The sequence below is a fragment of the Tachyglossus aculeatus genome, chromosome 12, assembly GCF_015852505.1.
Source record: "Tachyglossus aculeatus isolate mTacAcu1 chromosome 12, mTacAcu1.pri, whole genome shotgun sequence".
Taxonomy (NCBI): domain Eukaryota; kingdom Metazoa; phylum Chordata; class Mammalia; order Monotremata; family Tachyglossidae; genus Tachyglossus; species Tachyglossus aculeatus.
This window is the reverse complement of record NC_052077.1, coordinates 18,069,833-18,141,921: the sequence shown is the minus strand read 5'-3', so window position 1 is coordinate 18,141,921 and position 72,089 is coordinate 18,069,833. Positions and strand designations below refer to the sequence as shown.

The 72,089-nt window shown below is 43.2% G+C and overlaps 1 protein-coding gene across 2 annotated transcripts; it reads right to left on the bottom strand.

Moving 5' to 3' along the window:
- Positions 1-19,588: 19,588 nt before the first annotated feature.
- SMAD1 (SMAD family member 1) lies at positions 19,589-60,559 on the bottom strand. 2 transcript variants are annotated; one of them, XM_038755017.1, is made up of 7 exons: positions 60,423-60,559; positions 57,754-58,366; positions 34,594-34,851; positions 31,473-31,589; positions 27,713-27,934; positions 22,170-22,426; positions 20,828-20,971 (listed from the first exon to the last, which is right to left on the bottom strand). In XM_038755017.1, exons 2-7 carry the CDS (start codon positions 58,151-58,153, stop codon positions 20,828-20,830), a joined length of 1,398 nt encoding a protein of 465 aa, XP_038610945.1. In that variant the 5' UTR covers positions 58,154-58,366; positions 60,423-60,559. The 2 variants fall into 2 exon arrangements, with proteins under 2 accessions (XP_038610946.1, XP_038610945.1); XM_038755018.1 differs by lacking the exon at positions 60,423-60,559 and having other exon boundaries at positions 19,589-20,971; positions 57,754-58,153.
- Positions 60,560-72,089: the final 11,530 nt, after the last annotated feature.

Below are 72,089 nucleotides of genomic sequence, written 5' to 3'. Positions count from 1 at the left end.
AAGCAAGTAGGAAAGAGGAATTGTTTTAAAGAGGAAGTAAAATGAAGGCTCACACAATGCTGAATCCCAGCTGAGTAGTAGGAGTCAATTTCTGAGGATAAATCAGCATGACTTCTACTGCTATCAAGAGAGGAGTGGCTCTCTTTGAGTAAAAGCTTTGTAAGGGAGGAGAGGCAAGGAGACAAGAGAGAATGCAGTGTTAGGTGCTATGAACATTAAGCATGTCAATTTAACAAGAGACGGCCTTTTTTGTGTATGATGCAGCTGGGACGGTGGGTCCCACATTGATATTTTCAGAAAAACGCTCATAGGTGTAGTTCATCAGTGTTTTCTTTGGGAATAGTAATAATAATAATTGTGATATTTGTTAAACACTTACTGTGTGCTAGGCACTGTACTAATTGCTGGGGTGGATACAAGTAAATCAGGTTGGACACAGTCCCTGTCCCACACGGGGCTCACCGTCTCAAGAAAACCAATATATGTATATGTTCTGCAGTCAGTTCTGGGCCATGGATTTCTGGTGCCCGTAGGTTTCTGGTACATACCCAGACTTTGGGAATTACTAGATAAGATATTTTTATACATCCTTATTCAATCAATCAATCAATCAATGGTATTGTGTGCAGAGCACTGTACTAAGCTCTTGGGTCAGGAGTTTACAGTCTAGAGGGGAAGACAGACATTGATATAAATAAATGAACTAGGGATATGTACCTAAGTGCTGTGGGGCTAAGGGTGGGGTGAATAAAGTGTACAAATCCAAGTGCAAGTGCAACACAGAAGGGAGACGGAGAAGAGGAAATGAGGGCTTAGTTGGGGAAAGCCTCTTGGAAGAGAAGTTATTTTAATAAGGCTTTGAATAATAATAATAATGGTATTTGTTAAGCACTTACTATGTGCCAAGCACTGTACTAAACGCTGGGGTGGATGCAAGGAAATCGGGTTGGACACAGTCCCTGTCCCATGTGGGGCTTACAGTCTCAATTTCCATTTTCCAGATAGGGTAACTGAGGCACAGAAAAGGGAAGTGATTTGCCCAAGGCCACCCAGCAGACATGTGGTGGAGCTGGAATTAGAACCCATGACCTTCCGACTCCCAGGCCTGTGCTCTATCCACTAGGCCATGCTGCTTGAAGATGGGGAGAGTCATCATCGGTCAGATATGAAGTGGGAAGGAGTTCCAGGCGAGAGGCACGATGTGGGCAAAGGGTTGGAGGTGAAATAGACAAGATTGAGGTACAGTGAGTAGGTTGGCATTAGAGGAGTGAAGTGTGAGGGCTGTGTTGTAGTAAGATAAAATAGGAGGAGGCAAGGTGACTGTGTGCTTTAAAGTTTAAAGCCAATGGTAAGGAGTTTCTATTCGATGCAGAAGTGGATGGACAACCACTGGGGCTCCTTAACGGCCCGGGGCCCACCAGGCCCACCCCGCTGACACTCCCGGGGATGCAGAATAATATCATTACGATATCAGAATAATCATCATCATCATCATAATAATGGTATTTGTTAAGCACTGAAAATAGTGATGATGGTATTTGTTAAGCACTGTTCTGAGCACTGGGGGGGAGACAAGGTGTGAGGTGGGCCCACGGGGGGCTCACAGTCTTCATCCCCCCCTTTTACAGAGGAGGAGGGACAGAGAATAATAATAATAATAATAATAATAATAATAATAATAATAATAATAGTATTTGTTAGGAGGGGGGCCAGAGAATAATTATAATAATGGTATTTGTTAAGCGCTTACTATGTGCCAGGCACTGTTCTAAGCGCTGGGGGAAAGAGACAAGGTGATGAGGTGGGCCCACGGGGGGCTCACAGTCTTCACCCCCCCCCCCCCGTTTTACAGAGGTGGAGGGACAGAGAATAATAATAATAATACTACTAATGGTGTTTGTTAAGGTATTGAGAGCTCACCTCCTCCAGGAGGCCTTCCCAGACTGAGCCCCTTCCTTCCTCTCCCCCTCGTCCCCCTCTCCATCCCCCCATCTTACCTCCTTCCCTTCCCCACAGCACCTGTTTGTACATTTTTATTACTCTATTTATTTATTTTACTTGTGCATATCTATTCTATTTATTTTATTCTGTTAGTATGTTTGGTTTTGTTCTCTGTCTCCCCGTTTTAGACTGTGAGCCCACTGTTGGGTAGGGACTGTCTCTATATGTTGCCAATTTGTACTTCCCAAGTGCTTAGTCCAGTGCTCTGCACACAGTAAGCGCTCAATAAATACGATTGATTGATTGATTGAGGAGTGGGGAAATATGGACAGAGCATTTCTTGTAGAAAAATGATGCAAGCAGGAGAGTGAAGTATGGACTGAAGTGGGGAAAGACAGAAGGCAGAGAGGTCAGCACGGGGGCTGATGAAGTAATCAAGGCGGGATAGGAAAAGAGCTCGGATTAAAGTGGTAGCAGTTTGGATGGAGAGGGAAGGGTGGCTTTTAGCCATGTTGTGAAGGACAGGATTCAGTGACAGATTGATTATGTGGTGAATGAGAGAGATGTGCTGCAGATAATGCCAAGATTATGGGCTTGTGAGACACAAGAGGATGGTGGAGCTGTTAAAAGACCCTTCCTTCAGCTTTAAGGTTTGCTCAAAAAATCTTCATCCTTAACCAAAATCACCGGACAAAAGGCCATTCAAAGGAGGAGCACACTGACACAGTAAAAGGACCCCCCCAGCTACACTCCGGCTCTAAATGAGGATATTTTGCATTAGAAACACAACCTATTCTTACACAATACTTTGGGCAGGGCTCCTCCCCTCCTACTATCATGAAAATGAAGCTGGTGTGATCGTTTCTCAATTAATTTTTTATATTGTTCCTCACAAGTAAAACAAAGGACTGCAAAGCAATGTGCAATTTTCTTTTCAAAATTAAATAACTTGGCTCTTGGAAGAAAAAGAAAAATAAGCCATCTCTTCCATTAGCAGCTAAGAGCCTAGGAAGTTTCTGTTTCTAAAAATCAAAGGCTGATGAGCAATTTTCTCATGAAATTTGTGTTCTGACTTGTAGACAGTTACAGACTGAAAAGGAATTTCGAATGTGTCCAAAGAGAAGGTGGGGGCAGGTAGTGAAGGGGGAAAGAGGTGGTAGGTGTTAGTGGAAAGAGCAATCAGTCTTTACATGCAATGCTAATGTGCAGTCTGGGGAAAAAAGAGGAGTATTCAGGGTTTTGTTCCCTTTGCACTCTGGAGGAGTGCCCCCTTGCCATTACATTGAATTTGAAGGGAAAGAGAGGCAAGACGATTAATCTGACATAGGCATCTGACAAACTGCTTGTGACTGTAGGATTTTGCTCTCTGGTCTATAAGCTCACTGTGAGCAGGGATGTGCCTCTAATATTGTTATACTGTAGTCTCCCAAGCGCTTAGTACAGTGCTCTGCATTCAGTAAGCACTAAATATGATTGATTGAGTCAATCGTATTTATTGAGCGCTTACTGTGTGCAGAGCACTGGACTAAGCGCTTGGGAAGTAGAAGTTGGCAACATATAGAGACAGTCCCTACCCAACAGTGGGCTCACAGTCTAAAAGGGGGAGACAGAAAACAAAACCAAACATACTAACAAAATAAAATAAATAGAATAGATATGTACAAGTAAAATAAATAAATAAATAAATAAATAAATGAATGAATGAATGAATGAATGAATAAATAAATAAATAAATAAATAGAGTAATAAATACTCTATGGCAGCCCCAACCCAGGTCAGATTTCCACTTTCTAGGGTTCCGGTAGAGATTTTCCTAATATACCTATTCACCAGCCTTTCCTCTCTCCTCCTAGAAAGTGAGTTTACAGAAAAACAGCTGTGGCATCCCCATTTTCCACGAGGAAACTGAGGCACAGAGAAGATCAGTGACTTACCCGAGGTCACAGGGGTGGAGCTGGGGTTACTCTGACTCCCAAGTCTGTGACAGTTGCCCATCTGACTGCTTTGAGGGGGACACCCAGATGAAACAAGAAAGGGGGTAGATATATACAAAGTACAATCGGGCCACGAGCATTTTGTGTCAGTGGCCTAACCCTGATGGCACACCCGGCATCCTGCATTACTTTAACTGTGGCATAGAGCTCGGCAGAAGCATATTCTGGAACTGGGTGTAGTGGCAGGGTAATAGAGTCTTCTCTCCTCTCCTCCAAGTGCTATTTGGAGAAAGTCAGGCTCTCTGGGCTTCCTATTACTTTCACCCATCTCCTAATGCCCCTTCACTCTCAAAATAATAATAATAATCCAGGAGGCCTTCCCAGACTGAGCCCCTTCCTTCCTCTCACCCTCGTCCCCCTCTCCATCCCCCCATCTTACCTCCTTCCCTTCCCCACAGCACCTGTATATATGTATATATGTTTGTACATATTTATTACTCTATTTATTTTACTTGTACATGTCTATTCTATTTATTTTATTTTGTTAGTATGTTTGGTTTTGTTCTCTGTCTCCCCCTTTTAGACTGTGAGCCCACTGTTGGGTAGGGACTGTCTCTATATGTTGCCAATTTGTACTTCCCAAGCGCTTAGTACAGTGCTCTGCACATAGTAAGCGCTCAATAAATATGATTGATGATGATGATAATAATAATAATGGCATTTATTAAGTGCTTACTATGTGCAAAGCACTGGTCTAAGCGCTGGGGAGGTTACAAGGTGATCAGGTTGGCCCACGTGGAGCTCACAGTCTTATTCCCCATTTTACAGATGAGGTAACTGAGGCACAGAGACGTTAAGTGACTTGCCCAAAGTCACACAGCTGACGTGGCGGAGCCAGAATTTGAACCCATGACCTCTAACTCCAAAGTCCGTGTTCTTTCCACTGAGCCACGCTGCTTCTCTAGTGACCTCGTTATTATAGCGGTGAGTATCCCCGCCTGTCATGCCTAAGACCCGGGTTCGATTCCTCGATGGGGAGTCGAGCATATTTAGAGAAGCAGCGTGGCTCAGTGGAAAGAGCATGGGCTTGAGAGTCAGAGGTCATGGGTTCTAATCCTGGCTTCACCACTTCTCAGCTGTGTGACTTTGGGGCTTCTCTGTGCCTCAGTTCCCTCATCTGCCAAATGGGGATTAAGACTGTGAGTCCCACCTGGAACAACCTGATCACCTTGTATCCCTCAGCGCTTAGAACAGTGCTTTGCACATAGTAAGCACTTAATACCATTATTTATTTTAATAATAATAATTATGATAATTGTATACCATACTGTATTACTACATATCAAGCGCTATTCTAAGTGCTGGGGTAGATATAAGGTAATCAGGTTGTCCCTCGTGGGGCTAACAGTCTTAATCCCCATTTTACAGAGGACATAACAGAGGCACAGAGAAGTTAAGTGGCTTGCCCAAGGTCATACAGCGGACAAGTGGCAGAGTCGGGATTAAAACCCAGGCCCTCTGACTCCCAAGCCCGTGCTCTTTCCACTAAGCCACACTGACAAGCTGGCACGAGCCCGCTGTTGGGTAGGGACCGTCTCTATATATTGCCAACTTGTACTTCCCAAGTGCTTAGTACAGTGCTCCGCACACAGTAAGCGCTCAATAAATACGATTGAATGAATGAATGAATTATTATTGTTAAGCACTTATTATGTGCCAAGAATTGTACTAAATTCTGGGGAAGAGTCAAGATAATCAGGTTGGATACAGTCTCTGTCCCACATAGGGCTCACAGTCTAAGTAGGAGGAAGAACAGAAATCTAATTCCCATTTTACAGATAAAGAAACTAAGGCAAAGAGCAGTTATAATAATAATAATGATGGCATTTATTAAGCGCTTACTATGTGCAAAGCACTGTTCTAAGCGCTGGGGAGGATCCAAGGTGATCACGTTGTCCCACTGGGGGCTCACAGTCTTAATCCTCATTTTACAGATGAGGGAACTGAGGCATAGAGAAGTGAAGTGATGTGCCCAAGGTCACACAGCTGACAACTGGCAGAGCCGGGATTTGAACCCATGACTTTTGACTCCCAAACCCGGGATCTTTCCATTGAGCCACGCTGCTTCTCTTCTCTTCTCTTCTCTTCTCTTCTCTTCTCTTCTCTTCTCTTTTCTCTGACACTGCTTCTCAATGTCAGTTGTGTGACATGCCCAAGGTCATACAGCAGGTTTAGAACCCAGGTCCTCCGATTCCCAGGCCCATGCTCTTTCCGTTAGGCCACACTGCTTCCCTCCCCTTCAGAGTACCTGCTATTATCATCAATCGTATTTATTGAGCGCTTACTAGGTGCAGAGCACTGTACTAAGCACTTGGGAAGTACAAATTGGCAACATCTAGAGACAGTCCCTACCCAACAGTGGGCTCACAGTCTAAAGGGGGGAGACAGAGAACAAAACCAAACATACTAACAAAATAAAATAAATAGAATAGACATGTACAAGTAAAATAAATAAATAAATAAATAAATGCTATTACTGCATTTAGTTGGGTACATTTAGTTTCACTGTATGGCTGCCTCCCCCATTAAATTGCAATATCCATATCCTTTCAGTTGCTTCCCCTACATATAATTTATTTTAAGGTCTGACTCTCCCACTAGATTGTAAGATATTTGAGGGTAGGGATGGTGTTTACTTAATCTAGTGTACTCTCCCTACCACAATGCTCTGAACAGAGGAAGTACTCAATAAATGTCACTGGACTGACTGAAAATTTCTCAAGGGCAAGGGCCACTTCTAATCTGAAATATGTAATAACCCTAACAAAAAGATACAGATTTATGCATCCCATGGGAGCTCAATACATATTGGTTCGCTGACCATATCCTTCAATCTCTCACCCAACTGAAGTCACTGTAGCCAGTCTGGGTGATAAGTCTGCCAAGAAAGCAACTCAGTATCAAATAAACAGAAATGTCAAGCTGCAGCCATGATGAAGAAATGTCTTGCTCTGAACTTACTGTATTTCCAGGAAAACAGTATAATAGATCTGAATGTAACCTGTCGAAGAAACAATTTCAGGTGATTTGCCCTGCAGCAAAAGTATACAAATAAAAATGATGAAAACCAAATTGAAATTATGGTCTTTGTTAACAAAGGCTCCCATGAGGAATAATGGGTGAGCCTAATCGAGAAGTACATGGCCTAGAGGATATAACGTGGGCCTGGGAGACAGAAGGACCTGGGTTCTAATCCCAGCTTTGCCACTTGTGTGTTGTGTGACCTTGGACAAGTCATTTAAATGCTCTGTGTCTTAGTTACCTCATCCATAAAACAGGGATTAAGTTCATTGTGGGCAGGGAATACGTCGGTTTATTGTTGTATGGTACACTCCCAAGCACTTAGTACAGTGCTCTGCACACAGTAAGTACGTATTTATTACTCTATTTATTTATTCATTTTATTTGTACATATTTATTCTATTTATTTCATTTTGTTAATATGTTTTGTTTTGTTGTCTGTCTCCCCCTTCTAGCCTGTGAATCCGCTGTTAGGTAGGGACCGTCTCTATATGTTGCAGACTTGTACTTCCCAAGCGCTTAGTACAGTGCTCTGTACACAGTAAGCGCTCAATAAATACGATTGAATGAATGAATGAATAAATATGATTGAATGAATGACTGTGAGCCCCATGTGGGACGTGGACCATGTCCAACCCGATTACCTTGTATCTACCTCCTCGCTTAGTATAGTGCATGGCACATAGTAGCACTAAATTACCAAAAAAAGTGCCTTGTTCTCGTTCCTACTTTGATTTCTAGACTGTGAGCCCACTGTTGGGTAGGGACTGTCTCTATATGTTGCCAACTTGTACTTCCCAAGTGCTTAGTACAGTGCTCTGCACACAGTAAGCGCTCAATAAATATGGATTGATTGATTGATTGAGAGCCCCATGTGGGACCTGATTACCTTGTATCTATCTCAGTGCTTAGGGCAGTGCTTGACACATAGTAAGTGCTTAACAAATCCACAATTATCATTATCATTATAATGAGCCTCAGTCCTGAGATTTCAGCCCCACGACCTGCACAAAGGAGTTCATTATAGCACTAGCAATTTGTACAGAAACACTTGCACTCTCTTATCTCTGTCCGTTGGGTTCCCATTGGAGTAAGGAGCATATCGAGCTGGGAGGCCGGAGGAGATGCAGCAAGTTGCAAAATGCATGGGTGGTCTTCCCCCATTGCAGCCAGTCACAAGCACAACCAGGACTAGAATCCAGGTTCCCTAATATTCAGACAGAGCCATGCTCTTAAAGGGCAACGAGGAGGAAGAGGATGTAACTTGGCAAAAGTTACAATGTGAAAACCTATTGCAAATGGCTTCTGCTCCCTCCAATGTCAAATATGAAAATCAGATTATGCTTTTGGATAGTAGAGGAGCAGGGCCTGTGGTTACAATAGCCATCTGTGGTGCAATATAGTTAGTGCTTGGGCCTGGATCAGGCCAAGGGAGACAGGGCCAGGCTTGGGGAGAAGTGCTTCTAACAAGAGCCAGCTGAGGCCTAGCCAGTTGAGCAGGCAATGGTATGTTCTGGCTTTGAAAATCTCTAAAATCCACAAAATGGATCGAGCTGACAACCAATTTTAAAAACATTCCCCCGCTGGCGTAGTAGCTTAGCAAAACAATCTCTTTTAAAATTAAAAAGATTTGGGGGGTAGACACCACAGGGAAACTGGGGTCCAAGCTCTTGGTCCTCTGGGTTTTTGTTCACTTTATTTATTTTTTTGCTTTCCAAGGCAGATAAATGTTGAAACCAGTTCATGTGTCTCTGGGGGCACTTGGACGAGACTTTAAAGCCAGAAGGTGAGGGGAATGTATAAAGATGTCCTAGGGCTTTTTCATAAGATTGTCTTTCACAAATTTCTTTGCCGGACTGAAAAAGCACTAGCACTGAAACTGCCCAGTGCCCAAATGGAATTACACCCACTACAAATGTTAAATTTGCTTTATTTATTCTCGCTTCCCCTCAGTGCAATAGTTGGGGAAGAGGGCATGCATATTGCTACATACAAATGAGTTAGGTTAATATGCCACAGTCAGAAATGGCAAACCGGTGCTATGTATTTAGGCAGACCCCCAAAGTCAAGTGAGGCTGCCAGTTCACACAGTTATGAATCACGATTCCCCAGAAGTAGCATAAGAGGATTTAGTGTACTGAACAGAAAAAGCAATTAATAAATCACAACTCTCAAAGCACTACTTGCCTTTGGGGGAATGAACAGGAATTTGGGATGTGGCAGTGCAGAAGGAACAAGGCCCAAGCAAGCTTGGGTGGTGGATGTCAGTAAATTCTGTGGCCGAGAACCACTGGAATTATCCCCTATCAGCTGCATGAGCATACTGCATTTGGATCTGGGGAAAAGGACAGTGAGGTCTTGGCAGTTCACTCACTAACTTCAAGAGAGCAGAGATCATGTGTTCTAATTCTACTGTAGTCTTCCAAGTGTTAGGGGCAGCGTGGCCTGAGAGTCAAAGGACCTGGGTTCTAATTCTGACTCTGCCACTTCTGCTGTGTGACCTTGGGCAAGTCACTGAACATCTCTGTGCCTCAGTTACCATACCTGTAAAATGGATAGAGTCTCTACCTCCAGACAATATGCTCGTTGTGAGCAGGGAATGTGTCCACCGACTCTGTCGTATCGTATTCTCCCGAGCGCTTAATACAATGATCTACACATAGTAAGCATTCAATAAATGCCACTGATTGATCGAATGAATTGATCAAATGATGGATGGGGATTAAGGCTGTGAACCCCATGTTCATTCATTCATTCAGTCGTTTTTATTGAGCTCTTAATGTGTGCAGAGCATTGTACTAAGTGTTTGGAAAGTACAAGTCGGCAATAATAATAATGATGGCATTTATTAAGCGCTTACTATGTGCAAAGCACTGCTCTAAGCGCTGGGGAGGTTACAAGGTGATCAGGTTGTCCCACAGGGGGCTCACAGTCTTAATCCCCATTTTACAGATGAGGTAACTGAGGCACAGAGAAGTTAAGTGACTTGCCCAAAGTCACACAGCTGACAATTGGTGGAGCTGGGATTTGAACCCATGACCTCTGATTCCAAAGCCCAGGTTCTTTTCCATTGAGCCACGCTGCATATATAGAGACGGTCCCTACCCAACAACGGGCTCACAGTCTAGAAGGGGAAGACAGACAACAAAACAAAACACGTAGACAGGTGTCAAAACCGTCAGAATAAAAAGAATTATAGCTATGTGCACATCATTAATAAAATAAGAGTAGTAAATATGTACAGGTAAAATAAATAGAGTAATAAATATGTACAAGTATATACAAGTGCTGTGGGGAGGGGAAGATGGTAGGGCAGGGGGATGGGGAGGAGGAGAGGAAAAAGGGGGCTCAGTCTGGGAAGGCCTCCTGGAGGAGGAGAGCTCTCAGTAGGGCTTTGAAGGCAGGAAGAGAGCTAGTTTGGTGGATGTGCAGAGGGAGGGCATTCCGGGCCAGGGGTCGATGGTGGGACAGGAGAGAACGAGCAGCAGCAGAGGAGCAGAGGGTGTGGGCTGGGCTGGAGAAGGAGAGAAGGGAGGTGAGGTAGGAGGGGGCGAGGTGATGGACAGCCTTGAAGCTGAGAGTGAGGAGTTTTTGCTTGATTCGTATGTTGACAGGAAACCACTGGAGATTTTTGAGGAGGGGAATGACAGGCCCAGAGTGTTTCTGTACAAAGATAATCCGGGCAGCAGAGTGAAGTATAGATGGGACACGTGGGATGTGGATGGTGTTCAACCTGATTAGCTTGTATCTGCCCCAGTACTTAGTACAGTGGCTGGTACATAGTAAGTGCTTAACCATTAAAACCTGGGAGTCAGAAGGACCTGGGTTCTAATTCCAGCTCCACCACTTGTTTGCCACGTGACCTTGGGCAAGTCACTTAACTTCTCTGTGCCTCAGTTACCACATCTGTAAAATGGGGGTTGAAACTGTGAGCTCTAAGTTGGACAGTGACTATTTCCAATCCAATTAGCTTGCCTGGCCCATAGTAAGCACTTAACAAATACCACAATTATTATTTAAAAAATTAATACTTCTGATTCTCTGAGTGATTTTATTGGAGGTGGTAGGGAAACAGGCTGGAATGGAAAGGCAGAAATCAGGGTTCCTCTGAGGTGTACACAGAAATGAGTGCTCAAGAAGCACCTGGAGCCAGATGTGGCACTTAAGTCTTGGAGGTCAAGTCTAAACTGAGGGTGGATGGGATGGGGGGCAGCTGTACTTTGGAGATCACCATCCACAGCACCTACTGAGGGCCTGCGGGATGTGTGCTAATCACTGGTCTATCGAAATCAATAAATCAATCAATAGTATTGAGTGCTTATTGTGTGCAGGGCACTGTACTAAGCACATGGGAGAGTACAATAGAGCAGAGTTGGTAGACACATTCCCTGCTCTCAAGGAGCTTACAGTCTTGAGAAGGAGGGAGAACAGGGCAACAGATCTTTAGCTATCTGGTAGATACGTTTAACAATATCCAAATACATTTCCATGTCTTAATGAATACATCTTTCATTCTTCCTGCTATAGCAAGTTTTACTATAATGTAAAAGGCAGAGCTGAATCAACTTTGTCACAGACACAGTGTTTGTTTTACAAGTATAATCCTTCTGTTTATGGCCTCTGTCTGGCCCTAATGGAACCAGAGGGCTTGCCTGCACTTTCTGGATTTGCACCTAGAGAATCAAGCTCATTCTTTCTTCCACACATTTCCTCAGAAGTACACCATGTACCTCTTATCACACTTTTAATGTTTACTGAGCCTCACAGTGAGGTGGCACTAATGCAGTACAAAGCACCCAAGTTCTGAGGGGAGGGTTCTCAAGTAAACTCAGTACTATATGTAAGGCATAGTGAGCCATGTTTTGAAAATTAGGCAGCAATCAAGGGAAAGGGATGCCTGGTTTTTAGAGTTTCTGAAAACAGAGACATTAACTAGAACTTACAGTTGGAATCTGAGTGAAAGTTAGTGTGTGTGATGATGAGGATGGAAATGATTAAGTGATTTCTATGTGCCAAACACTCCAACTCTGGGGTAGATACAAGATCATCAGATCAGGCGCAGTCCCTGCCCCACATTGGACTCACAGTCTAAGAGGGAGAACGGTATTTTGTCTCCATTTTACAGATGAGGAAACTGAGTCACAGAGAAGTTGAGTGACTTGGTCACAATTATAAAGCAGGCAAGTGGCAGAGCCAGGATTAGAAACCATTCTCCTGACACCCAGACTTCCATTCTTTCCAATAGGCCAGGCTATCTCCTGAGAGCATATAACATTACCAAGTAAGGTGCTGAACAACTGGAGGGAATAGCCAATTCTACTACACAATCCACAAAATGATTCCCAACTTGCAGGTGTGAAGGAGAATTTACATGAAATGGACACTTTCCTGACCTGTGGAGTTTTATCCAGAGCTTGTTCACTTTCACGCTTAGGAAGTACCAATCCAACGCCCCTTCCCCCTCCACCCCCGCCCATTAATTTTTAATGTTAGAGCTTACAGTTTCTGAACCAGTGCCTCCAACTCTCACATGACTGCAAAAGCTTTTAATCTAACAGCTACAGACATGGAGAACCTATGACAGCAAACTATAAACTGACAGAAGAAAACGGCAAACATTTCAGGCACAGGCAGTTTGAAAATCTTCCATTTTGCCAATCAAGAGAAGAATTCAAAGGTAGTTCCTCAACTGCATCTCCATTTAATCTGGCAAGGCACCAATCATGACAATATTGATCTAATTCTTGGTTTAATACCCTAAATAACCATAGGTGCATTTATGTTAAGATATTTTTGTGATTTTATCTATGTTTTGGGATTTAAGATGCTGTTTTCATTTTACAAAGGAGCATCAGGGCTTTTGCAGGAAATGGAGGGGAGTTGCTCAGATCTAACTACTTTAGACATGTATTTGATGAGATGACAGAAAACCATTTACTGAAACCATCACAGACTTTCAATATGAGAAGCAGCATGGCCTGGTGGAAAGAGCAGAAGCCGGGGATGCAGGGGACTTGGATCCTAAATCCCCTATCTGCCACTTGCTTTCTGTGTGACCTTGGACAAATCGCTTAACTTCCCTGTGCCTCAGTTTCCTCATCTGTAAAATGGGGATTAAATACTTGCTTTCCATCCCCCTTACACTCTGAGCCCCATTTGGGATAGGAACTATGTCTAATCCGACTATCACTTACCTTAGTAAAGTGCATAGGAAGTGCTTGACAAACCCCACAACAATAATAATTATTATTATAGGCTCAACGTACAACTGTAATTTGAAGAGAGTAGATTTCCTTTGCACTATCCCGGTGCTCAGAAAGGCTTGTTGTGGCAGGAAACATGTCTACCAACTCTGTTGCTTGTACAGTGCTCTGCTTACAGTAAGTGCTCAGCAAAGTGCTTGGCAGGGATTTTAGCTTTTACCACTTTGCTCCTCTAATGTCAACTTATTTACTGTAACTCAATCTCGCCTATCTCACTGCCGACTCCTTGTCCATGTCCTGCCTCTGGCCTGGAGCTCCCTGCCGCTTCATAACCAAGAGACTACCACTCTACCCACCTTCTAAGCCTTATTAAAATCACGTCTCCTCCAAAAAACCTTTGACTAAGCCTTCATTTCCCTCCGACTCCCTCTCTCTTCTGCATCACCCTTGCATTTGGATCTGTACCTTTTATTCACCCCTGTGTGACCCTGGGCAAGTCATTTTACTTCTCTGTGCCTCAGTTACATCATCTGTAAAATAGAGATTAAGGCTGTGAGCCTTCATCCTGTAAGACTCCTGTAAGACTGTAAGACTTCATCCAACTGGAATACCTTGAATCTACTCCAGGGCTTAGTAAAGTGCCTGGCACATAGTAAGTGCTTAATAAATACCATAAGGAAATCCAAACAACTGCTTATTTGAACTATGGCTAGCTTAGGTCACTGAAAAGCTCATAATTTACAGTTCGGCAAACCATTCCAACCAGGTCTGCCTATTTCTATCAGTTAAACACCTCCAGAATGCACCACCCTGATTTTCCAAAGTGATCTAACACCTCATATTATTACTAAAATAGCTAGTTACATCATATTTAGTCTGGTTATTTGAACTTTTGACTCTCTGAACATGTCTGGGCTTAATTCACTTGTATCATAGCTTTCTATTGTCTCTGCCTAGACCCCACTGTTCCTATACCCTCTATGACATCATCTCTAGACTTTAAGCTCACGGGCAGGGAACATGTCTACCAAATCTGTTGTATTGTACTCTTCCAAGTAATTAGTACAGTGCTCTGCAAACAGTAAGTACTCAATAACTACCATCACTCGATAATTGATCTTTGACCCATCCAGTGCATTGACTCCCTCAGAGAACCCCCATGGCAGCCTAAGGAAGATTTGGTGTGGTGGGACTTCCATGGCAGTGGGGTAACATTTTTACATGCAGGTTCAAAAATGCATTTTTTTTGAACCCCTTCAGCATTCTGTTCCTCCTGCATTTATCAAAATAATAGCCTTGCTTTAGGCAGAGCTTTGAATCCCAGTACATCTCTATGCTTTATACATTAATTCTTACTAATTTTCAGCCCCTTTGCCTGCCAAGCTTCTGGTTATCTCATCCAGTTGTCTCTGAGACCTAACCCACACCAAATTTGCACTCTGGGGGTGATGGCCAGGGCTCTGGTGGTCCCAATGATGCAGTCTGCAAACTGTGGCAGAAAAACAGGGAAAAGAAAAAAAAGTTTCCCAGGATGGGGGGAGGGGGGCAGTGGGAAGAGCCAGAATTGTTGGTGGGGGGCAGAATTGGGAGTGGTATGGAGAGGGGCTGTAGGGACACGAGACAAATTGGTATTAAAAGAAAGGTTGCCATGACATCACCTAACCACACAAATGCCAAGAGTCCATGACAGGAATTTTTTATGATGTGATAGCATGCTTCACACCAATATGCAGTTTGCTTTTCCCAAACCCTAAATTCGTTTAACAAAAATGCATTCTTTGAACCCCTTCAGCATTCTGTTCCTCCTGGATTTATCAAAATAATAGCTTTGCTTTAGGCAGAGCTTTGAATCCCAGTACATCTCTATACTTTATACATTAATTCTTACTAATTTTCAGCCCCTTTGCCTGACAAGCTTCTGTTTATCTCATCCAGTTGTCTCTGAGACCTAACCCAACCAAATTTGCACTCTGGAGTTTTTTGAACCACTGACCCAATTGTCAGTTTAATCTCCAATTTAGCTACCTCCCCCATCCCCCATAGACTAGTGAATGACCCTGCTCCTGACACTCCGCCTCTGGGGCTCTTGGGTTAATAATAATGGTGGTGATAATCATAATAATAATAATTGTATTTGTTAAGCACTTTCTATGTGCCAAGCAATGTGCTGAGTGCCGGGGCAGACAGAAAATAATTAGGTCCCACATGGGGCTCACAATCTTAGTAGTTGGGGAACAGGTATTACATCTTCATGGAACACCCATAAGTAGGAGCAGGTATCAGTAGCTCTATTTGACGGCTGAAACACTCCCGCAGAGAAGATAATTGACTTGTCTGATCTCATCCAAAGAAGGCTATATCTCTGGATTTACGGACCACCACTGTCCACCGAATGTGCAGACTTTGAGGTGTTAATTACTTCTAAAGAAGATTCTTCAAAGATTAAAAAAAAGATGTTGCTAGTAGTTACCTAGCTGGACCATTCTAAATGGCTGTATCCTGTTTTAGAAACTGGCAATTGGTTATGACTCATTTTCACATTCATTTATTCTTCCTTTAACCATCTTGGGCCTTGAAGTGTGAGTCTTCATAGCTCTTGGCTAACTTCAGAGTCAAAGTATTTCCTCCCCCTACTATCCTTGCCCTTAATAATCATGGCATTCCTGGGATACTTGCCTCAACGGGTTCTGTAACCATCCGAAGTCTTCGGTGAATCCTAAGTTCGCCCAGGTGCACATCGCACATGTTGAGATGGGTAGTCATATGCCAATCACACGACATACTTCAAATGCTGCCAACTTACCATCCATATTCAGAGATGGCTGCTTCCACCAGTAATGAAGCATTCAGGCCTGGAATAAGAAGACTTTAATGCTGAAGGTTTCTCACTATGGGCCATGGTTTAGCTGGGTGATGTTTCCCTCTTTTTCTCAGAAAGAATTGGAAATGGCGGAAGGGTTCACAATCTCCTGAATCTTGTGCAATGAGTCCACTGGTCTTCTGCATCACAGACTCAGATTTAAAGGACTCCCACAGACTTGGTACGTCCACCTTCCAGACGTGCCACTCCAGAACCAGGCTGGTGTCTACGAGTGGAAGAATGATGCAATTCCCATTATTTCCTCCCCACTGGAAATTTCCTGATGCTCCTTAAATATTAGGTGTTTTTTTTTTGCCCAGGGCATTCTCCTTAGTGTCCAACTTCTGGGAAAAGATTTCCAAATTTCATTTCTCTTGAAAAATAGTTCCTTTCATTTTTAATTGTAACCATTTCAGCTGAGCAATTGAATTCCCTCAACTGTACTCTGCACTCTACTTTTCAATTTTCTACAGAACAGAGGATTGATAAGCCCAGAGCAACTGCACTGATCTTATAGAAACATCTCCAGTACTCTGCACACACTGAACACTTAGTAATAATAATAATAGTGATAGCATTTGTTAAGCGCTTACTATGTGCAAAGCACTGTTCTAAGTGCTGGGGAGGATACAAGGTGATCAGGTTGTCCCATGTGGGGCTCACAGCCTTAATCCACATTTTACAGATGCAGTAACTGAGGCACAGAGAAGGTAAGTGACTTGCCCAGTCACACAGCTGATAAGTGGTGGAGTCAGGATTTGAACCCATGATCTCGGACTCCCAAGCCCCTGCTCTTTCCACTGAGCCACGCTGCTTAGTACTATTTTTACTAGTACTACTACTACTTACCTTTCAACTCAAACCATATGGTGTGGTTTAGTGGATAAAACGTGGGGCTGGGAGTCAGAAAGACCTGAGTTCTAATTCCGATTCTGCCACATGTCCGCTGTACGACTCTGGGCAAGTCACTTCACTTCTCTGGGTCTCATTTACCTCACCTGTAAAATTGAGATTAAGACTGTGAGCTCCACATGGGACCTAGGCTGGATCCAACCTGATCAGCTTGTATCTACCCCAGCGCTTGGTACAGTGCCTGATGCACAGTAACGGCTTAACAAATGTCAGTAAAAAGAAATGAAAACATGAAGACCCCATTCTTCAGACATTCTTGGCCTATTTCACTCTTCTGGCCTTGGAATAAATTTTTAGGCAGGGGGTCTTTCTAATAGGGAGCACCAAACTCTACAAAACCTTGCAATTTAATAGAGTCAGTGTCCCCGTACTACAGAGATGCCCTCCCTGTCCTTTCTCACTTAAAGGAACGTAGCCCTGACAAACTAGGATGCTAACTGTGGGGGTCCCTCAAGGTTCAGTTCTGAGTCCCCCTCTATTGTCCATCTACACCCACTCTCTTGGAGAACTCATTTATTCCCAAGGCTTCAACTATCACCTCTATGTGGATGATACCCTAATATACATCTCCAGCTCTGATTTCTCTCCCTCTCTGCAGTCTCACATTTCCTCTTGTCTTCAAGACCTCTCTGCTTGGATGTCCTCCCGTAACCTCAAGCTTCATATGTCCAAAACAGAACTCCTTATCTTCCCACCCAAACCCTTCCTCCCCGTGACTATCCCATTACTGAAGATGGCACCACCATCCTTTGTGTCTCACAGGCCCATAACCTTGGTGTTACCCTTAACTCCTCTCTCATTCAACTCACAGTCAATCCATCACTAAATCCCGTTGGTTCCACCTTCGCAACATCACTAAAATCTGCCCTTTCTTCTCCATCCAAACCACTACCATGTTAATGCAATCATTCATCCCATACTGCCTGGATTACTACATCAGCCTCCTTGCTGACCACCCAGGCTCCTGTCTCTCCGGACTCCAGTCCATACTTCACTTGGCTGCCCAGATCATTTTTCTTCAAAAACGTTTAGGACATGTCTCCTCACTCCTTAGAAAACTCCAGGGGTTGCCCATCCACCCCCACATCAAACAAAAACTCCTCACCACTGGCTTTAAAGCACTCAATCACCTTGCCCCCCTCCTACCTCACCTCACTATTCTACAAACCAGCCCACATATTTGCTCCTCTAATGCTAACGTTCTTACTGTGCCTCAATCTCAACTTTCTCACTGCTAACCCCTTGTTTAAATCCTGCCATTGGCCTGGAACACCCCCAGCCCCAAATCTGATAGACAATTACTCTCCCCCCTACTTTAAAGCCTTATTGAAGGCACATCTGTAAGAGGCCTTTCATGACCAACCCCCCCTTTCCTCTTCTCCCACTCCCTTCTGCATCGTCCTAACTTGTTCCCTTTGTTCTTCCTCACTCAGCCCCACAACACTTAGGAACATATCTATAATTTACTTATTTATATTAATGTCTGTCTCCCCACCTGCTCATTGTGGGTAGGAAATGTTTCTGTTTATTGTTGTATTGTACTCTCCCCAGCTCGTAGTACAGTGTTCTGCACACAGTAAGCACTCACTAAATACAACTGAATGAATTTCAATGGTCCCAAAGATCACATACATAAAAAAGGAAGCCATGGGCCTAACTGCAAGTAATTTGCCTTTAATTACAAGCTGGGGAGTTGGTTTGATAAATTATCAAATTTAAACTTCACCACTGCTCTGCCATTTCTGAATTTTTCTCTCCACAGTCCCTCCTCATCTACCAACAGTCAGATAACCAGATCCTCCACAGTTCACACCAATAATGTTAAGCAGAGAATGGAAAAGATAATCAGAATTATGCAAGAATAGGGATGAAAGGGACCAGCAATAGTCAACAGAAGTCACAGCTGGCTTACAGTTTGGGGAATTCCTTTTGGATGGACATGCTTGACTACTGTGGGATGGGGATCGTGTCAGAATTTGTTTATTTTGTATTCATTCCAATACTTGGTGCAGTGCTCGGCAAATATTGTAACAGTAAAGGTTTTCAAGGGGATTGAAAAAAGCCAACAACTTTAGCCTTGGAAAGTATATCCTATGTCAACAGTGAGGGATGAAAAAAGGTGAGATTAGGGTTATGAGGGACCAAATTTACTTTTCTCCACAATCATCTAACTTCCAACTCCTGGACAGAAATCCCACCTTGTTAGGCCCAACGAAGGGCTCATACTGAGCTTCAGTTTTCATTCCAGCCCTCATTCGAAGGGAGATTTGGTTGTTTCCCCAAATCTCGCATCTCAATCTCCACTTTCCATTCTTGGGGTCCAGGGAGGTATTTTCAAGTCTAGAAAGTTGCCCTCACTCATATTTCCAAGTACCTTAATTCTGCTCGCGAACAGGAGCTAAATAAATATCTGAATTTGAATAATGAAGGCTGCTGGACCTCTGCTGTTTTTTTCCTCTAAAACTGAAAGGTGTCTGCTCTGCTCTTGTCTGTTCAAGGCATCCTATCACCTTGACAAAAATTCCACCCCTGGTGTTAATTAATGCACCCCTTAGTTTCCCTTTGACACGAAAGAGGAATTTTCACACATCTCTGGGATTAACTGTGTAGTCCTGAATCTACTGAGAAGAATGGACACAACAAAATGATAACCAAAGTAAGCAATAATGACAGGTTTATTTAAAATTTCCAGTAGAGAAGACCCACTAGTTTTGGAATAAAAGTACTCAAAGTACTACAGCTTAAGTGAATATAAAAGATTAGCAGAGGTAAAATAAAACCAAACATAGTACAAAAAATTAAAAATATTTCTTTTTTTAAAAAAAAGTTTGAAATGGATTCAAACAGGTTTTTTTCTTTTACTCCTCCAAACATTTAGCACATTTAACTAGGTTTGGCAAAACAATTCACTTAAAAATTAAAGCCTACTTCAGTAATGTAAACTGCATAAAACTGCTCAATAAATTTGAGCATATTGTACAATTTGTCTTGAAATATACAAGCAGTCCACTTTAGGACTGCAGGAATTATTAATTTGCTCTCACAGTTATAAGAATTAACCAGCTGCATAACCGTTTTTTGGAGCAGGGGAGGAGGAGAAGGAGAGGGAAAAATGCCAAAATTACAACTAGGATTAAAAAAAAAAAAATCACAAAAAGGAAACACAGCAAATTTCAGAGTTCAGTTGGTTTCTTGAAACTAATAAAGCTGGGTTTACAGTATAATCTACGTTTTCAGTTGTCACTTTTCCCTCCCTGCCCCCAATATTCCTAAATCCTCTAAACTAATCAACTCTAAACTTCCAAATACACTGTACATACACATTTAGCAAAGAGCATATATCTAACATTGTTCTGACAGCAGTATGTTCAGTACATGATTTTAAAAAGATTATAATGCATTATCGTCAAGATTATCATTTCATTTTTTTTTAAAAGATTATCTATTACTAAACAATTTTAAAATAATTGTAAAAGTCCAGGTAGACAACCCTGTCAGCATGGACTCTCAACCCGATAAAAAAAAAAAAAACACACTTCAGACTAACAGTTAATGCTGGACGTTGCCAGAACATGACCATTAAGTGCCAAATCCGCCAGAAGCATCTGCCTACAGCTCTGTCTTCGGCTCGGTCACCCGCAATCCTGCTGGAAAGATTTGCATTTCATCCATTTTACACCAGAATGTTATCATGTAAACTAAACAGGTTCTTGATACCAACAGTATGTTACAAAGGTTTTCCGTCTGAATCCAACAGTTGGTCACAGAGGTCAAGTATCACCAAGGCTCTTTTTTTTTTTCTCAGCCTTTGCCAGTTTATAAATGGGTCTGACTCATACATCCTTCAAGTACATGCAAGGCTCAATAGTTTTCAAAAGGCAGAAGCCAGGGGCCAATTAAGACACAGACGAAATAGGATTGTGAGGGGAACCCATTTGAGTAAGGACTTTATCCAACCACTGTAGAGGACCGTGCAGATGAATCTCAATCCAGCATGGAGTGCTTGTCACATCCTGGCGGTGATACTCGGCTCCCCAGCCCTGAAAACACGACATTGACGCTTGTCAGTTCAATGGGCAAAATTTCTCACGTTTGCTCCTCAGAATAGCATGGTACCCTAGCAGAAAGACCCTCTCATTATTCCGTGCCTATTGTTACAAGCTTAGTTAAAAATCTCTTTTGCTCTAAATGCTAAGTCCAAAAGAAAAACATGGATCCGCATACACTTGCAATTCAGCAGCCTCTCGCGTCAAAATTCTTCCTTTCGGCAACAGAAATTGAGGGAATAAAGCTAGGAAAGCAACAGAGGCGAGTCAAAGCTCCCTCCCATAATACATTTGAAGCAATGAAGTTCTGAAACAAAACAGGTATGAAGAATCACCTCTAACCAGTTCGGGCAAGGTATTTGGACCCACAAAATGAATTTCCAGCATCATAAACAGAAACAGACACAGTTCAGAACCGGTTCAACCACTGGGGAAGATTCTGAAAACAAGGTCATCAGAGGCTATGGCCTCACCTAGATTTCCAGGTTTAGAATAATTAGACATGGGGTGGTGTAGGTTTCCCACTGTAACAGGCCCACAGCATGCTGTGGGTAAACCTTTTTCTACAGGAAATTCTGAAAAGTCAAGCCATGAATGTGAATTTAAAGACTCTGAGATGGCACCAAAATACATTAAAATGCCCCCATCATAACCTCAAGCTAAGGCTCTTGTAAAGTAGCAAGAAAACAGGAAAGCTGGAGTTACTAAGACCAAGACGTTCCTGGCCGTACCCCACAATATAGGTGATACAATAGGCAGCACCTGAAACTTGGCCAGCAAACATTCTCACCTAAAGACAGTCTTGAAATGAGGTGGTATACAGAAGGACAGAGAAGAGCATAATAGTTTATCAGGACAACCCTATAGATTTAGCATTGCCATTAAAATATCCACAGCCTTTCCGCCATCCACGGCAAGAAGAAATTAGGAGCATCACAACCTACTGCTCTTAGCCCGTTTAACATGATTTCTCTAAAAAAAAAAAAAAGCAAACCTCATTGATGTTCTCTCAATACATTAGCATTCTTGTAAGAAACAAAAATATTCAATGATTACCATTTCCTCTTTGCTCTTGGAGTGCAGGAAAGGGAAGAGGAAAGACAGTACTGAACCCTAAAAAGAGATCTATAGTTTTAGAAGGGGGCAAAATTTGTTAAACTCAGAGGGAAAAAGAGTGGAGCCTATCGCTTACCTTCACAAAACTCATTCGGATAGTGCACATCTTCGTGAGCTCATAAACAGTTTCAAAGCCGTGGTTCACCGACTGAGCCAGTAACTGAGCAAACTCTTGATTGTTAAAAATTTTCAAACTGCAACCGCTGGGGATCTTGCAAACAGTGGTGGGGTGGAATCCGTGGTGATAGTTGCAATTCCGACTTTGCACGAAGATGCTGCTGTCGCTGAGGCACTCGGCGTACACTTCCCCTCCAACATAGTAGAGGTGAACTCCTGAAAAGAAATAAGACAAGAGTCCCCATCTTTAAGGAGTTCAAAGGCAGCCACTCCCATTGATCTGGGCTTTGAAAAATTACAACTAGAGTTGGTTTTAAAAACACCCCCTCGCTCAGGCAAGGCACTTTTTTTTGGTGAAGGAAAAGCAGATATTTATTTTTTTAAATGTCCCAATGGGTACCACTACTTTATGCTGTGAAATAATTACCGGTAAAACCTCTTATACAGACACACCTTGCTAAGCAGCAATCAGTGCTAGTTGAAATGAAGTTTACTCCTGATGACATCAATCGTATCCAAATGACTGCCATGGCCAAACAATAGTTTGGAAGCAGTTCTATTACTCAGGTCCTTCTTAAATTTTACTTCCTATTCTCCATATACTTGTTTCCAAGACCCTCCTCCCATTTTCCAACCCACTCCATGCCCTCCCTGTTACTCCCCATTATTTTCAGATCTCTGCCTGCAGCTGGGCTACTTAGGAAATTTTAAATGAGGTGTTTTGGGGAGAGATAGAAAGATGAGGAAGAGACAGAGGAGAAACCAGAAAGGCACAGGTGAAGGAAGTGCAGCGGAAAGCTGCACAGATGTTAGCTCAGGAAAAAGCTTTTCTGGCCCAGAAAGTATGGAAAAAAAAATAATTCACATGGTGAGAAAACAGATCTCACTGAGTCACCACCTGCTTTCCTGTGAGCTCCAGAGAACCAGTGTAGGAAAATGATTTTTCCCAGCTTGAAAAGGGGTCAGGGGGTGAAAAAGAAGAGCCAAACCCACACCTGTGCCACGATGACGATGCAGATGAATTTAAATAGGCCACCCTGGGTTACAGGCTCCAGGGCCTCATGGCATTACACAGGTCATCCTATATTTAACAATGAAAGTGCTCAGCTCAACAAAAATACAAAGCAGCGAGTCCTAATGGAAAGGGCACAAGACAGAGTTGGGAACCCAAGTTCTAGTTGCAGCTCTGCCCTGGCATGCATGACCTTGGGCAAATCACCTAACTTATCAGTGCTTCAGTCTTCTCATCTGTTAAAATGGGGGCGGGAGGGGGGAAGTGCCGATATCTGATCTGCTTATTTTGTAATCTTTCCTAGTGCTCAGAGTGAGCGCTAAATAAATGTCATTACTGTTACTATAATCAAACCCTTCCGAAGAGATGAGGGATCAGGATAGCCACGAAAAAGCAAAAGATTTATGGATGAACGGATGTGTGCAAATGCTACTCTGAAAAGATACATTTCAAGGGCTTTTACATCTCCTACAGTCAGACATTTCTTGTTTTACAGTGAACATTCTAGTAATGAGACTTTTGATAAAGCAGCCTCAAAAAAGAGTAGCAAAGAGGTTCTGCCTTTGCGACACCAAGCTGGCACAACAGCAATGGAGCAACAACAGAGAAGCAGCATGGCCTAGTAGATAGAGCACAAACCTGGGAGTCAGGGGGACCTGGGTCCTAATTCTAGCTGTGTCACGTGTCTGCTGTGTGACCCTGGGCAAGTCACTTGATTTCTCTGTGCCTGAAAACTCGTGCTGCGCAACAACAACATGGGAGAGAGTTGATGGCGGAGACTCATTTACTGCACAGAAGGAGGCAACGGTAAACATTTTTGTATTTTTACCAAGAAAACTCTAAGGATCCACCACCGGAACAATTGCAGGTGGAGATGGGGCGTTCTGGGAGACATGTGTCCATGGAGTCACTAAGTCGCTATGGGTCGAAATGACTCAACAGCACAAAGGAAGACAAGACAGTTACCTCATCTGTAAAATGGGGATTAAAGCTGTGAGCCCTATGGGAGACAGGGACTGTGTCCAACCCAATTACCTTGTATCTCCCCTAGCACTTAGGACAATGCCTGGCACATAGTAAACACTTAACAAGTACCACAATTATTATTCTTATTAATTCATTCAAAATTATTTATTGAGCGCTTACTGTGTGCAGAGCACCATACTTGGAAAGTACAATACAGCACATAGAGAGAGACAATCCCTGACCACAATGGGGTATCATTATTATTATCCCATTGGGCTGTAGTGAGCTCCCTGGGGGCAGGGACTGTGTTTCCTACATCTAATGTAGTGACGGTCGTGTTATTTTTGGAGCACCTACTAAATGCAATGCACGATACTTGTTGGAGATGGGACTCTAGGAGGGCTTTGAAGGTTGGGAGGATTGCAGTCCAGTGGATTTGGGGAGGGGGGAGAGGGTTTTAGGGAAAGTGAGTTCCAGGTCCCAGGGACATGTGGGCAAGGAGTTAGTACAGCGCTCCTCACAAAGTAGGTGTTCCATAAATACTACTGACTGCCTGGTGAGTTTTAGTACCTACTGTTCCCTAATCACCTGCTCATCCTCCCCACCAAAACCAAACATCACAGAAAGCAATCATCATATTGTTCCTCTTACAGTCTAGTTGCCACCGTCGGACTCAGAATACCAAGTTAGATAGACCATTAGTCTGATCTAGTAATGGCACTGCTTATGTTCTTTATTGAAAGGAACTGGCCTCCTAAGTCTTAAACTTCTAAAATCTCAGCTTCTACCGAACCGCATCTTGACTATTGTACACATATTGCCTAGCAACATCCCACCTCACCTCTCACGCCACCAACTCTCATGTTCTGTCCCAACAGTTCCCACCAAAATCCTTGCACTTTGCTCCTTGCTCCTCATGGCTTCTCTTTGCCGTGACTCTTAAATGCTACATTCTCCACAAGGAGAAGATATAAGAACGTGTTTTTCACAACTGCTGTCTTCAACCACAATTTTATTCCAGAGCAAATGAGAGCATTTTAGCATGCAAAAGGAGGGGAAAACCCCAAAGGGAAGTTTCCTTATGGAAAATGCTTAACAAACTGGGTACCTGGAAGAAGTCACAATAAAAAAGTTTCCCTTTCCTAGTGGTAAAATCTCCTGTCCACCATGGACAAACCTCATTCCTGAGACTTCACTGAGACCGAGAGCCTTAGTGAAGGAACTGATTTTCATGCTAGTGGTTTGTGCAATTGTTCAATCGATCAATGGTATTTATTCAACGCTTGCTGTGTGCAGGGCATTATACTAAGCACTTAGGAAAGCACAATACAACAGAGTTGGCAGACAAGATCCATGTCTACAAGGAGCTTCAGGTCTAGAATCAATTCCCTTCGAAGCCCAGAATACAACAAGCAACTTGGCAGGCAGGAGGTGCAGCAAACAACAAACACACAATTCTTCTCCCCTCCACACATAATTTATTGTTTTTATTATTGTCTGTCTCCCCCTCTAGACTGTAAGCTCATTGTAGTCAGGGATCGTGTCCACCAACACTGTAATACTGTACTCTCCCAAGTGCTTAGTACAGTGCACTTACTCACAGTAAGCACTTAATAAATATGATTGACTGATTAAATAGGGTGAGGCAAAGTCTCACCATTATAGGCTGGAAATTCCCTTGTCAACTTCAGTGCTTCACCCGACTGAGCACTGCCTTTGAAGACTATCAAAGAAACAAGCCCAGGACAACAGCATTCACAGATGTCTATTTTGAGTCACTTAATAATATTACCACAAAAATTGAATGAAATTCTAGCATTTCCTTTATAAAATGGAAACACACAGCCATTTTCATTAGTTGGGCTTCACAAGTCTTGCAATATTTCACTTAGTCCACATTTCACTCTGCTGTTCAGGGCATTTTTCTAAAATCACTGTTCTGCACACATCTCCCCTCACCTTACAAACTTCCAATGGTTGCTCATTCACTCTGCATCAAATAGAAGCCTCTGAGCACTGCCTTTAAAGCACTCAACCAGCACTCTCCCTCCAACAACAATAATAATATAATTGCAATAATAAGGCAGTTGTTGAGTGGTTACTCTGTCCCAAGCACTGTTCTGAGAGCTGGGATAGACAAAATGAAATTGGATCAGAGGCCAGTCGCTATCCCATATACGGCTCATGGTCTAAGGGGGAGGAAGAATAGGTACTTAATCCCCATTTTACAGTTGAAGGAACTGAGGCCCAAAGAAGTTAAATAACTTGTTCAAGGTCACACAGCAAGCGATGGAACCGGGATTGGAACCCAGGTCTCCTGATTCCAAGGGCTGAGGTCTTACGGGCTGCTTCTCTTTTTCCTTGCTCCTCTAGCGCTACAGTCCAGCTCTCACGCTTCATTCCTCAAATCAATCAATTTATTGGGCATTTATTGTGGTTCCTCCAGCTAATCTACTCACTGTGGCTCTGTTCTTATCTTTCTCACTGCCGACCTCTTTTTTCATACCCTTTCCCCCACTTGCACCACCTTCCCACTTCACCTCCATCTGACCACTGTTTTCCCCCACTTTCAAAGATCTTTTGAAGACACAGCTTCTCCAGCAGGCCTTTCCTGATTGAGTTCTAATCTCCCCATTTTATATCCACTTACCACATCAGCACATCCTTCCCCACCCGGCCCCTACGGTATTTGTGTACACTTCTCTATTCTCTATTACTGCTTCCTATCTGTAATTAATAGAAGTGTTTGTCTCCCTCAGACTGCAAGCTTTTTGAGGGCAAGGATCATGTCTACTACTTCTATTGTACTTTCTCATGCACTTAGTACAGTGCCCTGTACATAGTTGGCATTCAAATACTCAAAGTGGTTGAAAGAAATTAGTCAAAAAAGATATAGGACAGAACCTAATTAGCTTCGCTTCTCCTTTCCATTACATTTTTACTGAGTTTTCTGGATGGTAAGCTCATTGTGTGCAGGGAATGTGTCAGTTATATTGCTGTGTTGTACTCTTCTAAGCGCTTAGTACAGTTTTCTACCCTCAATGAGCACTTGGTTTATTTATTGATTGACTTTTCATTGAAATTTAGGTCTCTATGTCTCTGGATTGGGACCTTCTTTTGTTTTCTTAGCCTGGGAATGCAGGGAAAAGGAAGGAGTTGGATGACACAGTAGAAATATTGCTAAAGACCAAATGTATACTTCCGAGTTACTGCTTTCAACGTGACTTTATCCTGTGCCGACATATAAAAGCAGACCTAACGGACACTGAGAAAACTTTGACTGTTATGACTGCTGTAAATTAAAATACCACTAAGAGTTGCAGAACCACATACACAAGAAAATGGATTGGGAAACAAAGAAGTTCCTGGCACTACACAATGGAAGACAAGTGGATGCCATTAAAAAATAACAGCTAGCACACAAAACCAGTGCCTGGGACTGCTATAACCCTTTGCCTCTAGAGTGACAAAAATCTGCTCAGGGGGCACTGCACAGTGAAAAGAAAGAACAGTAAGAAACACACCTTTGCCAATGTGCCGCCTGGTGTTTTCAATGGTGGAATTCCGGTTAACGTTGGAGAGCAGCCCAAGGCAGAACCGGTTCTTGTTGTTAGAAGGATCGGTGAAACCATCCACCAACACGCTTGTGGAGGAGGCATGGAACGCTTCACCCACACGATTGTTGAGCTCATAGTAGACAATGGAGCACCAGTGTTTCGGCTCTTCATAAGCAACTGCTTGAACATCTGGCAAAGAAGAAAAGGTTATAGTCAACTGGCAGAGGAATTAATGAGAGTCTGAATCTTAAGAACTGTAAACTATGTTGTAGGCTTGGCTTAAGATCACGGAATGAAGTTCTGGATAACTGCTAATGAAGCATAGCTTGTCTATGATGTTCAAAGTAGAAAATTTCTGTTAAGTTTTGAGCACTTTTGGTCACATTACTATCAAATATTAGCGAGCCCCACACCCCCAATCCTAGAGCAGATTTACTTTGTGGATAGAAATGTATTCGTGTTCATTGATTACTCCCAAAGTGTAAGGTGCCACACTGAATACAGCGTTAGGCCAGGCCACAAAGGCAGCACGTCTGTCACGTGCAGAAGCAAGACCTACAAAAACTGCTTGGTGCTCAGTGCAGGAGATGTGACAGGAAACACCAGGTTTATGCTTTGAAAGCATCAATACTCTCGTGCCTTCCCAAAGCCATTTGAAACAACTTTTAATTATTAGTGCAAAGTTACTCTGCCTTCCTAAGGTGATGCCAGTAATGATCAAGGCCACGACTTTGCCCGAGCTCTCAAACTCAGGAAGAAATCTTGTCAGCTGGCCATTCTTACGGAATGAATCATATCTCTCGCACACAGATTTCATACTAACTTCCTTACATTTGCTTTAAGTCATGCAGAGCAGGTGCGTTTTGTCTCTCCATTCCCAGCATGGGCCAACAATGGAAATTACCCAACTCCACTGACAGGATGCAGCTTGTTAAATCAAGTCTCTTAAGACTAACAAATCTCCACACAGAACACGCTCGGGAGCATTTAAAACTCAAAGGTTTTTAAGGCAAGTTCTTATAGAGGAAGGCTTCTTTTATTAACAAATGAGAAATTGAGAAAATTCACACAGTACAGTCAATATACCACTGCATACTGTTCTACAGTTTTGAACCCTTAAACACAGAATCCCCAAAAATAAAATGAAAAAGAGACGCCTGGTAACATCGAGGGGAAACGGAAGCAGTTTTCTCTTGTTGAACAAACTCTGAATTATAAAAAAAGTATTTTATTTCAGTAGTTGGGAAAAAGTTGAAAAAAGTGATTGCTATGAGGAAAATACACATTTCAAAAAGAAATGTTTAAGAAGTACAAAAAGGTCTGAACCGAAAAATTAAAACATTTTCTCTGGTTATTCTTTTTTATTATTTGTTAAGCGCTTACTACGTGACAGGCACTGTATGAAGCACTGGGGTAGATACAAGCTAATCAGGTTGGACACAGTCCCTCTCCCGTGGTGGGACTCACAGCCTCAACCCCCCATTTCAGAGTTGAGGTAACTGAGGCACAGAGAAGTTAAGTCACTTGCCCAAGGTCACACAGCAGGCAAGCAATGGAGCTGGGATTAGAACCCAGGTCCTTCTGACTCCTACGCCCATGCTCTATCCACTAGGCCACACTGCTTCTTAGCTTGTTAGAAAAGATGCTCATCTGCAATAAACAATACTCCACACAGGACAAAGCTGTGGCTTATTTGAATTCTTCAAAATCTGCATGTGGCTTCAGAGGAAGGAACGCTGATAAACATGAGCTCTAAGGCCTTCATCAGCTGCAAGGACTGCACATGGCCCTGTTAATCTACCAAAACCAGCAGGGGAATCAAACAACCCCACAGTACAATGTTACCCAAATGTAAGCTCAGGAAAAAAAGAAAGAGAAATCATTTAACCCATAACTGCAAAGCTATTTAAAGGTCACGTCCATTTCCTGATCAAGACACCTTAGTCAACTAGCAAGTAATGGAATAATAGATGGCTCACAGGCTTGTAGTCTTCCTCTAGTGCCCTGGTCCCTCTGCTCGCTGCTGATCCTTTCTTCCAAATATCATCAATCGTATTTATTGAGCGCTTACTGTGTGCAGAGCACTGTACTAAGCGCTTGGGAAGTACAAGTTGGCAACATATAGAGATATACGGGAATCAGTTCCCATTTTCCACAATACTTTCCACTACAGAAGCAGCATGGTCTCTCCCAAGCACTTAGTACAGTACTCTGCACACAGTAAGTGCTCAATAAATACGATTGAATGAATGAATTAATGCAAGAAAGAGGACCAGCCTGGGAGTCAGAGGACCTGGGTTCTAATACCAGCTCTGCCACAGGTCTGCTGTGTGACCCTGGGCAAGTCACTCAACTTCTCTGGGAATTAGTTACCTTATGTGCAAAATGGGGGTTAAAGTTGTGAGCTGTGAGGTAGATGGTTAAAGGAAAAGACATGAAAGTCTTTTTTTTTTTTTTGCCTGAAGCCCTGCACATTAAATCTTCCCTCTGATTGGGAGCTGGACAGACAGCCTAGTACAAGGGAAGGAAGCATGGTCCATCCTGGCTCCACCACCTGCCAGCTTTGTGACCTTGGATAAGTCACTTGACCTTTCTGGGCCCCAACTTTCTCTTTTGTGAAATGAGGCTGAAGATAACTATCCTCTTTCCGTTTTCAATTTTTAAATGGTATTTGTTAACTGCTTAATATTTGCCACTCACTGTCCTAAGTGCTAGGCTAATCAAGTTGGATGCAGTACCTATGGCACAAGGGCCTGACAGTCTTAATCTCCATTTCACAGATGAGGTAACTGAGGCCCAGAGAAATGGAGTGACTTGCCCAAGGTTCTACAGCAGAGACGGTATTAGAACCCAGGTCCTTCTGACTCCCAGCCCCGTGCTCTATCCACTAAGCAACTGCAGACATGTGACCTCCAAAACCAAAGCAAGAGCAGGTGAAGCACTTAGTACAGTGCTCTGCACCAGCAGGCACTCAATAGATACCACTGATTGATTGAGGGCTACTGAATGAATCCGTGGCTAGCCTCAAGGCAGGGAGGAAATGGTGTAGGGTGTAAACGACTACTGGTTAAAGCTCCTGCCCCTTTCCCCATCACTCTATTGTCAGAAAGTGGTCTTTAAAATAATTGTCAGACCCTATTCTAAATGAAAACCAGTGACTTAAGTGATGACTACTGGGTAGGTGACATTTTTAAAAGCTGTGTCACCTGTTCCAGTTACTTCAAAGGCAGGACAAGAGTTGGTAATACTCAGGCCTTTCAACACATAGCTTGAAAAAGCAATGTACTGTGAACAGACTAGAAGGGACAGGGCATTTTAATGAGAAGTATCCAACCCTTCATTCTCCTGTGATGTTCAAATTTTGAAAATCAGCTTGTAAATCCTCTCCTACTGCATCCTCTGGTTCATTCTATCCAGCAGACTCACTTGATTATGCTACGCTCACTTCCCGCTTGATGATGCTGAGCATGGCCAGGTTAAAAACTCAACAGGTGGCCTGCCAGGAAACATGAATTTGTGTCCCACGAGCTGGCTCAGCTCTGTCCTTGTTATTTTAAAAGGCTACTCTCCTTGCTACAGAAAACCTTCCCAAAGGTATTCGTCTTCGATACCACCAGAGATGGGAATGGTTTGCCCAACATGAATGGGAGCAATACTTAACACGGTAAAGTTTCGTGCTTGAGAAACTCCAAGCCCAAGACAGCTGTAGCGGGGCAAGACCACTTACCTCCTCTGTTTATGTCAGGGGGCATTGAAGGCGCCATCATGTTTGTATCCATTGGCTGTGACCCATCCTGGGTCATAGGATCCTCGGGAGGGAGGTAAGCAGGAGGAGGAGTATCGGCTAATGGATTAGAAAAAACGGATTAAAAATGTTCCTGCACCAACACACACTCGTCAGCCTTGAAATTCTCAAAGCCGAGAGCAGCTACAACTCATCACAGCAACCACGGACCTTGATGCATGGAAACAAAAATTATAAGCCTGAGACTATAACTAAATATAACCAAAGTGCTTCCATGGCGGGGGGCAGGGGGGTCAAGGGAAAGACCAAATGATTATTCAGAATATATTCAGCGTGGAGATAATAATAACAAATGTGGTATTTGTTAAGGGCTTACTATGTGCCAAGCACTGTACAGGAGTGGATTTGAGACTATCAGGTAAAAGGGAGAACAGGGATTGAGTCTCCATTTTGCAGATGAGCAAACTGAGGCACAGAGCAGTTACACAGTAAACAAATGGTGGAGTTGGGAGTAGAATTCGGATCCTCTGATTCCTGGGTCCATGCTTTTTCCTGTAGGCCATGCTGCTTATCATCTGTGAGGCAACAAAATGCACTACTGAGACCGCCCAACTGCAGGAGATTCCCGCATCTATCCCATTACTACTTCAGAAATGTGTGATAAAGTGCTTGATGTCACCAGATTGCTGAGGATATGTAGCTTCGGGGGCCTGGCTGCATTAACACGCCACCCCCTGAGAAATTGCTTTGCTGAAGTTACTCTACAGCTTTATATCCACTGTCAATTTTCCAGGATTCAGAGAGATACTTGTGAACATTCCCTTCTCTATACTAGCGCAAGCTATTATGGATTAACAGCAAATAAATGTTGGCCTTAGGGCTCTTAAAGTTCAGGCTTTTTTCCCTTTCGGTACTTTTCCAAAAAAGCAAACCTCCAATTGCGGCTGATCTTGTTTGCCCTGGAGGGCCTTTAAAAGAAGATCCTTACACATCTTAAAACAAAGCTGCACAAGACCCTTCTGTTCCACCCTCAGGAGCTTGAATAATTTTGCCTCACTAAGCCATAGTTAGCCAACCCAACATGTAAAATGTACTAGAAGAACCGGGTCCCTGATTTTATTAGACTGACCTTCTAGAAGCTTCCACCACATCCCAGTGTCTTAGCACATCTGAGAAGAGTGCAAAGGAACTGGGACAGAAGGGCCCAAATCAGTCAGGGTGTCTCCTGTTTCCGACCACCACCACCACTCCGGTTAGACAGTCAGTCAACCGTATTTATTGAGCTCTTACTGTGTGCAGGGCACTGTACAAAGCATTGGGAGAGTACACTATAACGGACATATTCCCTGCCCAAAAAGAGCTTATGGTTAGTTTCTCTGTGGTTCTGTGATCAGTTCTCCACTTCTTCCCACTCCCATCCTCACTGTGCTAACAAAGGGTGTCTGCCTAGAGAGTGTTCAGGGCAATGATTCAAAGTACTGAGTCAGGGCTAAAGGGGCCTCATCTGGATGTCTTTTTCATCCTCTCTAGTGCTCCTCAATTCAATTTCTCCACCGCAGCTGCACTGCTGACTCTGCTTTACCTCCGAGCCAGGAATGCAGGCAGTCAACCTCCTCAGAGACCAAACCCAATGAACTTTCACAAACCAGCTGGTGGGGATGAATTGGGAGACTCTCTTACTAAAGGTAAAGCCTAGAACCTGGGTAATTTGCTTTGCCATCTGAAATGGAGGGTCTCCATTTCTCTGATTCCCCTGGCCCCAAATTCCTAATCTAAGACCAACACATTTATTTAACTGATTGGGCATTCCAGTGATTTTTTTTCCTTCCATCATATTTTGCAGGAACACAAACCAAAGCAGGAAAAAAAAAAACCCAACCACTAACATACTTTTAAGAGTTATCTGAAAACCTCAGAGGACTATTTTTAAGATAGCAACATGGATAGTGACTAAGTAAATCCAGTCAATTTTAATGAAAAATGCTCACCCACTATTACTAAAAATACCTTCTTTCCAACAAAGGAAAATATTTATTGATATCAAGTGTATCTATTTGTCCACAATCCTCTCTCTCAGGGACTAGCAGAAACAACTTTGGCATTAATCACTTGAGTTTTTGTACATATTTTGCTTATTCAACCACAGTTCAAAACAATATTTTTATTATGTCTTAATATTCCCCTTGAAGTTAAAGGCTGATTAAGACAGGGAGAATGGTGGAGGAGGGGTAGCCCTGTTGTCTTCAGTCGCAGGCTGATCGCTTCCAGGGCTTCTGCTCAGCTGGTTTTCAGCTGAAGTATATTTGTTTCTTGGGATTACATCACCATTTGAATAAATTTAATCACAAAGTGATGGTATGATCCGCAGGGAAACATCTTTCTTCTGTAGAGCTGTAACCTATTGCTGAACTCAGAATTGGGTGTCTTTCCTGTGCTCAGAGGTGGAGCAAAGCTGTGCTCCTCATATGACAAAATATCTATACATATGTACATATACTTCTTTGCTTTGTGACCGTGGGCAAATCACTTAACTTCCCTGTGCCTCAGTTACCTCATCTGTAAAATGGGGATTGAGACTGTGAGCCCTACTTGGGACAAAGGACTGTATCCACACCAATTCGCTTGGATCCACCCCAGCGCTTAGTACAGTGGCTGGCACGTAGCAAGTTCTTAAATACCATAATCAATATACAAAGATATATATATATATATATATATATATACACACACACACACAAATTTAATCATATGTTCCACACTAGGACCAAAGACTGCAAAATTGACAAGATGTAGTCAATTTTGAAAATAAAATAAAGATGTAGTTGTTTTTGAAAACTTTTGGAACAAAGAGGGGAAAAAGCTTATTTCTACTGTAGAAATCTGAATGTCCAACTGGGAACCAGGCATTTTCTCAGATTGCCTTAATGTCTTCACACCCAAAGCTACATTTTAAGCTTCTTTTTTCTTTTTAAACCACTAGCCAGCTGACTCAGCTTTCCCTAAGCAATGCTGAGAAGAGTGGCTGAACTGTTCGAAGAAACAGCATCACTACCAGAACATCCCTCCCGCCCCTTGCTCGTGATCCGAGACAGGTTCAACTTACCTGGCATCTGAAAGGGGCTTCCTGGATCGGAGCTGGTAGGTGAGTGGGGATAGGTACTGCTGCTGCTCCCCGGGGAGTTCGGATAACTGCTGTTGGGTGAGTGAGGGAACTGGTGGCTGTTGGGTTGCTGGAAAGAGTCCGGGAAAGTGGCATTGAGTGGCATGTGCGGCTCGTTTTGTCCCAAGTTGCGAAACTGAGCTAAGAGGCTGTGCTGAGGATTATATTCGCTGTGTCTTGGGACCAGAACTGGAGGAAGAACTAGATAGGGAGGGGGAAAAAAATGAGAATATTAATATTGAGGGGCTCCAAATTACAGCATGGCTAAAGTACACACGATGAGAGATGCAGAGTGATCAGAATTGTGCATCTCTGCAGCCCGCAAATGCATCGAAGCCTATGCCGTCCTTTCATTCCATGACCCCTTAAGTACCATATCACCCTCACACTGAAAAGTCAAAGGTTTAGGCATGCTGAGGAGAAAGGAAGAACATAGAGGAAAAAAACCCCCACAAAACTTTCCTCTATTCTGTCCAGGAGTGGCTAACAGAGAAGGACAAAGAAACAAAGGGTGGAACATGTTAATGCAATCTTGTTTACAAGTCTTTCAGCATATTTGAGAATTGGTTAATTTTAAAATAGGACCCACTGCACCTTCTTTGTTGATTCCCCACAAAACTTCTAAGGCCCCGCCTTCAAAACAAAGGAAATGGGGCGAGTGATTGGAGGAAAAGCCAGACCGGGGAGTAAGCAGGATCACTTCAGAAGTCCCAAATAGTGGTAAGTGTACAGACACAAAGGCTCCTTTGGTCAAATAAGTACTTACAGAGAAAATCTTTTCTTCCTAGCAATCCCAAACCACTTTTCTCATAAGTGGCCTCACTAATCTTGACAGCCCTTCACGTCCCCATTTCTTGGATGCGGAAAACAAGGAAACAAGGGCTCCACTGTCTCTGGTGGAGGAGCTAACAGATAAAACCTCCTGGCAGTGTATTTTCAGGTGTATCTGAGAGTGGCCATGGATGACAGAATCTTCTCCTCCCAGAGGGACTACTCCCCTTTCCTTCCTGTCCCTTCCCTCAGCACAATACCCTGCTGGGGGTCTCTGGTGATGCTGCTGGGATAGCAGGGGGATGTCCCGAACAAGGTCTGCTTGGAGCAGTATACTAGATTGACCCCTATGGAATGGGACTTAATCCGGTATTTCAAGTGGAAGAAGACCCCTCACATACTGCCCCTGTCCTCTATAAACACGGCCTGTGGGTCTGTACTTCTCCACTCTTTTTCTAAGAGAGCTTTGGTAGCTGGTCTTTGGAAAGTTTTATTGTAGTATATTCTGGGTGGCCTGGAACAACTTCTTCTTCTTCCCTATCCATGAGGCTATCAAACGTTTCCTTTTAAATTAAATGTAACCTCAGAAAATAATGAAAGAAATCCAAGTAGGAGAAGCAGTGTGGCTTAGTGGATTCAGCATGGGCCTACGAGTCAGAAGGTCATGGGTTCTAATCCCAGCTCTGCCACTTGTTTGCTATGTGATCTTGGGGAAGACATTTCACTTTTCAGTGCCTCAGTTACCTCACCTGTAAAATGTGGATTGAAACTGTGAACCCTATGTGGCACAGGGACTGTGTCCAACCCGATTTACTTATATCCACCCCAGTGCCTAGCACAGTGCCTGGAACGTAGTAAGCGCTTAACAAGTACCACAATTATTACTAATAATGTTAAAGATCTGGGTTCTAATGATGTCTTTGAAACTTGTCTGCTTTGTGACCAAGTGAAAGTCACTTAACTTCTCTACACCTCAGTTACCTCATCTGTAAAATGGGGATTAAAACTGGGAGGCCCATGTGAGACGTGGACTATGTCCAACCTGAATCTACCCCAGCGCTTAGTACAGTGCTTGGCCCATGCCATTAAAAAAAAAAAAAAAAACCCAAACTTCTTGTGTCCAAATGACTGGTTACCCAAATAAGGCTAACTTGGAGAATAGTTTTTAAAAGTTTGAATAATCAACTAAAATTGAAAAGTGGGCATAATCCTGAGATAACTGAACAAAGTGAGGTTGGACTTGTACTTCCCAAGCGCTTAGTACAGTGCTCTGCACACAGTAAGCGCTCAATAAATATGATTGAATGAATGAATGACAATCTTAACTAATCACCTAATCAGATTCCCAATTAGGGTTCAATAATAAGCTTCCTACTGTGTTAAAGAACTGGGGAAGAAACATAGGATAACCATAAAGTTAGCTTTTCAATTAATCAATTTTATAGTATTGACAATGTGGGTATACTTGAATTAGGTATTTTAGTGGACTCTAAGCACTCTAAACAATAGAAGAGACATTTCTTCTGAAACTCTAACAATGATCCTCAGCTTGGTTCTCATTACCAAGACTTCCCAAGAATTGACTATCTGCTTCATACCAAATGCAGACTTTTTCCTCAATTCAAACAGGAAACATCTTTCTCCAAGGTCCCTCAACTGCCCTTGGGAGGCAGAATGACTGTGGGCAGTAGGAAACAAACAGTCTCGGACACTTCAGATTTCCTTCATAAAACAAAGACTATCTTCTCCTTGAACTGTTCTCACCAAAAAAACCCTATAAAGTGCCCTGAGACTGCTGGAAAAGAGGTACCATTCATTCAAAGATTTATTCATTGAAGGATCAGTAATATTCCTTGTGTAGTTCAAGCATCGCTGATCTACAAGAGTGATATGGTCAGTTTTATTACGACAGCTACCTCCTAGTCTAAATCCTTTAAAATTTTTCTTAGAAGATTGCCCTTAGATTTCTAATTATCGGGTGGCTAAAGTGGCAAAGTTAACACATTAATTTTAAAAGTTCAAAACCTCTATTTCCACCCCTACCTTATTTTTACACAATGGCCTTCATGACATCAAGGGAAGTCATGGAATTTATAGCTTTTTTTTTTTTTTTAAAAAAGTGCTGGCCGGATGTTTAAGTCTTTACCCAGAAATATGTCAACTAAAAGATTCCCTCCTTCCCTTCCCCAGTCCTGTCAAGAAATAAAAGGAAAGAGAGAGCACAGGCTTCAGAGCAAAAGCTGCATTCTCCAGTCTGCATGGGCTTTGATACGTCCTGAAGTAGCTGTAGGTGTAGAACCAAGACCAACTCAAATTCTCCACCTTCAGAATTCCCGCCCAGGCCCAGAAAAATGTCCCTCGGGTTTCAGCAAAAGTGAAGACTGTAGCGAAGGCTCATAAACTCAAGCTAGTGTCCAAATAACAAATCCTCTTAGCAAGGTGGAAGAAATCTATTATTTAGGCTGATTCGCTAACAAAAAACACAGGAATTGGGAGACTGTCTTCCCCTCCTTTCAGTGGACTGGAGAAAAGCAATTAATATTAATCATTTTCCTTTTCATAATTTGTTATATAGCACCCCAAAAGCAATGAGTGCCTATTATATGCATGTCTACTACTGTATTGAGTGCCTACTATTTTCAGTGCTCTGGGTTAAGTGTTTGGAGGACTAGAAGAGGCAAAACACAATTCCCTGCCCTAGGGGAGTTTGCAATCTAATGGGAGACAGTCAAAAATGATTTACAAATAGTGGGTGCCAGTGGAAAAATAAGGGAAATATGGGTTATGGAATGAGTGTTGGGATAAACAAGCTGAATAACTTATGATTCTACATAAGTGCTGAGGATGGGTATAATTATATAAGTACTAAGGTAGCTGTTAGGTTGATGAGACTTGGGGTGTGGGGAATTAAGCTGGTACAGGCTTAGAAATGAGATGGAATTTTAGGAAGGCTTTGTGAAGATCACGAGGCCTGTGGTCCGATACACTAAGGTGGAGGGAGTTGCAGGCGAGGTCAAGACAGAGAGGCTCAGTTAGCAGTTGACCTGGGGAGACAGCTCAACTACTGGGTGAAGAAAACCAATCTATAAGATGGGGAGAATTGTTGGAGAGCCTTGAAGTCATTTAAATGGCGATGGAGACTGAAAGAAAGAGATTGGAAGATTTTTTAGGAGATTGGTGTATCCTGACCAATATTCCAGGAAGATGGTCCAGAAACTCCTCACCCTGGGCTTCAAGGCTCTCCATCACCTCGCCCCCTCCTACCTCACCTCCCTTCTCTCCTTCTACAGCCCAGCCCGCACCCTCCGCTCCTCCGCCGCTAATCTCCTCACCGTACCTCGCTCTCGCCTGTCCCGCCATCGACCCCCGGCCCACGTCATCCCCCGGGCCTGGAATGCCCTCCCTCTGCCCAACCGCCAAGCTAGCTCTCTTCCTCCCTTCAAGGCCCTGCTGAGAGCTCACTTCCTCCAGGAGGCCTTCCCAGACTGAGCCCCTTCCTTCCTCTCCCCCTCATCCCTCTCTCCATCCCCCCATCTTACCTCATTCCCTTCCCCACAGCACCTGTATATATGTTTGTACATATTTATTACTCTATTTATTTATTTTATTTGTACATATCTATTCTATTTATTTTATTTTGTTAGTATGTTTGGTTTGTTCTCTGTCTCCCCCTTTTAGACTGTGAGCCCACTGTTGGGTAGGGACTGTCTCTATATGTTGCCAATTTGTACTTCCCAAGCGCTTAGTACAGTGCTGTGCACATAGTAAGCGCTCAATAAATACGATTGATGATGATGATGGTCCAGGCAGCAGCATGAAGTATGGAGTGCTGGAGTCAGCAAGACTTGTGAGGAAGCTGGTTTGACCTCAATATAACAAGAGTAACCAACCGTCTTTAATGGTAAATCTGCATATTTGGGGCTATAAAATATGAAGGCCAGAGAAACAGCATGGCCAGGTGGAAAGAGCAGGAGCCTGGGAATCAGAGGGCCTAGGTTCTAATCCCAGATCTGCCAACTGCCTGCTGTGTGACCTTAGGGGGCAAGTCTGTGCTACGGTCAGCTTCTCTGTGGTTTGGGCTCTGCATCTGTAAAATGTCAGTCAGTCAATCGTATATATTGAGCGCTTACTGTCTGCACAGCACTGTATTAAGCACTTTGGAGAGTACAATATAACAATAAACAGACACCTTCCTTGCCCACAATGGGCTTACAGTCTAGAGAGGGAGACAGACGTTCATATAAGCAAATATTTAAAAACTACAGTTATATACATAAGTGCTGTACCTGGTCATTGAATACCTGTCCTCCTTCCTACTGAGACTGGGAGCCCCATGAAGGACAGGGACAGTGTTCAATGTGATTAATTTGTATCTACCCCAGTGCTTAGAATAGTACTTGACACATAGTAAGTGCTTAACAAATTCCATCATTATTATATGCATCTCCGCTGTGAGATCTTGAAGGATATAGATGTCAGTTCCTGCTACTCTCTTCCCACACCTCGGTTCCCCCCAACAGACACACACATACTCTTTCCAGCAACATTTCTATTACTGGGGTGGCTATTTTTTATTTTGAACAACACAGTAGCTTCTCCTGAAAAAGATGTAAAACAATAACTTTTAAGCTTCTTACAAAACATTCGCTTACCTGAGGGGCCAGTTCCACTCTTTCATATTTCATAGAGCGATTTTAAGAACAGCAGCCCATCAATAATAGTATTTACTGAGTGCTTACTTTGTGTATTATTATGTTGTATAGTAAGTACTCTGCACCCAGGAAATGCTTAATACCACTGATGACTGTGCAGAGTGCTGTACTACTCACTTGGGAGAGTACAATAGACTTAATAGACAAGATACCTGCCTTCAAGAACCTTGCAATCCAGCAGGGGAGGGAGGCATTAAATAAATGATAGGGAAGAGGAAGGAGTAAGTACCCAATTGCTCAAGTGATGTGGAAGTGCTGAAGTGGCATTTTGGAAACTGGGAAAGGGGATATGGAAAGGGACCCCAAACTGAAGTTGGAGAGGATAAATTTTAAGTTCCCTTTGAAGGGCCAGGCTGCCATAATTCACGGTGAAGTGGGATTCTGGAGGCTTGGGAGTCCTATTTCTCTATTGAAGCTCTGTGTTTTGCACTGTTGGAGTCATCCCTACCCAGCTCTGAAGAGTAACTGCAACTCCATGCTTCATTTCAAATTTTTTTATTTTCAGTCAAGCAAATAGATTTCCTGATGCAAAATTCTCACCCCACAATCCTTCCCCCATTCCTTGATTCAGAGAGTCCTGTAAATCTGGTTGGGTTGCTTCCTGGACCACTCTTTTAGATCACCTCCTACCCTTTATTAACATCCTAGGAAGATAAAAAAAAAAATCTCTGGGAATCAGCACACCTAGGTTCTTGTCCCAGTTCTGCTTTTTTTAAAAGAAAAAAAATAGAATTTAAGTGCTTACTATACATCAAGCACTGTACTAAGCACTGGGGCTTTTAGACTGTGAGCCCACTGTTGGGTAGGGGCTGTCTCTATATGTTGCCAACTTGTACTTCCCAAGCGCTTAGTACAGTGCTCTGCACACAGTAAGCGCTCAAGAAATATGATTGATTGATTGATTGATTGGGGCTAATCAGTCTGAAAACAGTCCATGTATCATATGGGGCTCCCAAATCTCATTCCCATTATATAGATTAGGTAATGGAGGCACAGAGAAATGAAGTGACTTCCCCAGGGTCACACAGCAGAGAAGTGGCAGAACCAGGATTAGAACCCAGGTCCTTCTGACTTCCAGGTGTGTGTTCTAGCCACTGGGCCATGCTGCTTCTCTAACACCTGCAAGGGCGCTTGTGGGTGACAAGGATGCAGCGATTAGCAAGACAACCACCTATCAGGTCAAGACACTAGGCTGTGCTCATTTTGGCTGAAAATGGGTCCTGCAAGTAAAAAAATAAAATAAAAATATAGTGTGCACTTTGTAGCATGATGTATCTCTGACCGACTTGCTTGCTGCATTCCATGTTCCAGCGGGAATACGACTGGGAGAGGCAGGAGAGTGAGAGCAGTGGTGCACAAAACCCGTGCTTCATGCAGGTTCTCAATCCTGAAATTTTAGGATTTAGGCTCACCAGTTCTTCCTGATGGGAGACTCCATCATTCACCTTCTCCTTCCCTCAATTTACATCAATCGTATTTATTGAGCACTTACTAGATGTACAACACTGTACTAAGTGCTTGGGAGAGTACAACAATATATAACATTATCTCTCTACATATGCATAATATACCCTTAGATTTAACAAAACCTCCTTGATTATACCTTCTATTACTAAGAATATAAAGTTAGTATGGAAGCATACCACACAGATTTTACTCCTCCTAGAGATTCAAATTGAAGGCAATTTATTAATCTCATAATTTCTTTGAAATTTCTAGCGCATATTCCCTCAAAACTTCTCCACCAAAATTAAGTTTTTTGCCTACTGCTAGCAGGAAATTAAATCATATATCTAGACTCCTGAAGGAGGCTAGAAGATGGGACCCAACACTCCTGAGGTGTAAAGCAAATGACTCGAGAAACAGGGGTTTCCATGTCCGATCGTTTTATGTATACAATCCCTTTATGGACAAAATCTCTCAAATCATGAAAGCTGGAAAAATAGGATCTGAAGTCATTTGGCTCCACATTCCATTTAATATTTCCCTCCTACTGTCATGTCAGACAAATGAATGTGCCCTTTCAAGTCTCCCAGCCTGTAAGAAATTAGATTCGTTCCCAAAAGTTGGGTTGCAGCAAAGAAAGGTAATAAGATGGAAAAAAATAGGACCTTAGTCTCTGGGGCTGGAACAGCAAAGGCTAAAGGATCAATTAATAGGAGTGAAAGGGCTAGGAGGCAAACAGGGAGACAGATGGAGGAACCAGGATGGAGGACCCAGGAATGGATGGCCTCGCTGAGCCTGGAAATCTGGTGTGAGACAAGTGAAATGGCAGGAGATGATCAGTCCATGATTGCTGCTCAGATGAAGGAGGGATGGATGTGGGTTGGAACAGGAGAACCTTTGAGAATTTCAGTTGGGAAAAGACCAGAATCTTGCTGGTGGATCTCGATCTCATCCATCTCGCCACCAACCTCTCACCCATACCCTGCCTCTGGCCTGGAATGCCCTCCCTCCTCATAACCGACAATTACTCTCCCCCCTTACAAGCCTTATTGAAGACACATCTCCTCGAAAAGGTCTTCCCTAAGCCCTCATTTCCTCTTCTCCCACTCCCTTCTGTCACCCTACCACCTTGCTCCCTTTATTCATTCCCCCTCCCAGCCCCATAGAAATTTTGCCCATATCTGTAATTTATTTATATTAATGTCTGTCTCCCTCCCTAGACTGTAAGCTCATTGTGCGCAGGGAATTTGTCTGTTTATTGTATTTTCTCAAGAGTTTAGTAGTGCTCTGCACACAATAAATGCTCAACAAATAAGATTGATTGACATCTGTGCACTGCATACAGTAAGCCCTCAATAAATACAATTAATTGATTGATAGCTAATGTCCAAAGAAACACCTACTCTCCTTTCTTGGATTTCAGAAAGAACAATTTTTTTCTTCAAGAGAGCAATGCTACCTTAGCAAAATTTAACTCTATTGCCGACAGCAGCCTTGGTCACGGAAAAGGCATTTACTTTTCAAAAGGCTGTGCATCTTCTCCCAACCCCCTCTTAGTGCCAGCTGGCTACAGGTTACACTTTTCAGCTGCAGAGCTGCTTTTTAACTTTGCGTCATCCTATTTCAATTGCTAACAGTCAGCTTTTAAAATGACATGAATGGGCACTGTCTTAAATTAATGTTGTAGAATTTGCTATCAAGATCCAAAGGTTGGGTAAAGGAAAATAATAGAACAATTGGAAAAGAGGAGGAAATCTGGAACAAAACTACAAAAGCCAATTTCATATACTGTAAAAATTCAGAGACATATTCCCCCATACTCAGAAAACTAATTAACCGCACCTAGAATGACACTCGTACTTAAAAAGCCATGAAAGTTTAAGGGACCCACCTGAGCAATCCCAAGTGGCAGGATGCTGATCCTGAGATTTCGTTTCTTGCTTTTTTAAAAAATGACATTTGTTAAGCACAGGCTATTAACTAATTAATTCAATCATATTTATTGAGCGCTTACTGTGTGCACAGCACTGTACTAAGTGCTTGGGAAGTACAAGCCGGCAACATATAGAGACGGTCCCAACCCAACAACGGGCTCACAGTCTAGAAGGGGGTGACTGACAGCAAAACAGAACATGTAGACAGGTGTCAAAACCGTCAGAATTAAGATTAGGTGCTAGGCACTGTACTAAGCTCTAAGGTAGACATGAGATAATCAGATTGAACACAGTTCCTGTCCTACATGGGGCTCTCAGTCTTAATCCCTATTTTACACGTGACGTAACTGATGCACAGAGCAATTAAGTGACTTGCTCAAAGTCACACAGCAGACAAGTAACAGAGTTGGGATTAGAACCCAGGGCCTCTGACTCCCAGGCTTGTGCTTTGTCCACTAAGCCACGCTGCTTCTCATGTGACATACTTGCAGATTACTGGACCAGTAGATGCACAAAATTTAGTTGTTTACTGATGGTTTCATCCAGAATTTTAAGGTTTAATTACCCAAAACAGCTTCAATCCTACATATTTGGAATAACTGCATTTTTACTGCAGCTTTCCTGTCTGTACCTGGATTCATTCTCAGTACCAATAGCGTTCCTCCCACTCTCATCCCTGTTGCTTTGATCCAGGGCTGGGTTGGGGCTCGTATGATTTCTCCAATGTGAGGACGACACTGCTGACAATGAGACAGCATCTGAGAGTGTGAGTATGCTGGATCAAATGCACATTTATATTTTGTCCATAAAAATACAGAAGTACAGGTTTTCTGGCCCTTATCTAGTCAGGTGACATAACTCAACAATAATAATAAGAAGAAGCATAACGACATTTATTAAGCGCTTACTATGTGCAAAGCACTGTTCTAAGCGCTGGGGAGGTTACAAAGTGATCATGTGGTCCCACGTGGGGCTCACAGTCTTAATCCCCATTTTACAGATGGGGTAACTGAGGAATAGAGAAGTGAAGTGACTTGCCCAAAGTCACACAGCTGACCGTCATATTTGTTAAGCATTTATTATAACAATAATGGCATTTATTAAGCACTTACTATGCGCAAAGCACTGTTCTAAGCGCTGGGGAGGTTACAAGGCGATCAGGTTGTCCCCCGGGGGGCTCACGGTCTTAATCCCCATTTTACAGATGAGGTAACTGAGGCACAGAGAAGTTAAGTGACTTGCCCAAAATCACACAGCTGACCATTGGCAGAGCTGGGATTTGAACCCATGACCTCTGACTCCAAAGCCCGTGCTCTTTTCCACTGAGCCACACTGCTATTTTGCATCAAGCACTGTTCTGCGCACTGGGGTAGACACAAAATAATCAGGTTGAACACAGTCCCTGGTCCACCTGGAGGTCACAGTCAAAGTAGGAGAAGGAACAGGAAGTGACTCCCATTTTACAGATGAGGAAACAGAGAAGTCAGGGGGACTTGCCCAATGTCACCCAGCAGGCAAGTGGCAAAGCAAGGACTAGAACCCAGGTCTCCCGACCCCTAGATCTATGCTCCTTCTACAGGGCCATGCTGCTCTTCTGTGTGGGGAAGATAAGCTTGAGTTGCTTTCCCCTGGCATCAACAAGAAAATGGAATAGGCTTCCCTGACCCTTACCACAGCCTGCATAATGTCATACTCAGTGCTCAGCGCTTAGAACAGTGCTTGGCACATAGTAAGTGCTTAACAAATGCCATTATTATTATGCTCGATGAAAGCATACGAAGTGGGTGGAAGCACAGATGTGTCTGCTGCTCCTGACATCTCGGTGATTGTCTATTCTTAAGACCATGGACTGCACCCATTTTCTCTATCAACCATCTCATGATGCCACGGGGCACAGGGAGACTGGGTAAGGGTGTGGAGATCAGCACCTCTGCAAAAGCAAAAAGGCACCACGCTTCTTCCCCTCCTCCCCCACACCCTGAAGCAAAAGTACTTAAACGCTTCTTCCTCTTGCAGAAGAGAACTGCTCAGATCTCAGATTCACCCAGAGAATGCAATGATCAAACCCAAGTCCGCCGAACAAGACAAACCATTGTTCAGGAGGATTTTGTTCCACTATTTTCTTACAAAGGCTAAGAAAAATGACAAGCCTTTTGGAGAAACATTTTGCATTTGAAGAGGCAGCAAATCAACATCATGTGTACTTGATTTGTCTTGTAAGGATTACTATGGGATTAAATAAGTAATTATATTTAATAAAAGAATTTTGTTAGGCCAGCCTAAATATTTTTACTCTAACCACAGGACATGTTGTCAGAATCCAGAGTATTTTAAACCATCTAAACTAGAACTGTGTCTAATTAATTCAGTCATTAAGATGGTATCTGGACCATCCGGGTTCACATAGCCTTTTTCGAGTTACAGGACGTTCCATCTTTTATGCTCCAGAACTCCCTCCTCTCTTCCAGCTGATTTAGACTGACCTGCCACCCCAGCAGACGAATTAAACAAGAACCAGATAAGTGTATTTAAACATAACGTCACCCAGCTAGGAGTCATTCCAACATTCATTGGCTAATTCCTGCTATTTGAGGGGGAAGGGGAAGGTTGAATATTTTGAATTAAACTAGAAATTCCACTTATCCTCCCCTCCTTTCCACAAAAAGACATAAAGCAAAAAACCACCCACCTATCTGCGACTTGCCTGCCCAGTACTTTAAGCTACAAAGGAAGCTAGGCAAGCAGATTTCTCTCAGAAACAAGAGCCTTATGGGTTTCTTTTTTCCAGTTGATTGATTTAACAGGCTTTGAAGTCACATGTGACAAACCCAAAGGGTCAACAACCACCACCACCACCATCTAGCAGTCTGGCTGTCTGAACACAGATCCACTCAAAACAAACATCCCAGACACAAATGCACACTTCTGAGTTTAATTAATCAAAAATAAAATCAAAGTTGGCAGTCACCTACCTACCCTAAAATTAGGCTCAGCAAGTGCACCAGCAAAGAGTGGAAAAAAATCAAGGGTGCTAATTACAACTAGGCTTTGCTTACTAATCAAACACAAAATGGAGTCTAAAACAAACAGATAAGCCAAAGGCAAAGAAGGTCTGACTGTTGTAATTCTGTTGAGAATTAAGTCAACCTCTGTTTAGCCTTGTCTACTACTGCAAGAGCTTGTTACTGAGATCAACTGTTAAGCTTCTAGCCTAGTTCCATCAGCTTCTCAAGGCAGAGACCATTATTTTACTGAATGTTTTCCAAAGGTTTAGAACATTGTTCTGCACTCCGTAAGTCCTCAATAAGTGCTAATGCCGCTGACAGTTATCAGTGACACCTACCTGGACTTATCAAGAAACAGTAAAATCAGTGAAAACCCAACTTGCCTACATGTTGAAATGAAACCCAGCTCTGAGAAACTGGATGGAAGGAAACAGGAGCAGGGTAGGAGAAAGCCCCACACTCCCACTGCTGATGCTATTTCTCTATGATTTCCAGGGCTCTAGGGGTGCTTTGTGGATCACTTCTTCTTTTTCTGTCTTTTTCTTCTCCCCTAATCTTGGACCACTGCCTTATTTCCATAAAAATCCCACACATCAACACTGGAAAAACCAAAACAAACCACAACAATCAACTGGGCTTGGCCTAGTGGCAAGAACATGGGTTTGGGAGACAGGAGGCCTGGGTTCTAATTCTCACTCTACCTCTTGCCTGCTGTGTGACCTTGAAAAAGTAACTTTGCTTCTCTGTGCTTCAGTAAAATGGGGAAAAAATACTTGTTCTCTCCTCAACTTAGGTTACGAGCCCAGTATGGGAAAAAGACTGAGCTCATTGTATTCATTCATTCAATCGTATTTATTGAGCGCTTACTGTGTGCACAGCACTGTACTAAGCGCTTGGGAAGTACAAGTTGGCAACATATAGAGACGGTCCCTACCTAACATTGGGCTCACACTACTAACACCGTTGTACTGTACTCTCCCAAGTGCTTAGTACAGTGTTCTGTGCACAGTAAGCGCTAAATAAATACCACCGATTAATGGGTTGCATCCTGCCTATCACTGCACTTAGTACAGTACTCAGCCCAAAGTAAGTATTTAACAAACACTACTATTATTATTATTGTTATGCTGACATAGAAGCCCGGGAAAGGTCCTGGTTTAGCTCAAGGACCTTCCCTAATCTTCCTTCCCTAATTCCTAATCCCAATGGGACATTCTCCAGCCAGCTCAGGCACTCAGAGGTCAGACTGCTTTTATACAGAGCAATTTTAAGTGAGTTCTACATGTTTTGACATCATTATTTTGCCTATTACTGCATCTCTGTTCCCAGAATAATTCTAGCTTTCCTTCATTGGGTTTCCAGTATTACAAACTTTTAGGACCACCAGAAGACCTGTGCAGGAATGTACTGACTTTCAGAATTTTCGTGTGTTTGCTTGGGAGCTAAAGTCTTTGGTAATTTCCCACCTGTTTAGTGTATGAATAACTGAACAGAGGAATACTTAAAGAAAAAATAAGGATGCCCTCTCTCCTTTTGGTTAACAGTGTCACATTTTGCTTATTAATGCAAAGATATTCACACTGACCAAATCTCTCCACCTCTCTGGGTGGCAGAATTAACAAATTGCCATAATCTTATGGAAGATGTTCACTGAGCCTTTCCAAGACACTAAATTCTACAGTGCCCAGTGTTAGCTAAGTGCAGTGCCTGGCACACAGAAAGCGTTTGTGGTTTTTGTTAAGTGATTACTATGTGCCAAGAACTGTGTACTAAGTACTTGGGTAGGTACAAGTTAATCAGATCACACATGGGTCTCCCAGTCTAGGTAGGAGGGAGAATAAGTACTGGATCCCCATTCTATAGATGAGGGAACTGAGTCACAGAGAAGGTAAGCGCCCAAGTTCACCCAGCAGATGAGTGGCAGAGCTAGAATTCGCACCCAACCTCTATGACTCCCAGGCTTGTGTTCTTTCTACTAGGCCATGCAGCTCCTCAAATCAAGTGATTCTTAAACCAAGTGACAAAGGACTAAGTTGAACAAAAGTTAGAGTGTAATGCAGCGTTAAAATGTATACACACACACACACACACACACACACACACACACACACACACACGACAGCTGAAGAAGCTGTTTTCAAGACCACTCCTTGAGCACCAATAACTTTACCTGCAGAGTTATAGCATGACCAGATTTTCAGCAAATGGACAAGTCTGGCTCGGAGCAGAGCAAACTCCACCCAAAAGCTTTTCTGGGATCTAGGTAGAAGCAGTAATCCACTCTGCCATTCCACCTCCCAAGCCCAGAGTTTCCCTAGTCTTTCCTAACTGGTGTGGATGCCAGAACCTTTTGGCATCTCCTGGGAAATGCCAGGATGTTACACAAGCAAAATGAGAGTGGGAGGAAGGCTATGTATGTGACAGCTATGAAAGAAGTCCTTTAGTCCTGTGCCTTGTGCCAGATTCCACCTTTTTCCACCTCCCTTGGGGCTCAGAAGCATTTTTCCCTGGGATGTGGAGAGAGAGGAGAGTAGCTCAAAGCTCCTTTACCTCTGGCAGCTAGAAAAATCTGAGGCACGGCTGCTCACAGAGAAGACAGAGAACTACATTTCCCAAAGGCTAGCTAGCCAGCCATCTCTTAAAATTCTGTTGTTCTGGTCCTTGTGGGTGATATCAGGAGAACACTCACAAAATCAGTTGGGGCATGCCTGGTCCAGACCTATGCTGAAATGCTCTAGTCACTCCACAAGTACCCACAAAATGGAAAGAACAAGGTCTGGCATCAGACGCTGGGGGTATTCTTGGCAACAAACCAAAAGTGTCATCATCAAATGCCTTCCCATAATTGCTGATTCTTTTTTTTTTTTAAGTAGAGGATTTAAATCAGGTTTTGACCACAAGCCTGAGACAGGCTGGGCAAAGGAGCAGACCAGCCCAGCAGCCAACAGACCAGCCAGGCCTAGAGGGGACTCCATCCAAGGACAGCCCTGGGATCTGGCTGGCATGGTGCCGCTGGATGAAGTCTGAAAAAAGAAAATGAAACACAAAAAATTATACAACCAGGAGGTAAGTTACTATTCATGGGTGAATTTTAAGATCTATCTAGACTATTAAAAATCAGACTAAAGTATGTGTAATCATACCCCCACACCCGAGTTTATGTTAAATGGTTTATGTTGGTAGTCCAGACTTTTCTCCGCTGAAATATAAGCAGAACCATATGTATGGTTCTGTTAGTAAGTCATATTTAAATTTCAGGTGATAATTTTATGTTAATTAGCCCCATTCAACATGCTAAAGTAATTTATCAGGATCACATCTTGATGAGCTTGTCAATTAATCAATCATATTTATTGAGCACTTACTATGTGGTGGAGCATTGTACAAAGTGCATGGGAGAGTACGATGCAACAAAAGTAGCAGACATGTTCCCTGCCCATAACAAGCTGACAGTCTAGAGGAGTAGACAGACATTAATATGAATAAATAAATAATTTATAATATATAAAGATATGTACATAAGTGCTGTGGGTTCAGGGGTGGGGTGAATATCAAGGTCACAGGTCCAAAGGTCACAGATTGAAGTGCATTGAAAATGCAGATTACCTTGTTCTCCGGTAATCGACCAGGAAGAAACAGCACCCATTTACAAGCATAAAACTGCATTTATTTTGGAATCTTAAGCAATAGCATAAGTTGCTATAACATGCATGTGACATTTTACTGCTCTAAAGGAATTTCCTAAGAAACAGTTTGAAAACACTTTCTAATGAGTTGGGCTCTTCTAGACTGTGAGCCTGTCGTTGGGTAGGGACCGTCTCTATATGTTGCCGACTTGTACTTCCCAAGCGCTTAGTACAGTGCTCTGCACACAGTAAGCGCTCAATAAATATAATTGAATGAATGAATGAATGGCAACTGTGTGAGAGAATACAGCCAGCCAAACCAACCTGGCCAGGCATGAGTAGTGTTTCCCTAGTTTTCACAGACAATCGGTCAGGGTCCTACATAAGCAACTATTTTTATTGACTTTTTAATGGTATTTGTTAAGCACTTACTATGTGCCAGGCAGGCACAACACTAACCGCTAAGACAGATACAAGCTAATGAGGTTGGACACAGTCCATGTCCCACATGGGGTTCATGGTCTTTACAGGTGAGGCATTTGAGGCACAGAGAAGTCAAGTGACTGGCCCAAGGTCACACAAGCCGACAAGTGGCCATGCTTCAGAGTTTCTTGCTCTGATCTGTTCAACTTGGTATGCCCAAGGTTAGCGGGAGACAGGTTGCCAAAAGTAAGGTGAAACACCCCAAGGCCCGTCTGAACACTTCAGCATTGTGATCAACAAGTGGCACCCTTCCAAGAGCTCTACACTGGGCAGATCCCACTGTGGGATCATGTTTATTGAGCACTTGCTGTGTGCAGAGCACTGTACTAACCACTTGGAAGAGTACAGTATAACAATTCCCTGCCCACAGTGAGCTTACAGTCTGGAGGGTGAGATGGACATTAATATAAACTCATTACAGATATGAATAAATTACAGATATGATCCAAACCCCCATTATTCTGGCCTTGAGAAAGCAGCCCATCCAGGAATGTTCCAGTCACGGCTTTCTACTCCCTGGGACAGTCCTGCAGAAAGCTCCCCAATTCAGCCCCATTCTGGGAAACAGATAACTGGACTTTTTAAACCTCAGAGCTTGCAAATTTTCCATCTTCCAGGTCTGCTATCTGTACTCGCCCGAGCACAGACCAAAGGGGATTCAGGCTAATTCAACCACAGTCAACGTTCAGTTCCCTATCCACAGGAAAACGTGGCTCCATTGCTACAATAAAAGTCCATCGGGCTTAGCTTCCCTGGCCTTAGCTTCCCTGGTTATTTTATCTATCTCGACACTGGCATTTTATTCAAAGTAAATTAGCATATTACTCTCTTCTGCCTGGGAAGTTTCATTTCTGCCAGATTTTGTCACAAGGGGATTTTTGGCCTAATGGGGAAGGGAACAGAGACGGGGGAGACAGGGAAAGGAGTGACCACTACAGATTCACAGCGTAACATTTGTTAATAACAATAACAATAATAAAAATAATGATGGTATTTGTAAAGCACGTACTCTGTGTCAGACACTGTACTAAGCACTGGGGTGGGGACAAGCAAATTGGGTTGGACACAGTCCCTGTCCCACATGGGGTTCACAGTCTCAATCCCCCTTTTACAGATGAGGTAACTGAGGCACAAAAGTGAAGTGACTTGCCCAAGGCCACACAGCAGACAAGAGGCAGAGCCAGAATTAGAACCCACAAGCTTCTGACTCCCAAGTTTCCAGACTCTATCCACTACGCCATGCTGCTTGTTCATCTGTAGTGCTCAGCCATCATGTTGAAGCTGGTTCTGGAACAAATCTTAGTTAATTGCATGCAAGTCTGTGGGAAAATGTCCCCCACAACAATAGCCACATTTTGAGCAATATAACCTGGCTCTATCATGGGGCACATCAGCAAGATCCAAATTTTAAAGCTACAACTGGCTTTGGGAAAGTGCATTCATGCCCATTCCCAAAATAAGGCTCTTTCCTACTACGGCAGTTCTCTTCTGCTCTCCCCACCCCAACAAGTCCACAGCAGAGGTCAAAGGAACAGGCTCCCATCAAAACAGTAGAGTTTCTCCTCTTCCCAGACACTGGCTCGGGACACTAAACTGGCCTCCTGCCTGCTGGGCTATTTTATTTACATTGACACTTTGACATAGGGTGCTCCACATATATGAACACACATTCCTAAGTTCTGCCTCTGAAGTTTCGTTTCTGCAAAGTCTGGATACGGAATAAAGTCTCAACTGCAACCACGTATTCAAAAAATGTGCTTCTGTCATCCACAAAAATCTCAGGCGCCCTTGAATTTGCATCTCATTTTGTCTGAAGAAAGCAAAAACAACATCAAGTTTAGCACGCAGATTCGTTCCTCCTATGCCCTTCGCTTGAAGGACTGTACTCAGACAACAACGTTAATATCTCAGTTATGTTATCACCTTGGTATTTCCTAGGTGCTGGAGGAGAGTGGAGGAGGGGTAGGGTATTACTGGCATTAGATTAAGGTTCAGAGTTTTATAAACCACGATCATTTTCCCTTCTAAAGAAAATTATTTTGTGGATTCCCTGCTGATGATCCAGGGGAGAAGCATGGCTCTGGGAGCCAGGAGACCTGGATTCTAGTTCTGGTTCTGCCCTTTGGGGCTATCCCTAGGGCAGTCCATGACTTGAACGGGCCCGGCAGGACTCCTCAAAAAAAGGCTAGCCACAGTGGACAGAAAAGACTGCATGGGCTACCAAGGCAGCTGCTGAACCAGGACATTGTAGCATAGTATCCGTGCTGTGATGTGCTCACTTGGACCCAAAACGGTACTCACACATTAAATTAAGCTTTGCGTGCACTTTGCAATATGCCGCCTCTTCAGCCTGCTCCTTTACACGCTGTACTCTGTGCCCCGGTGGAAACATAAATGGCAGGTATGAAAGGATACGAGCGGAGCTGCACAAACCATAATAGAGGACCGGCACAGCCCAGTGGAAAGAACATGAGTCTGGGAGTCAGAGGACCTGGGTTCTAAACCCGGCTCTTCCATTTGCCTGTTGTGACACCTTGAGAAAGTCACTTCACTTGCCTGGGCCTCAATTTCCTCACCTGTAAAATGGGGGTTCAAATACCCTTTCTCCCTCCTACTTAAGCTGTGAGCCCCATGTGGAACAGGAACTGTGTCCGACCTGCTTAACTTATATCCATGCCAGCACTTAAGTGCTGGACACATAGCAAGTGCTTTAATACCATCATTAAGCCACCAACACTTAAAAAAAAAAATCCATTCTGTTAAATTCTCAGGACAGCGGCCCACCTGTCATTCACGGTAAGACTCCACCTAAATAATTTTGCCCACCAGAAGGGTAACGTTTGGGAAAAAAGGAAGCATCAAGAGAAGAATTTCTTTGAGCCCTAGCTTTCTGTTCTGGCTTTACCCTTTCTACAACCTAGAGTTGAAACTAATACGGCTTCAGAGGCTTGGGATCAGATTTGTAGGGCGAATGAAGCTGGGGAAGAAGGACAGAGAGATCACTGGAAGGAAAGCATCACCTCTGACTCATCTCCAACCCCGATCCAGAAATTCTGTTTCCCTTCCTCCCGGACTTGCTCCCTTCCCCTCCTGTCCAACCTGTCAAATCTGCTCCGGAAAAGCCTCCTGGCTTTTCTGTCAGCTTCGAGAAGGGGGTGGGTTAGGAGGAGGGATGATGGCCCCACTGTGGGCTCTGGGCTCTAAACCTTAGCTGCACATCAAATTTCTGGGTGTTGGGCAGGGGGGTGCAGAGTGGGAAGGAAACAAGGGATAATAATAATAATAATAATGGCATTTATTAAGTGCTTACTATGTGCAAAGCGCTGTTCAAAGTGCTGGGTACTGTTCTAAGCGCTGGGATGAGAATTCTGCTTGTTTCCACAGAAACAGAGACTCCCGACCTCCTTCAAGTCCTTTGTTGTAACCACACTGACTCGGTTCTACCCTATAGCCTTCTTGCTGCAGTCTAGTCTTCCATTACTTCTTTGTATATTTAATTTTTAATTTTGTTCATTCTGATGGTAAATGCTGTTGTTTGCCTCCCCCATTGGATGTGAGCTCACTGAGAGCAGGTAATGTGTTTTTTACTTGTTTGTTTCAGATTGCCCACATGCTTAGCAGAGTGTACTGCACCTAATGGGTGCTCAATAAATGCCATCACTACTAATATCACCACTACTACCTCTTTGCAAGCTACGGATTATTAATAAGGTTCCAGCCCTTCTCCGCCTCCCAAGTTTTTTTTATCTTTACTACTCTAAAGAGATGAGAAGAACTGCAAGATTAGTTACAAAATGCACAGTCCGGAGGATAGGACTTTTTAGGCATCTCCCTTTAACTGAGAAACCAAGAAGGTGGAGGGAGACAGATGCTTTGCAGACAGGCACAAAGGAAACTTACAGCTAGTGTGTCTCTTCGCCGCTCAATTATTTGCTCCTTAAATACATAAGGTGTTGGACTTTCAAAAATTATGATATTATTAAGTACCTACCATATGCTAAGCACTGAGATAAATACAAGATAATCAGGCTGTGAGGCCCAAATGGGACCTGGACTGTTTCTTATCTAAAGGTTTTTGTTCTGCTATCAGTTCTGAGCCTCAGGCTGTATTGAGCCCAAGGGTAAAAGATTTCAAACGTCTGAAGAAAGGAAATTCCCTAGACACTGTCTCTGGTGGATAGCTCCGGGGCTAGTAATTCTACATAGCTAGATCTGGTCCAGGGATCACACCAGTCATCTGATGTGATGCTTATCTCTGAGGGAGAGGAAAGGAAATTCCAACTGTGGTCTTCTAAAGAAAACCCCCTCGCAATCTACCAGGCACTAATGTCCCGAAATTCATATTCATGGAACACTTAAAGGCACTCCTTACTGTAACCTAGACTTTAGCTCAAGGGGTACATAGATAAATGAAGTGCACTAAAACTTCATGTTATTTTAGCCAACAATTTGATTTTCCCCCTTTATACCTTTTCCTTGCTGCTGGCAAGCCATTCAACTGACTTGATTCTGTAATCTTTCCCCCACACCGGGCCCTTATCCTTTCCATTCTGTGTGTGATCAAACGGTAAGTGGGACAAGAAGAAATCAAGAACCTGAGTAGATCATAGCCTGGAGAGCCAGCGAGCAAGAGATCTAGCAGTGGGTGGCTCTAAAGAGAATATTCTGAACTGTCCCCAGAGGCAGGTGCAATGTAAACTGGAAAACTCAGGTGAAAATGCTTCAACCAAGAACTGTGCTTCCATTGCTTTCTATAATCCCACAACAATTCTTGAAAATACATTCTCCCCTTTAGTTCCCTCTGCGCTAAAGCCTTCTTCTTTTCCAGCTGCATGTTTTCCACTGACAGCTTTCACTGTCACCTCATGCAGATGACTCACAGACCCTTCCTCCCCTTCTCCCTCCCCCAGCACTAAGCTTGTGAGAGTCCTTACTTTCTCCCAGAAGCAATCAAGCAGAGGTGCCATTTCTTGATTTTGGGAGTGGGACCCCAATTTTACTCACAGGCTGTGGCTCCATAGAAAGTGTCTAGTGGTAATTGGATAGATGACCTTTCAGTTCCATGCAGCTGATGTTCCGGAGCCCAAGGACACTCAAAGTTTTCAGATTCAATCAATCCAACCCCTTACAGTTAGCCCCGCCCAACTGTAAGCTCTTCAAGGGCAGATATCATGTCTTTTCAATTCTATTAGACTCTCCTATATGCCGAGGACTGTACACAGCAGGTGCTTGATAAATACGATTAAGTGATTTAGAAGCCACATGGCCTATGGGAATGAGCACAGGAAGATCGGATTTCTAATCCTGCCTCTGACTCTTGCTTGCTGGGTGACTCTGGGTATGTCACAACTTCTCTGTATCTCAGTTTCCTCATCTGCAAAGGTGGGGTGTGGGTTTTAATATCCGTTCTCCCTCCTACTGAGACTGTGAGCCCCGTGCGGGTTGGGGAATGCTTGCAACCTGATTATCCTGCATCTACCTCGGTGGTTACTACAGTGCTTGGCACAGAGTGAGTGCTTAGAAGATACCATAATTAAATACCATTTGAGCTCTGGGGTCACAGCACAGATGGCCAGGTAGGTTTTTAATTCTAGTGTGTTGACACATATACAATTGTTTATATACTTGTCCCAATGGGCTGCTAAGACTAAGTGCCCCCGAAAGGAGAGCTTCTGGGGGTCAAGGAGAGTCTGACTTCAGCAAGGTGCGACTTTGTCCTAGATACTATAGCCCACAGGCAGGCCCCTAGGAGCCACACCCAGCGGGCACCAGACTCAACTTCCCCTTACGGTCTCAGAAACAGCTAGAGTGTCCATTTTAATTGGGGCAAATTCATCTGTGAAAATGATCCTTCTCTACACATTTGCTGCCTCTGGAGTTTTAGCAGCACAAATCAAATTTTAACAACAGTCTGGCGGCCTTGGCACCGAAAAACACATTTGTACAATGGGGCTCCTCTGTGAGTATAATCAGATCAGAACGTGATGGGGCATTTTAGGATAAGTATGACTTATTTAAAACCCCGCAACACATTGGGACGGCGAAGCAATACCCGGAAAGTGCCTAAGAGCCACCAGTAGTGTGTTTCCAACACATTTAAATCTCGTTAATGCATATCGCATTAGAATCAGTGGGGAGAGGCTAAGCTCTGATTCTTCCCATGGGAACATCTGAGGATGGAGAGGGCATAATGATGCAGTCTGCAATACCATAATGGGGCTAGTGGAAAAGGATTCTATAAGAATAAAAGGTTCCCAAACATATTCCAATTGAGGCCACACGGACCCGAGCTTTGCTGTTCAAATGAAATATTAATTGGGTTGAATCTTCTGCAGACTTCCCAAGTAATGGTCAGGTGTGGTCATCGTAACTTAGGCCACCTCCCAACTGTCCTGCACGAGCCTAGATATAAAAACCTGCCTCCCTCTCTCCTTACCACCTTTCCTGAAATGATCCACCCAATTCCCCCATACTGTGGGAGCTGAACCCTTGCCCGAACCTCCCATTAAGACACTCCCCCGGGGTTTGTGTTTGATGTGGCGTGCAAGCACACAACTGTTTCTTCCGACACTGCCTCGTGCTCTATCCAGACACACGGGCACTGTCAGAAGAACGTTCTCTAATTCTACCATTGTGGCATTCTATTTAAAATGTGAACTAAGAGCATACATTTTCGGAGAACTGAGGGTTCTTCTTTCAGTACATCGATGGCTGACTGCCAGAATGACTTGTTGAATAAATGACAAATTACAAATCTACCATGACCTTTAAAAACTATAAATCACTTTCAAAATGCACGCGGAAACCCCCGAATCAAATAAAACTAACTGCAGGGATAACTGCCAGGCACGTTGAGTTCAGCCCTGGCTCTTGAGGAGGACTAGGTAACATGACAAAACTTTCTTCTCAGGAGTCACTGGGACTATTTCGATTGAGGAATCATTACAAAGAAGGGAGGGAAGCAGGAGCAAGAGAGAGAAGAGAACGCTCAGTTTCGTGATGAAAACCAGCTACACCCAACGATGACTAGCTATTCAGCAAACATGATTAGCCAGGTACCAGATAAAAGAAGCATGGGTTCACCCACACTCCCCTCCTGCTCCCAAAGCAGAGTGGGGCAGCTTACCCGGGCTTTCGACCCGCTTGTAGTGGTATGGATTGATGCAGACTTCCTTCTGCTTGGAACCAAAGGGGAACTCGCAGCATTCCAGCGGTTTGAGTTCATGATGGCTCTGGAGGTCTGGCCAGCGCCATACCCGGCAGTAAATCACGTGGGGCAGCCCCTTCCTGTGGGACACCTGCAGTCTGCCGTCCAGGGAGCGAGGGATGGTGACACAGTTGCTAGGTTGCCCGGGGCAGCTCAGGGCCTTTTCTAGCTCCTCCATGGCCCCTTTCTTCTTCTTCAATTTCTTCACGAGTGCATCAACCGCTTTCTCTGCCCATTTTTCTTCTTCATCCCCCTGCTTCCAACCGAGCAACCTCTTCACCGCCGGGCTGGTGAAGGAGAATAAGCTGGTCACGTTCATAGTGACTGTTTCCTCCAGTCCGGTCACACTCTTGGGGGCCGTGGGGCAAAGCAGGCAGAACAAGTCCCACCCGGGTGGGTGAACAGGTCTCAGAAGGGTCTCCGGGAGGAGATGGCTTTACTTAGACAGGGTCGCTGGGAACTTCCCAGTTTTGAAGTCCTGAGAGGCCAAAACTATCATTCCCAGCACCATAGAAGTAGCCTTTCCCGGCACCTAAAAGATAGAAAAGGAAACCATTTTAAAAAACAAGTTACCACAAGTCACACTTGTCAGAGGAGGTGACGAGAATAAGCAAGGCTCTAACTGGTGATACTTCGGTTCTCTCAATTGCTCAGACGCTCTGTTGCATAGAGTTACTTTTGGCAAAATCCATAATGCCCATCATTTGTCCTGGCAGGTCAATTTTGGCAGAAATTTTCAGATGGGGAAAGGCGGGGTGGAAATGATTTAATAAATCTCAGTAAGCAATTCCAACCAACTTCACTGAAATCAGGTTCAATCAACAAATAAAAAGCACTTGACAGTTTCAGGATATTACAAAATAGGACACTTGTGGTCAATACAGTTTTTTTCCCCAAGAATCTTTACAGGGGTGACTATATAGACAAGGAGTGCAAAAGCTATGCTGTACAGAAGGAAGCGGCTTGCTGATGTCACAGGCAATTTGCCAGTATCTGCCATCTTGAAACCAGAAGATTTTCTCCCTATGTCACCTTCATGTTTCCACAGTGCAACCACAAATGTCAGCCACATTTACGACGGAGAGAACCTCTTCCTTACAGAATTGCTAGACAGGAGCTGTATGGGAATCAATCAATCAATCGTATTTATTGAGTGCTTACTGTGTGCACAGCACTGTACTAAGCGCTTGGGAAGTACAAGTTGGCAACACATAGAGACAGTCCCTACCCAACAGTGGGCTCCAGTCATCCTGTAGGTCTCCCTCTCATTGGGGCTCACTCAGCATTTCAATCCCAGTCAGAAAAGTTTACATTAGAACTGCTTTCTTAAAGTCACAGTTTCCTCTTGATCATGTCTTCATTTCAACAAACGTCTTTGAATTCTTCTACAGACCTCAAAGAAACCAATAAGTCACAGACAAACACACTGGTGGTTATCACCAGAATTTATTCCTGTAAAATATGCCAATTCTTTCACTCTGAAAATGGCTTTTATAATTTTGGCCATCTCTTTGGACTAAAGAAATTAAAATGAAGTTCAGTTGACTTGTGTTTAGTAGCCTTTTATAAAGGACATTCGAGAACAATAATTCTGTGAATAGCAAGCATCACCTGTCACAATGCAGTACTATTGAAGACAGTTGGAAAAAGCTGTGGCACCTGACAATTGCCAGAATTTGGGCTCCTTCCCTATCCCCTCCTTCTCAGTAAATTCTCAGCTGTGGCACCTTCTGAGGGAAGAAATATAAAAACTGAAAATGAGTCACCTTCTTCTCCGCAAATCTGAGTTTTGAAAGCCATATCTAATCCTCAACTCCCAAATACGGCATTAAATTTCAAGATTCCTTGGGAGTCAACTAGTGAAAATTTAAAAAACAAAACAAAATTAAAGAACAAAAACAAATCAAACTAAAGTTTATGTCTTGTCTGGTTTCAAATGGTAAGCTGCAGCATCTTGGACATTAAAGTATTTGATTAGAAATAAATATACTTGTCTGTGACTGAAGAAATGTACATTCAGCATTAAGCCATTTAGTACATTCTTCTAAAAGTGAAAGGACACATCCCATTTAATTATGGAAAACAATTACAAAAAGTTAGAAAAAAATTAATCCATTTGAGCATCTTACTCTGAATTGAGTAAGCTACAAATAAGCTACGCGAACAACCCTTAATAGAGACAATTTCAAACTTGGAGGAACAAGTTAGAAAAGCTTAATTTTCCATTTCTAAGAATTAGAAAACGTGCCCATGATTTTGAACCTTTGCCAGGACATTCCATTTTCTTTCTACCACTTCTTGTAACACATCATTTCCGGCCTTATTTTTGCCCAAAGTCAAATGGCCTTATCAGTTTAAAGTGCAAAATGTTTAAAGTGCAAAATGCAAACATGAGTCAGCAGATGACATTGGTTTCCTTCCCGCTTCCCCAAATATACAAAGAATGCCAGGGACCAAAACCAGTGCTCGATTACTTAAGGACATTGCCTCTGAGTATAAGAAAGCGTTCAATGCGATAAACTCTTTGGACAAACCCCAGTTAGCCCATTACAACCATTTCATAAAAACTCCTTTATAGCAAAACCCACCAGAGAACAAGATTTCCTGTTGATCATAATCACTTTTTTTGGCTTCGGTCGGTTATGGGGATGTCTCGGTTTGGGCAAAACAAACCATTAGCCAAAATAAAGTAACTGCTACTTTATTTGCTTTTATTTAAACAAAGCAATTGCATAACATCTGGCCTTTTTTTTCATCCTAGCTTCATCTAGGAACATATAATTATATAATGGTGTGAATAAGCATCACAAAATGGTTCAACTTATCTGATACTAGATACTTCACTGACTCCAGATTCCCATAGAGAGGTTTAAAAAAGGGACTCTAATTTGGATTTTTTTTTCCCCCTCAGAAGACAGAAGACTTTTGGCAAGTGTTACAACCCAATTACCACCACTAATGGGGGAGAGTAAGTAGCAAAACAGATGCAAACACCCAAACTACACCCTGTATCACTTTCAGACAAGAGGCGGCTTTCGGAATCTAGCACTACTGTGGAACTCAATGAGCTAGACAAAATAAAAGATTCCACAAAGTATTTTAAGTGGAAAATTGAATTATTAAATAAAATAAGCACAACACTAAGATACAAAATGACTGGGGAGGGGGAAAAAGTACACTCATAAACCCTTCTAAAATGAAACAGAGAGACGATAAATGGGTCTATTGTTACTGCAGCAAGCAATTTAGTACTGGAATTCTTTCCCTTTTACTTCTAGACTTTGGGCTCATGATTCTATTCTCAATTGCAAATGGTAGAAAATATGCACCATAAAGTTTAAGAGGGCTAAGGAGTTAAAAGGCATAGGAATTTAATTTACTTCACTGAGGAACTACTTAGCAGCTGCATAACTTCTCCATGAAAGGTTACATCTTTACTGCAATTATCTTTTTAAATTCCCGTTTATAGCTTTCTCCAACACAAATACGGAAGCTGCTGGCTGAAGCCTTGAGGCTTTCACCCAGTAACTTTAGTTGGATAGGGCCACTGGGGAGTGCCTTTGGCTCAGAATGGGGGTACGACAGAGGGAAGGAAGGCTGTTGGGAATAAGGGCATGCATCTGAGATAAGTGGTGCAGATCCCAATTGTATTCTGCAACTCCCCCAAATCTCAGTCATCACTGTCTGGGCTGGGGATAAGGATGGACACGTCCTCAGAAAAAAGCAGTTTGTCCTCTTTCCTGCTCCTGAAGAAAATGGGGTTGGAAGGGGAAGCGGGAGAATTGCTAAACAACAAATTCTAGGCTCAAAAATACTGTGATAACACTGCCACAGATGTGTTTTTTCTCTTCAGATAGCATGGGTTAATGCAGGGGTTGTTAGTGCAAGGTCTGTCTTTCCACATGCTGGGTACATAGAGAGAGGTGGGATATGTATTGGGCTATCTGTGGTTCAGTGTCAAGAGTGAATCTTGCGACGCTCAGCCCCAACTCCTCCAGGCAGATCCAGCTGTGGGGAGGAGATCCCAGGTTCAGGATCAACAACTGCCTCAAGGTTACTCATGATGCTCTTATTACCTGTATGTGGGCAAGTTTTGGTCTTGCAGGGGAGGGTTCTGCTGACCTCCAATACTTCAAAACTGGACAAAGTGTCAGGCTACCTTCCTGGCTACTCTCTATTCCTTATAAAATCAAAAATGAGCCACTGGGCCTCAGTTTACTCATCCTTAATTGACCTGAAGGATCTCCCTTACTTTGGGTTCATCCTATCGCTCTTGACTGCTCCCTCAGTTTACAGCAAATGGGACCGGTATCCGTACTTGGGCTTACATGGCACAGAGCAAAATTTACAGAAGCCCAGTGAATAGGGTGGCCCTGGAAGAGCTAAGTTTGCGGGCTGAACTGCAGTAGGAGAGTAGTGAGGTGAGGTAGGAGGGGGCAAGGTGATTGAGTGCTTTAAAGCCAAAGGTAAGGAGTTTCTGTTTGATGCAGGTTTTTGAGGAGTGGGGAAGTGTGGGCTGAATGTTTTCTGTAGAAAAATGATCCAGGCAGCAGAGTGAAGTATAGGCTGGAATGGGGAGGAAACAGGAGGCAGGGAGGGAGTAAGTGCTTGGATAATGTGGTAGCAGTTTGGACGGAGAGGAAAGGATGGATTTTAGCAATGAGGAGTCAAGGATAATGCCAGTGGCTTGAAGGATGGTGGTGAGTGATGGGAGAGTCAGGGGAAGGACAGGGTTTCGGCAGGAAGATAAGGAGTTCTGATTTTGGTATTTTATTAAGTTTGAGGTGACAGCAGCACATTCAAGTAGAGATGTCTTCAAAGCAGGAGGAAATGCAAGACTGCAGGGAGGGAGAGAGCAGAGCTGGAGATGTAGATTTGGTACTCATCCGCATAGAGGTGGTAGTTCAAGCCATGTTGAGTGAAGGGGTCCTCAAAGGGAGTGGGTGCAGATGGAGAATAGAAGGGAATCCAGAACTGAACCATGCAGGACACCCAGAGATTAGGGAGTGAAAGGCAGAGGAAAAGCCCTTGGAGACTGAGAAAGAGGGCTCAGAGAGATAGGAAGAGACCCTAGAGAGGACAATGTAAGTGAAGCAGAGGTTGGATAACGTTTCCAGGAGAAGGGGATGGCCTACGTTGTTGAAGGCAGCTGAGCAGTCTAGGAAGATTAGGATAGAGTAGAGGATGTTAGATTTGGCAAGACGGTCATTTGTATACACTGTTCTCTCTTTTCCCTACCCACCACTGCCTGGCTGCAAACCCTTATCACCCAGTTGTCATTAACTGCCTCCTTCCTGGTTCCTCTGCCTCAGGCTTATTAATAATAATAATAATAATAATAATGGCATTTATTAAGCACTTACTATGTGCAAAGCACTGTTCCAAGCACTGGGGAGGTTACAAGGTGATCAGCTTGTCCCACGCGGGGCTTGCAGTCTTAATCCCCATTTTACAGATGAGGTATCTGAGGCACAGAGAAGTTAAGTGACTTGCCCAGAGCCACACAGCTGACAATTGGCGGAGCCTGGATTTGAACCCATGACCTCTGACTCCAAAGCCTGTGCTCTTTCCACTGAGCCATGCTGTGCTACCTGTAGATACCCAAAATCTATTAAATTAAACAAAAACCCCCATCTGGCTTCCCGTAAAACCAAATTATAATAATAATATTGGCATTTGTTAAGTGCTTACTATGTGCCAAGCACAGCTCTAAGCACTGGGGTAGATACAAAATAATTGGGTTGGGCACAGTCCCTGTCCCACAAAGGACTCACAATCTTTATCCCCATTTTACAGATGAGGGAACTGAGGCCCAGAGAGGTGAAGTGACTTACCCAAGGTCACCGCAGCCAATCCAGAGCCAGGATTAAGAACCCATGACCTTCTGACTCCCAGGACCGTCCTGTATCCACTAGGCCATGCTGCTTCCCTATTTTGATCAAATCTTTTGATTACTGGCTTACCCTGTACTAAACTCTCCCTCAGTGCTCCTTCCCACCCTATTACAATGTCCCTGTGCTTTTTCAAAACCTTTCTTCAGAGGCCAACACCTCCATGAAGGTTTTCCTTAATACCTCCACCACGCTGATCACAACATCCCCTCAGCCTCCCTTATATTTACTCTACTCCCTGATCACACCCGCTCAGCCACACTACCACTGATGCACCCTCTTATATTTAATCTGTTTGTTGTTATTCACTTATGCTCATTCTCAACCATTGCACATATATTCACCTTCCTGTCTGTACTTGTCTCCCCATTAAATTCTAGGTTGCTCAAGGTCACAGACCAAGTAGTATACTTCTTGGTATATTCTTTAAGCACCTATCAGTGCCTAAACATAGCAGGCACTCGGATACTATTGATTATGAATTTCCGCCATGTAACTGAACAGGAAGTTACGGGCAATTAAGGTTTATGAAAATGTTGGCAAAATTCTTGGAAATTTTGAGACATGCTTTCAAGAGTCCCATTTCCTCTCAAAACTGAAACTGCACAATACAGAACGAGGGCTTAGAAGTTTTCTCAAAACAGCTAAATTTCACCCCCAAGACAACAAGTTGCCCAATGGGCTGACAAAATTTCCTTTTTTCAAACACTGTATCTGACCAGATCATAACTGTGCTGCTGAGTCCTAAATGAGATGCAACAGAAGCCAGATCACCACACAAAGTGAAGGCTTGACAATATCCATTCTGATCCATATAGATTCCACAATAAAAAAATCAAGCTGAGACAACTCCAAAAGATGTGACAATTACTGTAACTGGTCATCTTTCCATTTTTCCCTGTGCAATGTAAACCCAAATATGGACACTGGTCCCATTTGCTTCCTTTGGTCAAAAGCAGGTATTGAAGGTTATTTACAGAAAAGCAACGAAGCTGTAATTCCCTGCACTTCCTGAGTAGGGAGATTTAGTGTTCTGCCCTAAAAAAAAAAAAATCCCTTGGGAAATTTTTCATCTGAGCATGGCATGACTAGTTCTTAATCATTTCATCAGAGGCAGGACTACTGGAGTATTCAAGACTCAGTCATTCAAGGCAAGAAAAGATGCGTGACTGTCCCAGGTGCAAAATATAGGCTGACTGCAGATTCTGGACTGCAAATTTTGATTCATTTTGACAACAATGTTGCTAACGTGCTTTTCTTTATGAGCCTGTTTGGGTTGTTTTTTTAAAATGAGCAATTAAATTTCGCCCTCTAGACTCTTACGCTCCTTGTGGAGAGGGAACAGACCTATCAACTCTGTTATATCACTGTTTCCCAAGTGCTTAGTACAGTGCTCTGCGCACAATAAGAGCTCAATGAATACCACTGATTGATTGTACACGTTACTTCCTCCCATGGGACACATGGCTGAAAAGGTAGAATACATTCTTGAGCCCTCTAAGCCCCTCTTGCCTCCACACCACACTTAGCCCCCTGAAGTCTAGCTGGGACTCATTCCAACCCTTAGGCACAGCCCTGGAGATACCAGACTGATGGGGGATAAGAGGGGCCAGCACTAATGGAAATTAGTTGTGTTCATAAAGGTCAAGTTAAATTTTTGTTCTTTAATCAGTGCTGTTGCAACAACGCCTAGGATAGTATTTCTGCCCTCCTGAATAATTGTGTCCATACCCATTTTCTTTGCACTGAGATTTTGCTTTACTTGGTTGACATTTCCCTGTATGTGCACAAAACTTCCTTAGAACTGCAACCCTGAACTAGTAATGACAGTAATGGAGTGAGGTGACTAGCGAAATTTGTTTTTCTCGTCAACCCACAGGGATGGTCATTTAGATAAACTCTGTCCAAAGGAGACTCAGTGACCTTCAGACTTCCTTTTTGTTCTCATTCTAGATCTAACGGCAAATTTTTGTGCTCAGGCAACAAAGATCAAGAGATCAGATTGAATTACACTTCTCACTTTTCAGATTTCCAGATGACTATTTTAGCCAGGAAAACCTCCCAGTAAGGAAATATCACATGCCATCATCTCCTCCTGTCTGTGCACTCCCTGTGAGCAGGGAGAGTGCCTACCTGATGTAACGTACTCAAAATTCCATGTGCTTAGTACAGTGCTCTGAACACAATAAGCACTACTGATTGACTGAGCCCTAAGCAGGACTAAGGGGAAAAAGGGAGAGCAGCTGTGTGAAAACTGGGAAAGCGACTCCCAGGAGGCTTGAAGAAAAGAATGGAATGACTCAGCACGACCAAGATGCCCCTAAAACAGAGCCTGAGCCACATGCTTGAGCCCCTTCCTTCCTCTCCCCCTCATCCCCATCTCCACCCCCCCATCTTACCTCCTTCCCTTCCCCACAACCCCTGTATATATGTATATATGTTTGTACATACTTATTACTCTATTTATTTTACTTGTACATATCTATTCTATTTTTTTTTATTTTGTTAGTATGTTTGGTTTTGTTCTCTGTCTCCCCCTTTTAGACTGTGAGCCCACTGTTGGGTAGGGACTGTCTCTATATGTTGCCAACTTGTAGTTCCCAAGCACTTAGGACAGTGCTCTGCACACAGTAAGTGCTCAATAAATACGATTGATTGATTGATTGGTCTTAGCAGGGGTGTGGAATGGAGGGGCATGGGCGGGGAGGGGGCATTAACTTCCCAAGATGTGACAGATTTTCACAAAGAACCAGAGACGATTATTGTCTGGCCAATGAAAAGGCATAGCATGTGTACAGTGGAATTCATTCACTCATTCAATCATATTCATTGAGCGCTTACTGTGTGCAGAGCACTGTACTAAGCACTTGGGAGAGTACAATAAAACAACAGACACATTTCCTTCCCACAATAAGCTCAAAGATTAGAGGGATGGCAGGAATGATTCCCAGCCCAGACTCCTCTGCTCATTCTAAGAGTGATGAGATTATTGATTGTAGCAAAAATTTGGGAAAACTGGGATTTTGCTACCGGGTCAAATATCTCCCCCTCAGGGATATCAGACATCTCCATCCTCTTAGCATGGGGAGAAGGAAGAGAAAGGCAGGAGACAGAAATCCCTGGCAGTGGTAGCATGTCACAGATCACTCAGCATTACTGAAAGAAAAACAATCCTTTGGACAACAGGCACGAATAGCAGTGATGAATGCAGGTGGACACACTGTTTTGTTTGAAAGGAGGATGTCAAACAAAACAAGACTAGAATACTACTAGCCTCAAGTGGCTGGCGCATAGAAGCAGCACGGTACAGCAGATAGACTGGGCCCGGGAGTCAGAAGGCCATGGGTTCTAATCCCGGCACCACCACTTGTCTGCTGTGTGACCTTGGGCAAGTCACTTTACTTCTCTGTGCCTCAGTTACTTCATCTGTAAAATGGGGATTGAGACTCTGAGCCCCAGGTGGGACAGGGATGGTGTACAACCCAATTTGCTTGTATCCAACCCAGCAGTTAGTACAGAGCCTGGCATATAGTAAACACTTAAGTATCATAATAATAATAATAATAATTATTATTATTATTACTATGGACATTGTCCCTGTTTCGAAGATATGAGAGGAAATTACTTTGCGATCACTTATCAGGTCGTTTCTGCTTAATTCGGACACATGCACAGCCACTTCAAGACAGGTTTATGTTGCTTATTTTGGTGTTCTGAAGCTAAAAAGTCAAAAGAATGCAGCTTTAATATCTCCATTTTATGCTGAGGCCAGTCTATCTCCATGGCAGTCCAGTTTATGCAACTTGACGATGCAACCAAGAAGGCAGCACGGTCAGAATTAATCACGCTGAAACGTCTACATCACCTTGCAGGGCCGGATCCCCTTCAAGTGGCTGGAAGATGCATCCTAGCCTACTTCATGAGGTAACAGATGGTTACCCTTCAAAACAGAGGGGAAAAAAAAGATAGGGGCTTTCTCTCACTGTAATGAGTTCCTACCTTTGTGAAGGGGGCTAATAAAACCCGAGGCAACACCATAGATTGGTCAGATACCCTGATCATCCTTTCTAGTTTTTTCAGTTGTGAGGAGGAGGGAGGGAGGTTTGGGGAAGGAAGGACATGGTGAAGGATGAGAGCGAAGATGGGGAGGGTGACTGTTAGAGTGTCAGGAACAAAATACACAGCAGTGTTACTGCCATATGAGGAGGTGGGCTACTACAGGAGTGAAGCAAAGATGGGTGATTTCATGCACTTCATCTCAAGACTTCTTGTGTTCAGTGAGCTGGGACACTGGGTTCACAGTGATGAAATCAGGAAGGCTTGTTAATGAGGCTACACCTTGAAAAGTCTGCAGGACAAAACTGAATATTGACTTTAGAAAGCAGACGAAGCACAAGAACATATTGTCTGGACCAACCAGAAACTTCTTGGTGGCAAGTCAACTGAGCAACTAGCCTAGGGCAAGCTGTACCAGGATTGTACCTAAATATGTTTGTGCTTCTGCAATACATACAATCTCTGTGTTCCATTAGATTGGAAACTCCTCCAGGCCTGGGACAAGACAAGGCGGTTAATTTCTTTTACAGCAGCATGTGAACACAGTTTCATTTTATAGTCCTTCAGCAAGGCACTCAAGCACACATCTTTCGACCCAACTAGCTTTTCCTGGTGCCTTAAATCTGACTGGGGAAGGGCTGCTTTCCATTAGTTATTTTTATTTAATGAAGTGCTCTCCCGAAGTCCCTAGCTTCCCATTCTCCAATCACACACATTTTTTTCAGCTCTCCATGCTTCTTTCCTCCTAAAACATACACCATCTTTTTCCCACACTTTTTTGGAATGAGTTCCTATCTCCTGACACTTCCCTTCTTGAGAATTCCAATTAGTTTTCTTCGAAAACAAAAACGGCACCACAGTCTCAGAATAGGGTAGAATGGTACCTTCTTCAAGTGGTCTCTTCCTTAGACATGGGAAACGCTGGAGGAAATTACAGGGAATTTTATTGTTGATCATGCTGGATTAGCTGAGAAGAGAAGGGAAGCTTTGAAACAGGCCAAAACAAAGCAAACAAAAAAATTGTGATTAATTATTAGTCACAGCAGAGGTAGACAGACCTATTCAGATTGAACCCCTTTCCCACCACAACAGGAAACAAGTTTAAAGGTTAAAAATAAAATAATAACACTAAAACATTTTCAAACTTCAGCTATCCAGGTTTTAAAATGAAAAGGCAAGCCATTCTCCAGGAACACAAAAGGAGTTTAGAAGCCAAATTTAGGAATGAAAATGTACAGAGCCGAAGGAGAAATCTGCCTTTTCTCTTATAATAAAAACCTTGGCGCGTCATTTTTCCAAGAGATCATTCCCTTTCCTGACTTTTTGAACTGTCTTTAGAAAACAGGTGCTGTTTACAACAACAATATACACACATCTGGGAGGGTACACCAACACACACAAAGGCAGGATAGCTTAAACCCTCTTCCTATATTTAGATCTGTCTGCTCAGCTTTAATTGCATAATTTAATCGGGACTCTCTACAACGGAAACACATCCATATTCATCACAGGCATCAAAGGAAACATCTTTACAAGCTATATCCGTTTACAAACCAACATATGGTCTCACGCCACTCTCCCAATTGTTGAACTCCTCCTTTGGGAAGGGCATGGAATTTTATTTCTTTTTATCACTTGAAAAAATCACTTCCCTCTTAATTCAGCAGAGCTGGGTGGGGAGGGCTTCCTTCACAGGTGAGAAAAATAAAACTTGTTGACGCACCACGGTCAGGGATTTTAAAAAGCAGAGATCTATATCTGAATGTGAAATGGCAATCCTACTTTACCTAGAATTAAAAAACAATTTAATAAGGCATGGGCATTGCTTTGAAAAAGGAGGGGGTCTGAAATACAGAAGTCCTGAAAAATGGTTTGGACTCTTTGAAACGATTTTCTAAAGACAGAAAGACCGTGCCAGATTTTCTACAGGCTAGCAACTTTAACCATTTTCACAATGGTAAACAATGAGAAATGGTAAACAAGTTCTTTCTAGTATGAAGAAAACTTCAATTTGCTTCATACTGCATGGTTTCCCCTTATTACAGTTCTAGGTGAATAACATTTTTTAAAAATAGCACCTTATCAATATGGGTGGGGGGGGGGGGGGAAGAGAAGGAAACTGTCAGGTAAACAAAAGACAGTTTCAAAATTAAAAAAAATCAGATTATTTTATGGAGGATTAAAATGGACAGCCACCAAATCTTATCCTTGTTTAAAAAGTACCAGCAGCCTCTATCATGATGCAAAAATTAGAATGATGATGATTATGGCATTTATTAAGCACTTACTCCATGTTCATTAAGCCCCAGGAAAGATAACATTATAATGAGATTGGACTCAGTCCCTGTCCCATAAGAGGCTCACAATCTAGGAGGTAAAGAAAGTGGTTATTCATTCATTCAATTGTATTTATTGGGCTCTTACAGTGTGCAGAGCACTGTACTAAGCGCTTAGGAAGTACAAGTCGGCAACATATAGAAACGGTCCCTACCCAACAACGGGCTCACAGTCTAGAAGGGGGAAACAGACAACAAAGCAAAACATGCAGACAGGTGTCAAAATCGTCAGAACAGATAGAATTATAACTCTATGCACATCACTAACAAAATAAATAGAATAGTAAATATGTAAATCTGTACAAATATATACAAGTGCTGTGGGGAGGGGAAGGAGGTAGGACAGATGGGGGGATGGGGAGGAGTTGTCATCTCCATTTTACAGATGAAGAAACTAAGTTCCAAAGAAATTCCGTGACTTATCCAAGGTCACAAGCAAGCCAGCGGTGGAACTAGGGCAAAAATGTTTTACTCCTGCCTCCCAGCCCCACGCTCTTCCCACTAAACCTACACTGCCTCCATTCCACCTGCCCCACAGCTCATCAGCCTGATTTTATTTTGTTAGTATGTTTGGTTTTGTTCTCTGTCTCCCCCTTCTAGACTGTGAGCCCACTGTTGGGTAGGGACTGTCTCTATGTGATGCCAATTTGTACTTCCCAAGCGCTTAGTACAGTGCTCTGCACATAGTAAGCGCTCAATAAATACGATTGATTGATTGATTGATCAGCAACCACACCCAGTGGTACCCATACTAATAATTGTGGTATTTGCTAAACGTTTACTAGGTGTCAGGCACCGTACTAAGCGCAGGGGTAGATACGCGTTTATCAGGTTGGACACAGACCCTGTCCAAATGGGGCTCACAGTCTCAATCCCCAATTTACAGATGTGGAAACGTGAGGTCCAGAGCTGTGAAGTGCCTTGCCCAAGGTCACACAGCAGACAAGTAGCGGAGCCAGGATTAGAACCCATGACCTTCTGACTCCCAAGCCTGTGCTCTATCCACTCCACTATACTGCTTCACCATGCTACTAGCAGCAGCAGTGTCCACTGAAAAGTGAAACAGCGTAGCTTTGTGGAAAGAGCACAGGTGTGGGAGCCAGAGGAGGTGGGTTATAATCCCAGCTCTCCCACTTGTCTGCTGCGTGACCCTGGGAAAACCCCTTAACTTCTGTATGCCTCAGTTACCTCATCTGTAAAATGGGGATGAAGACTGTGAGCCCTACGTGGGACAACCCGATTACCTTAAATCTACCCCTGTGTTTAGAACAGTGCTTGACACATAGTAAGCACTTAAACACCATAATAATTACTAACCCAGAAGACATTCCTTTACAGTGGTCCCTCCAGATCTAAGTTGAGTGACAACACGAATGGGCCATTCATGAATGGGCCCTGTATATATGTATATACGGTTGTACATATTTATTACTCTATTTATTTATTTTACTTGTACATATCTATCATTTATTTTATTTTGTTGGTATGTTTGGTTTTGTTCTCTGTCTCCCCCTTTTAGACTGTGAGCCCACTGTTGGGTAGGGACTGTCTCTATATGTTGCCAATTTGTACTTCCCAAGCGCTTAGTACAGTGCTCTGCACATAGTAAGCGCTAATAAATACGATTGATGATGATGATGATTCATGCTCTGCTTGTGCTAGATTTCTAGCCCTTAGACCTTCGAAGCTGCTGCTTCTCACATGAGAAGAACTGGCATTTCATCGGGGAGTTAAAACGTTGGTCATTACTTTCCCGGAAGATTCATTCCACATTCATTCACTCTCATTCATATTCATTCTCTCTCTCATACAGTAAGCACTCAATAAATACCACTGATTGATTGATTCAGATTCAGCCGAGAGGGTTGAGAAGTGCTTAGAAATAAAGATAATATCAGAGCACAATTAAGCAAAACATAAACACAGGCTTCCTTAGGAAGGTTTTCGGCACAGGAATTTTTCAATTTTCTGC

Excerpts from the sequence above, each read along its gene's own strand:
- SMAD1 (XM_038755017.1), bottom strand. The coding sequence starts at position 58,153 with ATGAACGTGACCAGCTTATTCTCCTTCACCAGCCCGGCGGTGAAGAGG. Across the intron at positions 27,935-31,472 it reads CCCTGACATAAACAGAGGAG|ATGTTCAAGCAGTTGCTTAT; the intron begins GTAAGTGGTCTT and ends CTTCTTTGCCAG. Across the intron at positions 22,427-27,712 it reads CAGGCGGCACATTGGCAAAG|GAGTTCACCTCTACTATGTT; the intron begins GTGTGTTTCTTA and ends ATTTCTTTTCAG.